This window comes from Camellia sinensis, chromosome 1, assembly GCF_055761805.1.
Source record: "Camellia sinensis isolate YWXY chromosome 1, ASM5576180v1, whole genome shotgun sequence".
Taxonomy (NCBI): Eukaryota; Viridiplantae; Streptophyta; class Magnoliopsida; order Ericales; family Theaceae; genus Camellia; species Camellia sinensis.
In genome coordinates this window covers 40,202,439-40,274,527 of record NC_138961.1, presented here as the reverse complement: position 1 = coordinate 40,274,527, position 72,089 = coordinate 40,202,439, and the positions used below count along the sequence as shown (strand labels likewise).

Below are 72,089 nucleotides of genomic sequence, written 5' to 3'. Positions count from 1 at the left end.
ATTAAAAATTGCAATCAATTAAACAAAATTGAGATAAAATCATAAATTCATAATCAAAATTGAACCAATTAAAATTAGAGGTATTAAAATAACACAATAGTCAGAATATAAGGACTTACATCGTAAATTACGCAATAAAAATGTCCATAATTAAAATACAAAAAACTAATAAATATTTAGTTTCCAAAATGAGGGTTCTAAATATTGAGTGTCCATGTTGAGTTTCCATGTTGTTCAAGTTCTTGTTTAAGCTTAAAGGATAAAATAAATTTATAGTCTTTAAAGTATGTATTCTTTATCACTTTAATTTTTTAAGTTTCAATTTTGTCACGTCATTAAAATTTTTAATTTGAGTCAATTTGGTCCAAATCCAAACAAATTGCCTAAATCATTAACATAATGGTAATAAAATAAGATTTGAGATGGCTGCTATGCCAACTGTGCAGCCAAATGGGTCCATTTTGGGACTCATTTTAATAATTTGAACCGTTTACATTTTAGAGTGCATCAAGTAAAACATACCTATAAAAAAATCAAGTTAATCGGATATCGTTAACCCTTTCATCTACTCACATTTGTATTTAAAAATAAATGACAATTGTGATTTAAAATTACAAATGTGAGTGGATAAAAGAGTTAACGATATCTGATTAATTTGATTTTTTACGGGTATGTTCTACTCTATGTACTTTAAAATGTGAATGGTTCGGATCATCAAAATAGACCTCAAAATGGGCCCATTTGGCTGCACAACAATGGCAGCCACCCCAAATTCAATAAAATACACACATGGTTCTTAAAATATATATACATATATATTGTGTCACTTTGATCCTTAAAATTTTTTCATTTTGTCAAAAAAAAAAAAACAAAAAGGAAAGAGTTGTATAGGAATTTACGTCATAGAATTGTATATGAATTGTTTCAATTTTGTTATGTCGTAGAATTGTATAGGAATTTGAAAAGGGGAAAAAAAAAAGTGTGAACAATTTGAGTGAAATATAATTTATTTTTATTTTTTTTTCAAATCTCTACCCGAATACATGACCCAAACACAATTTAAAATCGCGGTGCATTCCACAAGGAATAAGAATCATTCTATGCCCCTCATGAGTGTAATGTGCCTTTTCCTTCTTTCTTTCTTTTTTTTCATGTAATTTATCTCATCTCAATTTAATTTTTATATTTTTAATTATATCAATTTTGTCCTCTAATTTTTCACATTGTATCAATTTAATCTAATTAATAAGTTGTACCAAGAAATTGAACAAAAATTAAAAGCAAAATGGTTCATTCAAAAGAAAATGAGTCATTTAGGTCAATCCCTCAATGCAATTTGAGGAGAGTGAATTGGCTATTTTGTCTGTTGATTTCAGTTCAATTTTTAAATGGAGACATCACCAATTGAATTAAATTGACACAAATATGAGAATTTCAAGTATGATATAATTAAAATTACAAAAACCAAATTCACTACAATACAAGCATGCAGACCCCACTTGATTAGGAATTTCCCATTTACAGTCCCACATATTCCACCCTACACAGACAATGCCTACCCAGCAATGTTAGGTATTATAAAAAAAAATTCATGAAAATAATCATGAAAGTTTTGTAATCTTTGAATTACATTTAGAATAAAACACCACACACTAATCAAGGTAATTCAAAGATCATAAATCTTTTCATGAAAAAATTTACATTATCCCTAACTTTTCTCATGCTTACCCGTGGAGGAAAGGAAATTGCAGGTTATAAATAATCACAGCAACCAAGCCTACCTTTGCAACTGCATACTAAAAATAAAAAAATAAAAAGAAAGAGATCTGAAAATGGCATCTCCACTTTCAGTAATGGGTTTTCAGCTACTCGAGTTATTTTACGTCTGGAGTGGCATATGTGTCGTAGCCATGACACTTGTACATGTTGGAACACTCCCGGCATCCACTACAGCTAGTAGTACCTTTGTTGGGAACGAGACTGATCGTTTTGCGTTGCTCGCCTTCAAGTCAAAGATTTTGCAAGACCCTCATGGGGTTGTGAGCTCATGGAACAATTCTCTCCATTTCTGCGAGTGGCAAGGTCTCATATGCGGTCACCGGCACAGGAGAGTCACCATTATAGACTTGACGTCCCAAGGTCTAGTTGGTTCCTTGTCTCCTTATGTAGGGAACCTCACCTTCCTTCGGGGGTTGTGGCTCTCTGACAACACTTTTCAGGGTGAAATCCCTGTTGAACTCGGTAACCTGTTCAGGTTGCAAATTTTGAACCTGAGCAACAACAACTTTGAAGGAGAAATTCCAGCTAGCTTATCCCGCTGCTCCAACCTCACATATCTTGATGTTGGTAAAAATAAACTAGCCGGGAAATTCCCCAAAGAGCTTACTTCCTTGCCAAAGCTCACAATTCTTGCCATTTACAAGAACAATTTGACGGGAGGTATTTCTCCATTCATTGGGAATCTTACTTCTCTGAAAAGCTTTTCTGCTGCTAGAAATTCTTTTGGAGGAAGTATTCCAGATACCTTGGGTCAATTGAAAAAACTAACACAACTTGGATTGGGTGGCAATCAACTCTCCGGTATGATCCCTCCATCTATTTATAATCTTTCATTCCTAAATGTTTTTTCTGTTGGTTTTAACCAACTTCATGGTAGTCTTCCGCCAAGCTTTGGTTTCATGTTCCCTGATCTTCAACTCCTCCAGTTAAATGCTAACCAATTTACCGGAACCCTTCCATTGTCAATATCAAATTTTTCAAAAATGGAACAATTTCAAGTAGAACATAACAACTTCAATGGGAAAATAACAGTTAATTTTGGAAGACTACAGAATCTCAAGAAGATAGGTCTATTTCATAACAATTTCGGAAGTGGGGAACCAGATGACCTAGCCTTTATTGGTTCTTTGGCCAACTGTAGCAATTTGGAAGCATTGGGTATGGAGGTAAACCAATTTAGAGGGGTGTTACCAGAATCTGTTGGCAACCTGTCGAAGAATCTGTTTGCCTTTACACTTGGTAGAAATCAAATATATGGAACTATTCCTTCAACAATAGGTAACCTTGTCAACTTGGAGACGTTAGGTATGGAAGGTAACCAATTCACTGGTACAATTCCAACTAACATAGGAAATCTTCCAAAGATGCAATTTTTGACTTTAGAAATGAACCACCTCTCTGGGAAAATTCCAGATTTCATCGGAAACCTGTCATTGTTGCTTTATCTTTCCCTAGGGAACAACAGACTAGAGGGGACCATACCCTCAAGGCTTGCTAACTGTAAAAAGCTGTTGTGGCTGAACCTTTACCAAAACAACTTGAGTGGAAACATTCCCAAAGAACTCTTGAAGGTCTCATCTTTGTCAATTTCATTAAATCTAGCTCGGAATCGTTTGTCTGGTTCCTTGCCAACAGAGGTTGGAAACCTTAAAAATTTAATGGAATTGGATATCTCTGAGAATAGGTTGTCTGGTGAAATTCCTAGCAGTCTTGGTAGTTGCACTAGTCTTGAAAACCTTTATATGCAGGAAAATTCTTTTCAAGGATCTATTCCTCTATCATTGGAATCTTTGAGAGGTATTAAAAACTTTGAACTTTCTCATAACAACTTGTCTGGAAAAATTCCGACGTTCTTAGAGAAATTTTCCCTAATGATTCTCAATTTATCCTTTAATGATTTTGAGGGTGAGTTACCAATGGGGGGAGTTTTCACAAATGCAAGTGCAATATCAATTGTTGGAAATCATAGGCTTTGTGGGGGTATTTCTGAGCTACAACTACCGAGTTGCATCACCAAGAAATCCAAACATAAGATGCCTCTTTCACATATATTGGCAATTACAGCAGCTTCTGTACTTGTTGGAGCAGCACTTTTGTCATTCTTTACAATTTATTTGTTCAAGAAGCAAAGAACAGCTCAATCTACAGTTCCAGTGTTGAAAGAATCATTCTTGAAAGTCTCCTATGAGAAACTCCTCAAAGCAACAGACGGTTTCTCTTCTGCGAACCTAATTGGTTTTGGTAGTTTTGGCTCTGTATATAGAGGAATTCTCATTCAAGATCGGGAGTTTGTTGCTGCTATCAAAGTACTTAACCTTCAAAATCGTGGAGCCATCAAGAGTTTCATGGCAGAGTGTGAAACCTTGAGAAATATTCGACACCGAAACTTGGTTAGGATCATAACTTCTTGTTCCAGTGTTGATTTTCATGGGAATGAGTTCAAAGCTCTCGTTTATGAGTTCATGCCAAATGGGAGTCTAGAGAGGTGGTTGCATGCAAGTCTAGAAACAAATGATGGGCAAAATGAGCAGCAGAGACTCAACCTTGTACAAAGAATAAACATCGCCATAGATGTGGCTTGTGCGCTCGATTATCTTCATCACCAATGCCAAATGCCGATCATTCACTGTGATTTGAAGCCAAGTAATATCCTTCTTGACTGTGAGATGGTTGCCCATATTGGAGATTTCGGTCTAGCTAGATTTTTCCCAGAGCTCACCAATCCAAATCAAAGTAGCTCAATTGGAGTAAGGGGAACCATCGGATATGTAGCTCCCGGTAACAACTCTTTACCCTTCTAATGGAATATCTTACTGGAATATGTAGAATGTATTGCTTTCATATTATGGAATTCATATTTATCATAGTTGATTTTTCCTTTTTCTTTCGTATCAATATGCTTTTGCGGAAAATGATCCTTGGGCTTTGAATGTGAATTGTTTTAATGGCAGAGTATGGGCTCGGAAGTGAGATGTCAACTTATGGTGATGTCTACAGTTATGGGATCTTGTTACTGGAGATGATAACAGGGAAGAGACCCACAGAGAACATGTTTGAGGAAGGGCATAATCTTCATAACTTCGCAAGAATGGCCTTGCCTGACCGAGTGATGGAGATTGCAGACCCGGTACTCCTAGACAATGAGGAAGAAGAGGCTAGAGCAACAACAATTCAAGTGAACAATGGCAGCAAAATTGTGGAATGTTTGATTTCCATGGTCAATATTGGAGTGGCATGCTCTACAGAGTCACCACAAGGTCGAATGAGCATAAGTAATATCCTCCATGAACTTCATTTGGTCAAGAACAAACTCCTAAAAGACGAACTTCAAACTAGGTACTAAATTGAAAAGGTCTTGCTCAATATTTCTAACTTCATTCTTCTATAGAATTGCTCTTATTGTTTCTCTAACATTTGTTTTGATCCTCCGTGGTTTGTCCTTGTTAACAGGACGCTGCATAGATCATAGGACGCTGCATAGATTATTGGACATGGCATGTTTTCTAGTGTGAGATTTCAAACGAACTTATTCTTTTCCAATCAAAAAATATCAATTGAAAACAATCCAATTTCATTAATATGGAAATGTCTATTCTCACAGGTTTTTGTATAGAATATGTTACTGGGACAACTATTAAAATCTAATGCACTTTGATGAACCTTTAAAGAATAAAATCAACAGTTATCATGTCAATCTGTATTAATACCCACATTATGCAATTCAATCACATAATGTGGGTAATCTAAAAGACTATTGACGGTGATTTGAACAATCAGTAATGCTTTTATGTGTTTGAATTGTCTGGAACCAATCTTGATTGAGTTCAAATTCATATCGTACACTGACATGTACAATTTTTGCTCTTTGGTAACTAAATTACAGGACAATATGAAGCTTGATGCTTATCAAAACAGTGAGAAACGGTGAACAGTAAGTCAAAAAGGAAGAGGATTATGATTATCACAAATTGTATAAATAATACTATATGATTACTAGATTATTTTGGATTCAGTCAGTGTGAGAGAATGATAATGTAATGTACGTGTGATGTGAGTTTGTTTTCCTTTTTAATTTCAGACCTTCAATTTTATATAGAAGCTATTCAATTTTGGATCAATTTTGTCATCTATAATCAGATGGAACTTGCGGATGTGGCACCGAAACTTTGTTTGAAGCTTCATTTTACCCTTCCCAAACTATTCGAAATATCAATTAGAATCCTGAATTTATTAAAATAATTATATTTAATAGTTAATTAATAAATTTTTATATAAAAAAGTGAGAAAAAAAATTTAAACAAAAAGATTTAAGCATTTGTAATATCGAATATTTTCCGTAGAGTGTTACTAACTTTAATGTTGGAGTGCCCTTCTATAGATGATACGACCTATTAAATACTATTCTCGATTTTGTAGGTGGATATCTTGAGATGTTTATCTTCATTGTTCAATATCGTTTCTCAAATCTCAAAAGAAGATGTTCTTCTCAAAACAAGTGTGAAACTAATTACTCTCATGGCCGAGCTACCAATTACTGCTATGGTAGCAATAGCTTTGGAAAAAGTAGCTCCGATATCAATAAAATCAATTCATGAATGAGCAATTGTAAACAAGCAGTGCAACTAATTACCTTGCAACTCCTAAATTTGTCAAGATCTTGAAAATTTTGCCATGATTACATCACACTAAAACCTGGGGCCAAGAGGAGTGGATGAGCCAGAATATGGCTAAATAAATTGAAGCATGATTAGTTCCCCCCTACAAAAAGACAGTGTGGCTTCATCGTCGAGACTATGAATTTTTTTGAATTATTAATCCAAGCATCGAAATATTATTATAAGTTGTTATGTTGAATTTTTATTATTTGCGGTGCATGAATTTTTTTTGCATTATTAATCCAAGCATGGAGATATTATTAGTTATTATGTCAGATTTTTATTATCTGCGAAGTATGAATTTTATGCATTATTATTCCGAGCATGAAGATATTTTGATAAGGTATTATATTGGATTTTTATTATTTACGAAGTATGAATTTTGTGCATTATTATACTCAGCATAGAGATATTATAATCCGTTATTTGATCAGATAAGCCGCCGAATTTGAGATTTGGATGGAGACTGTTGTTTTATCAAATATGCCGCCGGATTTGGGATTTGGACGGAGACCATTATTTGATCAGATTTGCTACCGGATTTGGGATTTGAATGAGATCGTTACTTGGTCGGATATGCCACCGAACCTGGATGGAGAATTTTATTTTGGTCAGATATGCCACTGGACTAAGATGAAATCCACACTTCGTAGATCATGAGGGCAAGATGAATTGCTTTCCCTATTGGAAAATACAGGAGCAAGATGAATTGCTTTGCCTCTTGGGAAATTCAGGGACAAGATGAATTGTTCTGCCTCTTAGGAAATTCGAGGACAAAATGAATTGCTCTGTGTTAAGTTTTATTCTTGGCAATCCCGTTTGACAAAACTCCTTTCAGTTGTATTTGTTTTTGCACCTTTTATTTCAGTGAGGCTATGAATTTATTACATGTGAATCCAACCCGAATCATGCCTTTGTCAATTTCCATGGATCAAAACCGAGTTTGTAACAGGATCTAGTTTTCTAGATTTTCCAATTTTGGTCGTCCCGCTCGAGCGGGGATTGCAAGCTCACAGCATCTCTGCTTCGCCTGAAAAAGTACTGGATGGTGTGATTCGACGCTCGAGTGTGGAAACTTCCACTCAAGCGTGAAGCCTATATGAATCACACAATTTTGAAGCTTCTGCTCGAGCGGGAATTACCACGCTCGAGCGGACCGCGCGAACACAGATTCTTGGATTTCTATAAGGAATTGGTTTTCTTCCAAAACTAGGATTACTTTGGTTTTCTATAAGTAGTTGGGTTTCTCCCAAAACTTGGACAAGTCCTCCAGATCTTCTTTTTGGATTCTAAGGTTTATATCTGGGGATATTTTTGCTAGTTTTCTTTGATGTTTTGATTGAGTATTCAACTCATGGTTTAAAGAGTATACATCAAAGGATTTTTTGTTTGTTCTACACAAAAGAGAGAGTTGTTCTTCGGTGGATTCTGAAGAATTTGAGCCTGAAGCTTTGGTGGATTTCGGAGTGGCTCATCGTCAAGACAATTCCGAGGTGAAGACGGGGTTGGAAGAGACACATAAAGGTTGGTTCAATTCGGGCGTAGATTCGCTAGGCAATTAAGAGTATACCTATGTAATTCATTTATATCTTCTTAGTGGATTGTTTTGTAGCTGTTGCCCGTGGTTTTTTATCACAATTGGAGGTATCCAATTGTGGTTTTTCTACGTAACATCGTTGTGTCGATTTGTTTTGATTGTTTGATTGGGATTGTTATACACTGCTTAAAATTGATATATAATCACAAATCAACATCTAGGGGATCTCTAGATTTTTCAATTGGTATCAGAGCAGGTCGTTCTATTTTTTTTTTTTAAATATATCTTTTAGAACGAGATCTTATTTGATTTGTGATAATGAATTCAATTCGTGAGGGAAATTCTATGGTTTGACCACCCCGACTTGACGGATCCAATTATTCTTTTTGGAAAGCTCGGATGAGATCGTTTTTAAAATCTATAGGTGAAAAAGTTTGGCAATCTGTCATGAATGGGTGGACCGAACCAACAATTACTGTTGATGGAATAACTTTCCCTAAACCAATTGAAAAGTGGGACACAATTGATTACCAAAATAGTAGCTGGAATAGTAAAGCTATCAATTCTCTCTTTTGCGCTGTCACACTTGAAGAGTTTAGTCGTATTTGTAATTGTGAAGTCGCAAAAGAGGCTTGTGATATCTTACAAACTATTCATGAGGGCACTCCTTCTGTTAAACGCTCAAAACTTCAAAGGCTCATGTCTAGTTTCGAAAACCCTTCAATGAAAGATAGTGAGACCTTTGATGAATCTTATGCGAAGTTGAGTGACATTGTAAATTCCAGCTTCAATTTAGGTGAAAAAATACCAGAATCCAAAGTTGTGGGAAAATTTTTGAGATCCTTGCCCGATCGGTTCCAACCAAAAGTTACGGCTATTGAAGAGGCTCAAGATGTTGACAACCTCAAGCTGGATCAGTTGGTTGGAAATCTCCAAACTTATGAGGCACATGGGAATTTCAAAAAGAAACAAAAAGATATTGCATTTAGTAGTGCTCATAGAGTTAGAGAGGATTCTGATGAGGATTGTGAGATAGATTCCAAGATTACGGCTGCTTTTGTTAAACAATTTAAAAAATCTTTTTTGAAAAAGAATCCTAAACTTTTGGAATCTACTCGTACTCATAAATCTAAAGGCAAAGATAAACTCAAAATTAATTCTATAGCCAAAAAGGAGAAAGGAAAGATACAAGGGAACTCTGAAAGACTCCAATGCTATGAATGCCAAGGATTTGGCCACTTTGCTCAAGAATGCCCCACTCGGTTGAGGAAGAAGAAAGCCCTCGCTATCACTTGGGATGATGAATCAGCATCTGATAAAGATGAAAGTGACAATGAAGATCAAGGTGAAGAGGGACATAAACAATTCCTTGCTTTCATGGTGGCTTCCGAAACTGAAGGACAAACAGAGTATCCGAAGAGCCCGGTTGAGAATGCCACTAATGATGAATCCTCGAGAAGTGATGATGAAGAGCTTGAGCAAGCCTATGAAAAGTTGTATAAGGAATCTCTTAAGTTATCCAAATTGAATGACAAACTCACTACGAAACTCAAAGCATGTGAAAGTTAGAATGTCAAACTAAAGGAGGAGATTTCCGAGGCTAGGATTGATGCCATCAAGATAGCTAATGATCGACAAGCTCTTTGTGCAAAACTCTTGACTTGTGAGACAGAGGAACGAGCTACAACAAATCTATGCAACATATGAAGAAAAAATTGAAACTCTCGAGATGTCTCAAGTTGCTTTGGAAGAACTAATGATCAAAAAAGAGGAAGAACTCAAGTATGCAATGGCTACCATTGGTCTTTGGAATAGAGGATCAAAGACTTTGGACAATATCATTGGGTCTCAACAAATTTGTTCTGACAAGAGTGGCATTGGCTTTGGTGGTAAGAAAGAGCAAAAACAGAGTGCATCTACATCTCATGATACAAGAACTCAAGAAAAGGGAGAACAAAAAATTCAACATAAGGATGGACTTCTCAAACTTCCTAGAGTTGGTAAGGTAAAAGAAAAGAAGGTACACCCTGTACGCTCTGTTTTTATTTGTCATCATTGTGGTATGCATGGTCATATTCGCCCTTATTGTTATAAGTTGCATGAGAGAGTGTCCCAAAGAGATGGAAGAAATTCCAACATCTCGTGGGGTAAGAGACACTTCATTGGTTGTGATGAGATTAAGGGTCATAATAAACCTTGCTATTTTGATTTGCTTGAGACCAAACAGGGAGCGAGTTTGCATTTGCCTAGACCTAGGAATAGGAAATTAGAAACCACGTCGAGACCGGTTCCTATTACAGGGGAAAGGAACCACAACGTCAAGACACCACCCAAGAACTGCAACTCTCATAAATTTTTTCATACTAAAGCGGTTTGGGTAAGAAAACTTGACATGTGTTAATTTGTTTATTCGTTTTAGGTTTCTACGTGTTTTTTCTCTGTTTGAGTCATTTAATGTGTGCATATTTGTTTTCTGTCTTGCTTTGTTTAAAAAAAAAAAAAAAACCCAAAAAGATTTTCTTAGTATGGTTTTGCAAACTTGAAATTTTTGAATGGTCCTTGGTGCATATTGGAATTGATGAGAATATCCATTACATGTTAATAGATGTGAACTTTCTGTGGTCATTACTCATTTTGGATTGCATGTTTTTTGATTAATATGTCTCATTCTGTACACACTCTTGGATTAGCAAATTTTGGGAGTCTTCCGCCTTAGTGATTATTTATTTTTTTTTATGGACTTCTGTCATTGATCTTTTGCGTTTCTAGAGGAATTGACCTATACTAGCATATCATGGGTGATGTTGAGTCTCTTAACCATCTTCCATCTTTTTGCATCTCCACGGCTTTCCCCTCGATTCTTTGTAATCCAGCCATGAGGAAAAGGCTACCTCAGAGTCACCAACCAAGCCATCCTTATTATATTCATGCTTCTCTGGTTCGATTTCCATACTCTTGAGCGTGTCAGCCGCCAATGAGTGTACAAAAGAAAAAGAAAAAGAAAAAGAAAAAGAAGGAGAAGAAGAAAAAACATGCAAAAAAAAAAGGGAAAAAATGTGCACAAGAAAGAAAAGAAAAAAAAAGTGCAAAAGAAAGAAAAGAAAAAGTGTGTGAAAAAAAAAAGATTCATTGATTGAGGGGGAGCCTCCGCCTTTACTCACCAAATACCCCTTGATTCCTAGTGGTTTGACTTTCCTTTGTTGTGCTTAGATTCTCTTGTCGGAGGTCCAACTTTCATATCACTACTAGGATTGAATCTAGTGTTTGTCGAACTCCAAGAGTCACACACACACTTTTATCATGGGATCTATGCTTTTCACATAATGCATCACTTTCTTTCATGAGGAATCTTCTACAGACTGTGCACATTGTGTTTACTAGTAATTGTGCTTCTTGGATAATCTTGTGTGTTTTAAGGTACAAATCTGAGATTTCTTGCTTGCTCCACCATATTATTTTTGTTGTTTTCTTCTTGTTCATTGTTTTCAGTGTTTGTGGTTGCTTTTAGTGAGGGGGAGTTTGGTTCATCTTGATTTAGGTTGGTAAGGGAGTTTGGTTTATCATTGCTAGAGTTTGTTAGCATGAACACTTTGATTTGTTTTGTAAGGGAGATTGGCTATAGTTGTTTTGCATGTTTCTATGCACTGTTTGCTAATTATTTCTTTTTTGCATGTTTCTGGTATTTACATCGTCATATTATTGCTTGGGTTGGTTTATGATCTTGCTTTTGTTGTTTGAGAGTTGTTTTTCATGAGTCTTAGTTTTCATCTATTCATGTTTTCCATCTCATGTTTCAAGATAATCGTGTCATATGTCTATTACTTTTTCATATACACTTGTGAGACTAATAGTTGTTTTGGAGATTGTGGCACTAATAACTGTTTTGTAGATCATGACCTTGAGAAAGAAGTTGGCTTTTGTTGGCTGTAATGGGTTGGGGTGCTTCGGATTTTATTTGTTAGGTGTGTTTTGTCACGGCATTGCCAAATGGGGAGATTGTTAGGTTTTATTCTTGGCAACCACGTTTGACAAAACTCGTTTCAGTTGTATTTGTTTTCGCACCTTTTATTTCAGTGAGGCTATGAATTTATTACATGCGAATCCAACCCGAATCGTGCCTTTGTCAATTTCCATGGATCAAAACCGAGGTTGTAACAAGATCTAGTTTTCCAGATTTTCTAATTTTGGTCATCCCGCTCGAGCGGGGCAAAGGACGCTCGAGCGAGGATTGCAAGCTCACAACATCTCTGCTTCGCCTGAAAAAGTACTGGATGGTGTGATTCGACGCTCGAGCGTGGAAACTTCCACTCGAGCGTGAAGCCTATATGAATCACACAATTTTGAAGCCTCCGCTCGAGCGGGAATTACCACGCTCGAGCAGACCGCGCGAACACAGATTCTTGGATTTCTATAAGGAATTGGTTTTCTTCCAAGACTAGGATTACTTTGGTTTTCTATAAGTAGTTGGGTTTCTCCCAAAACTTGGACAAGTCCTCCAGATCTTCTTTTTGGATTCTAAGGTTTATATCTGGGGATATTTTTGCTAGTTTTCTTTGATGTTTTGATTGAGTATTCAACTTATGGTTTAAAGAGTATACATCAAAGGATTTTTTGTTTGTTCTACACAAAAGAGAGAGTTGTTCTTCGGTGGATTCTGAAGAATTCGAGCCTAAAGCTTTGGTGGATTCCGGAGTGGCTCATCGTCAAGACAATTCTGAGGTGAAGACGGGGTTGGAAGAGACACATAGAGGTTGGTTCAATTCAGGCGTGGATTCGCTAGGTAATTAAGAGTATACCTGTGTAATTCATTTATATCTTTTTAGTGGATTGTTTTGTGGCTGTTGCTCGTGTTTTTTTATCACAATTGGAGATGTCTAATTGTGGTTTTTCCATGTAAAATCGTTGTGTCGATTTTTTTTGATTGTTTGATTGGGATTGTTATACACTGCTTAAAATTGATACATAATCACAAATCAACATCTAGGGGATTTCTAGATTTTTCACTCTGCCTCTTAGAAAATTCATGAGCAAGATGAATTGCGCTTCCCTTTGGTAAAATTAGGGGCAAGATGAATTGTGCTTTCCTTTGGTAATTTGGAGGCAAGATGAATTGCGCTTTCCCTTGGTAATTGGTGGATCTTAAGTAAATCACAAGGGTAAGACGAATTGTGCTTCCCTTTGGCAATCGGTGGATCTCAGGTAAACTACCAATAGGTCCTTGAAAAACCTAAGTGATTCGTTATTCGGACCAGAATTAATTGCAACAATTCCCAAACAATTAAAACTAACAATCTAAATTATCTAGCCCATACGAAAGTGATTTAGATTATTTCTTCAAAATTAATAAATCGACACAACCAATTTTTACGTGGAAAAAACCACATTTGGAGCACCTCCAATTTTCATTAAAAAAACACGGGCGAAACGCCACTAATCAATCCACTAAGAAAGAAAGAAAGAATAGAAATTTACCAAAATAAATTACCCAAACTCAATTAATTTGTCTTTAACCATTTGTATCTCTTTCACCACCGCCTTCGTCTCGAAATTGATCAGCTTGATGTTGAATCCATAACATCCATGTCGAATAAACAACCACGCACAATTTCGAACTCCTTCGAATACTCCACGCTTGAATCTCCGGAATCCACCGAGGAAGAACTTCTCTTGTATTAATGAAATCAAACCTACAACCCTTTGATCTAACTCTCTTGATTCATGAACAAACTCACAAAGAAATCAAAGGAAAACAAGCACAAAACCTCTAGAAGAAAACCCTAAAACCCAAGAAGAGAATCTGGAAGCCATAACCCTAAATTTTGACTGAAACGCAACTTTATAGCAAATAGGGCCGTGACGGTTACTTGAGCGCAAGATCTCTTGCTCGAGCGATGAGACTAATATGCGTGTATTCCTTAAGTGCCTTCTCTCAAGCCACCAAGAGGTTCGCTTGAGCGCACAAAATTCCTTCCCAGTATTTTTACAGACAGAGAAAATTACTAAGAGCAAAGTTTTTTTGCTCGAGTGAGCAAGGCAAATTACTAGGAAACTTACAACTCAATAAACTATGTTTGTTCGTAGAATTGACAAGACTAAGGGACCTAACAATCTCCCCCTTTGTCAATTCCCAGACAAAATATTTTAACAAGTTTTCCTAGCAAACACACGCACTAGACCCAACAACTAAGTGAACACAAACACTACGAACTCCTTTAAACCACCATTTTTTATGCAAACATCCTTGAAGAAACACCCTGCAAAAATATATAATCCAAAGCACGGGGAATAGATAAAGTAATCAAGGAAAAACAAATAACTGATCAAGATATAATTGTAAAATAATAAAAGTCCAAACTTGATTAGTCTAATCCAATATCCCACAAGGTACCAACAGTTATATCCCAACAGTTTATATAATGCAAACCCAATATCCCAAAAAGATAAAAATATCCCAAACAACCCAAACATATACCAAAAAGACCCAAAAATATACCAAAACGTTATACTTCCCCTTTTTGATCTAGAGAGACAAAGGGAAGAGCAAACAAAAACTAAATAGGCCAATAATAAAATAAAACAAACTGTCAAAAAACAAAAAATCAAGCATCACTGTGAGAACGGTGGAGGCTGCTGTTGCATCTGTAAAAGAGAAAGGATTTGAGCAAGCAAGGTGGTGTACTGAGCTAGGCAGCCATCAAACGCATCGAGCCTAGCATCCATCTAATCAAGGTGGTGCGTGATGGACTGCTCGAACTGATGATGCCAGCTGCAAAACGATCGAGGGCGCAACTCCGGCGCACCTGCATCTGTCGCATCAAACTCTGCCTCCTCGGCGAGGGGATCATCACCTGCATCGGAACCCCAGTCCCAAACGTCCCCCCCTTGACATGGGCTTGACTCTAGGAAACAGTCTATTTGGTGATAGGTTTAATAGGCGAAGCAAACTCATTATCTTCAAAAGTAGGGACACCCAGAGGAGAGAAAACGGTTTAACAAACAACCGTAAGGGAGATCTAAGGATTTGCGACCCTCAAAGACGCCTATCATTTTGGCCACAATCATTTCAGACAGGTACATAGGGAGGCGATGATCAATACAGTACAAAACATAACCCTAATCTTGAGTAATGTAGGAGGAATGAGTGGTGACATGAATGTTAGCACATACAATGATATTGAGAAGGCGAAACTGGGGAAGCAGCTCATTTTGTCAAATGAGCGCCTCGGCGATCCAAGTTCGAAGAGTGCCACATAATTCAGTGGTGACTTGGTCAAAATCCGCAATGCTGTGGCTAGCAAGAAATGGATAGTGGCAGTTCCGGACTTCAGGAAGGCCAAAAAACTGATGGAGAATCTCTTAATCAAGGAAAATCCCTTTGTTACGAACCCAAGTGTGGAAAAAAGGGGCAACTTTGTTTATGGAGTGCATATTGCAGTAGAACTCTCGGACCCAACTAAGGTTTTGTGTACTGAAGAAATGAAGGACTTGGTCACCCCCCAAAGCATCGAATAGAGACTGGATAAGGATAGACTCAAAAGCACTGGGTTAGACATTCTGTTCTAAATGAACCGTCCAAGAATGATAAAAATCCTTATACAGGTTAGACTTTTCCCTAGATTGGAATTTAGCTGTATTGTAATTGGGATAAGACACAGTGGTTTTGCGACATTTAGAAGACTCGGCCATAACTGAAAGACACACGGGAAGACCACCACAATTAAAACCCCAAAAACCAACCTACGAAGTCAGAATCACACCCCAATTACAACCCCCAAAACAAACAAAACAATAGAGCAAAGGTTGTTAGTATCTAGGGTTCAAAAACAAGTAAATGCAGGAGAATAGCAGCACGAGTAAGACAAGGTGAGCAACAACCATGATAACAGTGAGAGAAACCAAAGCCAAAAATTATCACTAGCAGGTTAAAAGAGTAAGCATCCACAACATGATGAAGGAGGATATGGCACAAAATAAACCAGAAACACTGCATCAGCCAGAATATATATGCAAGAGGAAGTATGAAGACATCAATCAAGAAAGCATGTCAACTCTCAAATAAAAGCAGCATAAGTGCAGCAGAAATAGTAAAGCAAAATTAGATCAAAACCCCTGCAAACTCGGCATGAGGGAAGCAGTATGGATTAAGCCAAAACCAAAACCCTAACACATGCACAGTGAAATGATGCACCCTAGAAATGATGCACAAACTGAGCAGAAAATAAATAAATAAGAAAAAAAAACAAAGATAAAATAAATAAAAAATAAAATAAAATCCTGAAGTTCACAAACAACCCGAAGCAACACACAAATGGAGAGAGGGAGAACAAGGAAAACGAAATCGACAAGAAGGGAGAGAATCTTACCAGAAAACAAAGAATGAGAGGTTGGATTGCAGAAAGGAACACCTAAATCCAGTGATAGCCAAGGGACGAGCAGCAAGGGAGAGGAAATCGCCCTAGGAAAGAGGGCAATCAAAGAAAAATGGAAAAAAATAGGACTAAAGGGACGAAGAGCAGTTTATAAACCAGGACATGTCGCTGGAGCTAAGACACTTATGCGCATGGGATCGCTCCAACCAAGACACTGTCGCTTGAGCCAGAAAAAAAAAAAAAAAAAAAAAAGCCCTTAGAATCTGCATCACCTACAAAAGTACTAGATTGATGTAATGTTTGCTCGAGCGCAAAATCCCTTGCTCGATCGACGATGGAAAAAAACACAACCTGAAAAGCACCCTTTTATGCAGATTGAAAACACTCACACAGTCAAGTGGGACCTAAACCAGGAGGAGATTAGCACAATAGCAAGAATTTGACGCTAAGATGAGATAATCTACATACCATGAAGTCTACAATCTCGCAAGTTAGACAATATCAAGAACAATATCATGAGTAGAACAAGTAAACAAAGATCAATGATCATAAGGAACATATGAATGCACAACTCAAAGACAAACATGAGAGCTCACATAATGAATGTGTGTGTGTGTGCAATCCTTGAGAGGACACAGTGCTAGAGTTAATCCTAGTAATGATCGAATGGCTGGACCTCCAACAAGAGTATCTAAACATCACTGAGAAAAGTCAAACCACTAGAAATAAAGGGATATTTGTTGAGTAAAAGCAGAGGCTCCCCCTCAATCAATGAGTCCTCCTTTTTTTTTTTTTTTTTGCTTTTTGACTTTTCTTTCTTATGAGCACTCACTGGTGGCCTTCACACTCAAGAGTATGGAAACCAAACTAGAGAAGCATGGAAACAATAAGGATGGCCTGGTTGGTGCTTCTGAGGTAGCCTTTTCCTAATGCCTAGATTTTAAAGAAGTGAGGGAGAAACCATGGAAGTAAAACAAGATGGTGGATGGTTAAGAGACTCAACATCACCCATGATATGCCAGTATAGGTCAATTCCTCTACAAATGTATAAGAGACAATGTTAGAAGTCCATAGAGAGAATTGATCACTTATGCAGAAACCACTGCAACAATTTATCTCAAGAATGTGTACAGAATGAGATCATGAATTCAATGAGCATGAGCATTCAGAATGAGCTATGAACACAAATAAATGAAATCTTGCAAGTAGCATGAGAGGTGTTGTAGCTCGGCTTTTTCGCGCCCCATTTCGGAAACTTGAAAAAAAGGCCTACAATTCGAACTCTTGTGGTTTTGAATCTAATCTCACAAGTGCAATGTCAAACTGATAATCACCAAAGAGTCCAAATCTGGCAAATCATTTTCGAAAATTGATTTTGAATCAAATAGTTTCAAAATTGGACTGCTTTGCCAGATACAGATTCGCCACCTAAATATTTTATTTTGGAAAAATTTAGGAAACCCATGATTCATGCCAAAGGCCACATGTCTATCATCACCAAAGTTGCCTCGACTCGGGAACTTAGGTACAAGAGGGGAAGGTCATGAATTGAGCACTTCCGCTCGTTCGATCAAAGATCGGCCTCTACTAATCAGGATATGATTTTTTACGAACATTATGTATTCTTATTCCAGTTATTAAACTAGCATTACTATGTGATGTGCACAATCAAGTATAGACTAGTTTGCTCAATTTGGAACAATTCAGCTCATGTTTGTTTGCGAAAATAGTTTGAATTTGCAACCTCAAGTAGGCTTAAAGTTTTCAAATTTGCCACCAAACATAGTGGGCTTAAAACATGATTTGCCACTCAACAAAGTTCTTACATTCGTTGAATCCTTCCAATTCAAACAACAAGCCTTCATCCACAGACATTCATGTAGTTTATCAAGCACGCATATAGCCTCATGGAAAGCGTGCTAATCATGGCAACATTTACATTCATGCAAGTATGCTAAAAACTCACCTAGTACTCCAAGCCAAGAAAACAAAGTTAGAAAAATATGCATGATTCCTAACTATACAATTATGACTAATACAACACATGCAATAATGCAATTAATAAGCTTGGCTACTAAGCATAGCATATGGATAGATTTAATGACATGCGATTAAACACGTATTCAAAGAATTATTTGAAATTACAATGCAGTTTGAATGATGCGCGGAGCCTCAGTGCATGCAATACGAATGAATGGATGTAAGCATAAGGCATAAGGTATGCTAATTGAAATATGATGTCCCTAATCTAACCATCGAAAGCGGTTAAGTAAAAGGGAGAAAGACGTAGGGTTGAAAGACATACATACACGCACACACACTTATTACAACATTATGCCCTCGCAGAGGAGAATCCGAATGAATAAAGCTAACTAGCTGGCTAAACTAAGCTAATTAAGCTAATTATTACAACACTTTGAATGAATAACAAGCTTACTCTAGGCTAGTTAAATATTACAAAACAAACTAATTAGTTAAGTACTTAACTAATTAATTACAAAGCAACTAAGCTAATTAATACTAAGCTAATTAATTACAATATGAATTAATTAACTACTCTACTTAATCAATTTAAACAAATGGTCCAGGGAGGCAAGGGATGCCCAATGCATGCTCGATTTCCACCCGAAGAACGCCCACTGGTTTACTTCTAATTGCCTCTTTACACACCCTATGCACTGGTTCTCTTTCTCCAGATCAACTCTGTTTTGCTTGACAAGCTTTTTGCCAAATTTTCATTGGTGGCCGGTAGGCTAGAAGTGGTGGCCGGCTGGCCACTAGCAAGGGGTGCCGTCCAACAGTAATGGCCTGCCAGCCAGTGGTAGTGGCCGACCGGCCACTGGTGATGTTCCTTTTCTTGCTGCAACAGAGAGTAAACAAGGCAAAGAAGAGGCATTCTCACAGGTTGTTTGTACCATGTATCACCCCTTATCATCAACACAAGCTCAAAGGAGTGATACATTTGGCCTTCAAATCATCAATCAAGCAATTTCCATGCATGATGGTTAAAGAACCAATTTGTACAAGTTCAATGAGTGCAAAACAAGACTCAAATGCCATCACCCTATCATGCATGATCAAGGGCAACGGGGACCTAGGAAAGTGGCACATTTCATCACTATTGAGTATGAAATGTCCCATTTTCCTTGTGTTCAAATTAACGTTCGATTCGAACACTTGCAATGCAACACAACGAATGCTTATCTTGACACTTTTACTTGTCAATTTTGTTTACACATTTTAGCTACCAAATCATTCTTTAATCAATTTGTCCTTTGGTGAATGTCCTCTAAGATGAAAGAAGTATCAACCAAGGGATAATGTAAGCCAAGAGAGAGATCATGCCGTTGATAATGAACCCTCAAAGAGGATTAAACCATTAAGCATGACCTCAATCTCAAGCTTAAAGGATCCCAACCTTGAAACAACCCTCAAAAGCAAATGAAAGAGTGAAGCAAAGAGGGAGATTGAAGAGTTTATGAGTGCTGAAATTAAGTAAGAAAAGCACTAAAACATGGCAATCAACTCAAACAAGTGGTGTCTAAAGGCCTAAAACACCAAACTTGTGGGGACTATTACACTACAAGCATGCAAAACAAAGCTGAAACACAACAAACACTTAAAAATAGTCTTAAAATAGGTCTGAAACAACCCTAAAATATACTGGAATTAAGCCAACAAAAGCTAGAAAAATAAGCTAAAACATGGAGCATGTTAAGCTAGTAAACAAAATACAAGGAGGGAAGGCTAACCCCTCCAATTTTAGACCTCAAAACATGATTTTCACCACTGAAATTACTCTAAAATTTAGTCTTCAAAAGCCCAAAAAAAGATAGTTTGAAAGTGGAAAACAAAGGTAGAGTGACCTTACAAGCAAGGAATAAAGGAGGGTGAAATACCCCCTAACCTTAAATGGTCTAAAACCACGAATTTTAGCCCACAAAAATAGAGGTTTGGATAGTCCAAAAACATTACAAAAATGTGCTGGAATGAATACAAAAGTAGCTAAAATAATAAGCTAAAATATTGAGCAATTAAGCTAGGAAACAAGCACAAGGAGGGGAGGCTAACGCCCTCCATTTTTGGGACTTCAAAACATGATTTTTAGCCTCTGAAAAACTCTGAAAAATAGTGGTAAAAATCTTTAAAAATTTGATGAAGAAATGAGAAACACAAGTGGAAAGGCTTAGAGAACAAGGTTCAAAGAAGGGTGATTAACCCCTCTACCTTTAACAGTCTTAAACCACAAGCTTCAGCCCATAGAAACAATTGAAAAACACTTCAAAATCAGTAAGAAAATATAGAAAAGAAGTAGTGCAAAGATGCTCAAAATTTTACCTCTCGAAGAGAAATAACACTTTTGTTCACAAACCACAAGTCCTTCACTCTCAAAGGCTGAAATTTGGACTCAAGAATCTCAACAAGGAGAGCTCCAATATTGGTTTAGGAAATGTAGAGAGAGGGTGTATAGGTTGCAAGATAGAGATAGAGAGAGAATTCCATGTTTTGGCTTTTGGAAATTTTTGTAACCTTAAATCACATGGGAAGACCTGATATATATAGAAAAACAACCCCTCAGGTCGAAAATATCAAGCCTGGAACACCTGGAGCTTTGGGGGACAGCTGGCACAAATATCTAAGTTTTTCATCAGTGGCCGGTAGGCCAGAAGTGTGGGTTGCCGTCCACTAATAGTGGCCGGCCGGCCACCAATAATCTACTTCCAGGCCCAACTTCAAACGAGCATATCTCCTTCATCTGGACTCCTTTTCAGGTCATTCTTGAGTCTAAATTGAAACCCTAGAAGTCTACTTTCCAATGGGGGAACCTCACATCTAAATTCTAAGTGTTCAAAGAGATATACCTATTTTAGTAGAGGTTACTCATTTCTATCTTAATCGGATTGATGCCCAACTTCCAACGACCATATCTCTGCCATCTGAACTTGGTTTTAGATAATTCTTGAGTCCAAGGTGAAGCCCCAGAAGTCTTCTTTCCAATAGTGGTGGCCTCACAACTAAAGTCTAAGTGTGCAAAGAGATAGGCCTGATTTGTGAAGGCTGCTCAGTTTCTCTCTCAACGGTTTCATGCTCAACCATTCCTAAACTGGTTTTCTTCCCTCTCCTCCAATTTTCTTCAACTCCAAACCTACAAATAAGAAGTTTTAAAAAGTTTTTCAAAGATTTCACCTCTCTTCCATTCATTTCCACTTTGTCCTTACTCGGTTTATTGAAAAGTGCAATGTTTTAAACAAAATACGAGCCTCAAAACATCATAGAAACATTTTCAAAAATATTTTGAAAGAGAAGGTTTTAAGGTCTAAAATAGTTTTGGTCAAAAATAGTTTTGGGTCCAAAATGGGGTGTAAGGTTGGGATTTAGAAGCTCTTCTTGCTGAAGAAATTGAGCGATTGTACAACATAACTTTCATCATCGAGTGATCAACCTGTGGTGCCCAAGTCTTAAGGGTAGTCAAAAATGGGGCATCTACAGGTGTTCATATAAATCAAAATGCAAACATGCCAAGAATCAATGACAATGAGATTATATCATCCAACTACATAGAAAGCAATCACTTTCACCCACTCAAGTAACATGACACACTTTAGTTACTGAGCACTACACCCAAGGCCTTTTTAAGGAACTCAAACCTAAGAAGATCAAGGTGTTTTGTAAAAATATCAGCTTTTTGATGCTCAGTGGGTACATGATCAAGAACTACAAGGCCCTCTTCAACTAATTCTTGAATGAAATGACGACAAATGTCAATATGTTTGGTGTGAGAGCGTTGGATTGGATTTTTAAAGATGTTAATGGCATTTGTATTATCACAGAAAATGGTGAAAGTGTCCTGGTCTATACCATAATCATAAAGCATTTGCTTCATCCACAACATTTGCGCACAACAACTCCCTGCAGCGATGTACTCAGCCTCGGTAGTCGAAAGAGAGATGGCATTTTGCTTTTTGGCTATGCCAGGAAACCAAATTATTCCCAAGGTAAAAACAACCTCTAGATGTGCTCTTATGATCATCAGCACACCCTATCCAGTTGGCATAAAAAAAACTAGTGATTTCAACTATAGTGTCGGTTGAGAACCAAATCCCACACCCCAATGTCCCATTAACATACTTAATGATGCGTTTGACCACAAGAAGATGAGATTCTTTAGGACAGGCTTGGTAATAGGCACAAACACCTACACTAAATGCAATGTCAGGTTGATTGGCTGTGAGGTACAAAGGACTTCATATCATACTCCTATAAAGAGTATGATCAACATCAGTACCAGAGGAATCTTTAGAGAGGTGAAGACTAGTGCTCATGGGAATGTACGCATGTTTGGCCGACACTAGACCGAACTTAGACATAAGGTTTTTAGCATACTTGGTCTGAGAAACAAACATACTTGAAGGTGACTATTTAATTTAAAGACCCAAGAAATAAGACAACTCCCCTATCATGCACATCTCAAACTCATGTGTCATACAATTCGAGAAATATTTCACAAGAGACTCAGAAGTGGATCCAAACACAGTATAATCAACATAAATATGAGCAACAAGTATATGAGACTTAGTATTTTTCACAAATAAGGTCTTGTCCAAACTACCCCTTTGAAAATCATTATCAAGAAAAAAGGTAGTAAGTTTATCATACCAAGCTCGAGGGGCTTGTTTCAACCCATATAGCGCCTCGTCTAACTTGTAGACATGGTTTGGACAATTTGGGTCCTCAAACCCTTTTGGTTTCTTAACATAAGCCTCTTCTTTCAAGTACCCATTCAGAAAGGCACTTTTCACATCTATTTGGAACAGTTTGAATCCTAGAAAGCATGTAACACCAAGTAAAATACGAATAGATTCGAGACGTGCAATAGGGGTAAACGTCTCATCATAGTGAACACCCTCTACTTGTATATAGCCTTGAGCAACCAACCTAGCTATATTTCTAACCACAATACCATTCTCATCATATTTGTTTTTAAATATCCACTTGGTACCTGTCACATTCATGTCTCTAGGTCTGGGAACAAGAGTCCAAACTTTGTTACTTTCAAATTGACCTAATTCTTCATGCATTGCATTGACCTAACTATCATCTAGTAAGGCCTTTTTTACATTCTTAGGTTCAATTAATGAAACATAGCACATATGAGATACCTCTTCCCGAATTTGTTTTTGGGTTTTCATTTGGTCTGAGACACTTCCAATCACCTATTGAGCCGGATGATTTAGTTTTACCCTTGCTAATGGTTCTAACTCTGGACTGGTAGTGATGGGAGCATCAGAGGTGGTGTCTCTTTGTGCACTCTTTGGACTCAGACTTACCATTGAAGTTGGTGCTGGCTCACCTTCTTGGGCTTGACCCTATGCTTCTCCTTGACTTTGTGGTTTAGTATCCAATATTGCAGACTCACCATTTTCTTTCTCATGTATCGCTGGCATAAGAGAACCTATGTCATCTACAACCACATTGATCAATTCCATTAAAGATAAAGTATTCAGGTCATAGACACGAAAAGCTCTACTAGTGGTTGAATACCTTAGAAAAATACATTCATCACTTTGAGAGTCAAATTTTCCTAGAGGCTCTCTATCTTTGAAAATGTAATATTCACTCCCAAAAGTTTTGAAGTATTTTACATTAAGTTTCAACCCTTTCCACAATTCATATGGAGTTTGTAAAGTGTCGGGCCTTAATTAAACACGATTCACAATATAAACAGCGGTATTTAAGGCTTCAACTTAGAACTTTGAAGGTACTTTCTTACTAAGGAGCATGACCCTAGCCATCTCTTGAACTACCTTGTTTTTCCTCATAACAATTCCATTTTGCTGTGGAGTAATGGGTGCAGAAAATTCGTACTTAATTCCATGCATGTCACAAAAATCTGAAAACGAGTTATTTTCAAATTCACGTCCATAATCAGTTCGGATTCTTATGATACGCTCAGTAGAAACACTCTGTTCATTTTGGATTTTAAAGACTGAGGATTGGAAAGCATCAAATGTATCAGATTTTCCTTTTAAAAAGTTAACCCATGAAAAACAAGTGTAATCATCAACAGTTAAAAAATTATATCTTTTACCTCCAAAGCTTTCTGTGCGAGTGGGTCCCATAAGATCCAAATGAACAAGTTCAAGAGGACGTTTGATTGTGAAGTAGCTCACCTTTTTACGAGGGGCACGAGTTTGCTTCCCAAGTTGACACGGTCCACACATATGGTTCGCATTCTTACCCATTTTGAATACTCCTCTCACAAGCTTTTTGTTGGTTATCTTGGTTAGGTCTTTGAAATTCATGTGACCTAATCTTCAGGTCAAGGTTACTTATGACGGCCGAGTGGCATGTGAGATCATTAGTGGTAACAATCCCATAGCAGTTATCAGATGTGCGAACCCCATGCATGACAGTATGTTCATTCTTATCTAAAATTTCACATTTATTTTTTGAAAATAATACTTCATGATGGGAATCACACATTTGACTAATGTTCAAAAGATTAGCTTTAAGGCTATCAATAAGTAAGACATTTTCGAGCTTAGGAAGACCAACCACACTTATAGAGCCCTTACCAATGACTCTAAAAGTGCCACCATCTCCAAAGGTAAATAATTCCTCCTTCATATTTTTCAAGAGATATGAAGTAAGATTTGTCACCAAACATGTGACGAGAGTACCCACTATCAAGATACCACATGTGTGAGTCACATGCTTTTAGTACAGTGTGAACAACAAAACAAGTTAAGTCACTCTTTCTCACCCAAATCTTTTTGGTCTTAATAGAGGCAGGAGTGGCAGTCTAGGTAAATGTCTTAGCGTTGTGAACACCATCATGAATCTTGGTGTTTCGCCTACACATGTAAGGTTGTCTCCTAACCCATAAAGTATTAGAATTTCTAATTTTTTGAGACACCTTACCAAATAACTCAAAACAATAAGGAAGAATGTGGCCATACCTACCACAATGATGACAAACAAACACAGGTTTTACCTCCTTTCCTTTTTGTTGATCTTACCACCTTCAGGTTAATGAAAAGAGTGATCACCCTATTGAACCTTCACTTTTCCCTTTGCTTGAGTCTTGATGTCATGTGATGTAGAGGCCTGTCCCTTTTGAAATGTTACATCACCATATCCTATCCCACTTTTGTCACAACTCATCTGTTGATACCCCGATGATGTCTTCTAGTGTCTTTGACCATTTGTTCCACATATCAATCGTGGCTTTAGCATATTTGAGTTCTTCCTCTTTCTGACCAACCAGCTCTTCCAATGCAACTTGTGACATCTCAAGGATTTCAATCTTCTCTTCATATATGGCATAGATTTCAAAAGTTCATTCCTTTCGGTCTCACAAGATAGAAGTTTTCCACAGAGGTCTTGTCTGTCATTGAAGATCTTGATGACATCCTTTTTTACTGTTGCAATCTCTCCATTTAGCTTGACATTCTCGCTTTTATATGCTTTGAGCTTGAGAGTAAGTTTGTCATTGATCTTGGACAAGTTCAGAGATTCATTGTAAAGCTTTTCATAAGCTTGTTGTAGGTCATCACCATCAATCCCATCATTGTCTTTTGAGGTTTCATCATCTTCTTTTTGCTTCTCTTTCTCCTTGATCTCATCCAGTCGAGCAACTAAGGCATGAAAGTTGATGGATGATTGTGAAGATGACTCTCCTCTTTCATTAACTTGACTAAAAATGTCCCATGCATCTTTGGCCTTTGTGTAGTGAGCAACCCGTTTGTTCTTCTTCTTTTGAAACTACTTCACGGATGGTATTCAGAACTCTTTGATTGCTCGGATTGTCAGCACTTTCAACATCCTCTTCAATTACTCACCAACATTCAGGGTCATGAGCTCTAAGATACATCCCCATTCTGATCTTCTGGAATAAGTAATTACTCCCATCAAAGGTAGGAGCACGGTGCAAACTCTTACCACAAGCAAGCTCAACTGGCTTTGTAGGAGGTTAAGTGACAATAGACCAGAATGCCATGCAGGTACTATCTCCGTCTTCACCGGATTCGATTTCTTCGGGTTCTTTCTTTGACCCACTTTTATTATCCCAAGTCACTATATAGACTTTCTTTCGGTTGTTTTTCGATAGACATTCAAAAGCAATATGACTGAACCTTGACATTCATAACACTTGACACCTTGCCCTTTCATGGTTTGCTTCTACTACAAGAAATTAGTCTTTTATAGACTAATATTTTGGGACTAATTGAATTTCGTCCCTGAAAATAATCTTTGGGGGATTTGGTGATAGACCTCTCACTGTCTAATTTGTCTTTCAAAAGAACAAGAATTATATATATACTTTCAAAATCCCCTAATATTTTAAAACTTGTTTATTTTACTATATTACCCTCATATCTATCAGCTCCCCTATTAAGTCATCTTCACAATGTATTTCAGAGTAAAATTTTACATTGAATCACAATAAAATTTTATATCGTTAAGAAAATCAACATACTTTTAACCAGAGTAAAATTTACTCTGAATCAGAGTAAAGTTTACTATGATTCAAAGTAAAATTTTATATCGTTAAGTAAATCAACATGTTTTTAACCAGAGTAAAATTTCAGAGTAAAATTTTACTTTGAATCATAGTAAACTTTACTCTAATTCAAAGTAAAATTTTATATTGTTAAGCAAATCAACATGTTTTTAACTAGAGTAAAATTTTACCGTTACAAAAAATAAAATACATACTAAATAAATGAACCAGAGTCAAATTTTACTCAACATCAACATTTATCTATTGAAATTATACAGATCATAATCTGAGTTTTCTCTCTCTGTTTCTTTTTCCAACAACATTTATATGTTCCAGTCAACAATAACAAATAAAAAAAATTAGATTAACAACCAACCAGATTAAAAAAAAAAAACTTATACAAAATCATCCATGTTTGCAGCCTCAACACCATATTTATTTCTCTCTATGTGTTATGTGCTATGTGTTTGTATCCTACCAAGAGAGAGACTTACGACTAAGGTATTTCCTTCTCTTCATAGACTCTGAAAACCACACCAACAGCTTGAGTTGCTGTAATGGCATCAATTTCTTGCACTAAAAACCCCAACCAAGTGCTTCCATACAGCATCAAACTTTTCATAACAACTCAATGAAAATCAAGAACGAAATTTGAACGATTCAAAATTTGAAGAACAAAGAAGAGACTAAGATTTACAGGAAGTTCGGGAGACGATGATGGGAAATCGTTGCGATAGAGGTATATGAAGCCTCTGGTGTCTTCAATTCTAGGGTTTTCAGAAGAGAATTGGAAGGATTGACTGACATTGGATGCGGAGGATGGGGTAGTGCCGAGAATCATGGCGATTGGTGGCTGGAATACATTGGCGAACAGTGCTCCGGCAACTGAGGTGGCCTCTGACATGGCTATGAAGAGAACCTGTGTTTAGAGGGGGAGAAGAGAGACAAAGAAGGTAGGGAGAGAGTGGGTGGAAAAGGTGAGAAGATTTAATTGAGGGTATAATAGTCTAATATAATATTTAAATAATAAATTTTGTCATTTATGCAAGACATTATAATTATGAGGGGGTTTACAAGTATAATTTTTTTTTAGTCCTTTTAACAATGAAATGAAGGTAAAGGAGGTTTATAGCCAAATTTTTCTTAATCTTTTAGGAAGAAATTTAAATATATGATAATTTACTTATAAGACGGTAAAAATGACTATAAATATTCTCACTTAATATTTATATAACTTTTTTAGACCAAAAATTTGATTAGTAATATATTACTAACATTTAAGGACCAAATATTTTTATCATTATCAATTAAAAACATTTTGAGAGCAAATATTTTTATCATTTTAACAATTAAAAAGTCGGGCCCTCACTCCCTAACTCTCTCATTCTCTCTTCAACGGGTTGCTCAATCTTCAGTGCTGGAGTCCGGAGCTCCAAGGCAGATTGGAAGTATCCATGGCAGATTGGGAACTCAAATTTTGGTGTGTGTGTGTGTCTCTCTCTCTTTCTCCACCTATATACATATATATATGATTTACAATATTGATCTGATCATCTCTTTTTCTTTCTCTTCATAATTTTCTACATCACAATCTTCAATCAATGGAAGATTTCATCATCAATTCATTAAAGAAGAATCTCGGCTGTCGATTCACTTCTCTTCCGAATTCTCGCTCACCTGGTATCAAAAACCCTAGGTCAGTACTCTCTAAACTGTTAAAATTATTGATATATATGAAGTTTAAAACTCTGAAACTCTAATTTCTAAATATATAGGGACCAAGTAAACTCTTCTTTCTAAACTCTGTATTACTTCAAACTCTGTATCAGAGTTTTATATATGAAGTTTCTGATCTTAATTTCTGTAAATTTTTTTTATATATTTTTGTGTTTTGTGATTGTTGTTCAAGTTTCTATATATGAATTTTTCTATAATTTTTGACCTGATTGATTTGATCAATGATTTTTTTTTTTTTTAACTTCCCATTTATTGACTGATTGATATTAGAAACTTCATAATATGTATATATGTTACTTTTTATTTCTGTTAAACGTTCTTTTTTCTTGATGGATTTCTATTTTGTTGGTGTTTGATTGAACTACTACAATTTTATATTTTGCTCACAATGTGTTTGACAATATGCCCAATGATGATACTATGAAAATAATGAGTGTGTCCTATAGATATGAATCACATAGCTGCTTTAATTGTTGGTGTTACACGTATTGACTACGCATCATCTTTTGCTTAAATTGCTTCGCAATATATCAAAAAGATCGAAAAGTTTGAAGCAACCAATGGATTTTGAGAATTCTGAATTCATGAATCTCTTTTTTATCATTACAATTGTTTCAGGCTATAGAAATTTTTTCTCAAGGTTGTGATTGTTTCTAGCATTGGACTGAATCATTTTATTTTGAGTGTAAAGAGAGTTGTTCACGTTTTTGTTTGAGGATGTATATGAAATATACTGTACTTATATGGAATGAAGAGGAAACAAGACCCAACTGTTGAAAAGCAGCAATGCAAAGTATGAGATCATGAAATATCCTCTCACATGGATTGTATAGATCTAATGAAAAGATGTACTTTGTCCCTGTAGACCTGCAAAGATGAGGGTGATCGGCGCCACCCAACCAGGGTTGCCTGCCAGAGACACTGCGATGGTGAAGTCAGTCACTTGATTGACAGAATGAAGGTATAGAAAATGAAAAGTGTTGGTGTGTAGTGTAGAGAGAGAACATACCTCAACTTGGGATGCCCCCCCTTCTTTATATAGGTGGGGGGGTGTGATATTTATTTGGGCTGAACCCATTGTAGGCCTTGTTTGGGTTAGCCCCAATAAGCTGATATATATATTTTTTTGGGCTCCCACAATTGCCTCAAAACTTTCATTGCCTGCGGTAGAAGGAATGAGAGTTTTTCTTGCCGAGTTACGTTATTCAAATAGCTATTAGGTTTTTTTGATAAAGAATGCTCTGGATAAATGAATAAAATGTATGAATGGATGACTTCATGAATGTATGTATAAATGTACGTATGTCTTGAATGTATGGATAAATGTATATATGTTTATCATAGGATGGGGGGGTGAGCTAAAACCCAGGAAGGAATATAGTTTAGAGAGGTTAAATAAAGGATGACGATCATAGGACAAATTATATTACATGAGTTCCAAACAAATCATAACGATGGGCCACGATATTGGTACCCCCGGACAAGGGCTGTAGGTCGTGGTATTATGATCCCCGGGCGAAGGTGTAGGTCACGGTATTATGACCCCCGAGCGAGAGTGTAGGCCACGGCATTATGACCCCCGGGCAAGGGTGTAGGTCGCGGTATTCTAAACCTCGAGTGAGGGTGTAGTATATTGCCGAGTACGAAAAGCGCTTCAAAATATGGACTTTCGTGCCGAGCTAGAGATATTTCTATGTGTTGAGCACGAAAATGATTGCCTGAACCACATAATGTAGATTAAATAAGGTAGATATATCAGCTACAGTATTATTATCCCCGGGCGAGGGTGTAGACCTACGGTATTATAACCCCCGGGTGAGGGTGTAGACCTGCGGTATTATATCCTCTAGGCATGGGTGTAGGCCTTTGCTGATGGCGCTTCGTGCCGAGTGCGAAGATTACGCTGGACTCAGAGACTTTTGTTGATTTTAAGTGGCGATCAAGTGCCAATATTGCAAGGATTTTAAATAATGCATCCTTTGTCAATGATGGCCTGTACCGAATGAGGTAGACGTGTTAATCACAAATAATATTGTTTCGCTTGTAAGGAATTGCTAAGTAGATATCCTTCGAACTATTTAATTGCCGAGTAAATTTTGGGTCAATTAGCATTGTTGTGCCAATTAGCATTGCTCAGTTTACATTTAGTCCAATGTAGACTTGCCCCATTGCTTTTGAATGATAGGTGTTAGTCGGAAGGAATGCAGATTGGACGTGCCCCATTGCCTTATGTTGTAGGGCAAATTCAGCTTTGGTAAAATGACGATGTGCAAAAATATGCGAACTGCCAACTGCTAAGTGTGTAATGTATTGTCCCAAAACTGGCGCTTGCTTAGAGCTGTGTGAAAAGGAGTGGGAGTTTGTAACTCAAGTAATGTCGTTGTAATGTTTGGACCAAGTTGGCCGAGTATGCATACATAGCAGAGGTGTCGAGATGAAGATTGGCTGATATGTCCCAATTGGAAAGCAAAAAATTGACTGTGGGCAATAAATGGCCAAGGTAACTAAATGAATGATCGGGGAAGACCGAAGATTATTTCCTTGTCCCAAGATCCTGCAGCTGAAATTGCATGCTGATCGTATATGATTTGACCGTTGATTTTGCATTTAATGCTCCTGATTGGTTGAGGTATTGAGCTCAATATGCGACTTAGAATTTGCAGAATTAGACCGTACAAATGTGTTCAGAAGGGTCCAAATGTTGGAAATGACTATGGGATCACTATAATCAGACTCCTGATGGCGTAGTTGTAACTTGTAACCAAAAATAGAAATGATGGCTCAGATCAATGGAGACTAGTGCTCTGCGAAGCACTGGATAATTGCTCCTATATTACTGAGTTAGACGGCTTGGCATGGCATGGCATGACATCCTTGTGTATATATTTTGCACATTATATATTTGAACTTGATTGTGCTGCTATGACAGGATGTAACTTAGCCTCAATGCATGGAATAATTTCCTAGGTTGGCCAACTTAAGTCGTTTTCTACAACAAAATGGTGACATCGTTGGCCAAACTTCGACAGGCTCGTACGGCTTCATTTTAGCTCTGATTTTGACGCGGTTTGTGGCGTTAGACTCGTCTTATGAGGATGTCACATTGGGATAATCAAAGCTTGAGTTCGAAAATGCTAAAAAATGTCAATTTCTGGACATTTAGTCGGTTTCGCAACTATCGATGGCCTACAGTTAGTTCGTGGCTTTACTAGTCGGTGTTTGTAGACTCCACTAGTCGACATGAACCTGCTGGTAGACCACAAAATTCTTGCCCGCATGAAGAAAAATGTAGACCCACTTGCTACGAGGTATGGCACTGTCGAACAGCTTTGTAGCGTTGTAGCTTTGCTGAGTACTCTTCTAGGAATTGTGGTACTACTGAGTAATGTTGATGAAAAATGATGAATTAATCATGGTGCTAATAATGATGCAAAATAATGTAGCCGAATAAAGTGGATGCACTACCGAATAATGTTGATGAATTAAATAATGGTCCAAATGGTGCAAAGCCGAATTCTTCATGCAATAGGTCATGAAATGCAGAATTTTAGATTCAAACTCCTAACTTTGAGCCCTTGTATCTCCCTTATTTTAAGTCCGATTGGCCTCATTTTTGCAGCGTTGGATTCATCACTCAGCCTAGTGTTCATTCCACTATTCAAACATGTCATTCCGCCTCGAATTGGATGCCGTTGGACCTCTGAAAGTTGACCAAAAATAAGATTAGTCTACTCTTTTTTTTTTTGGTGTGTTCAGCTCTTCAATGTTGCAGAGTAATAGTGGTGAGCATGGTTGCGCAATGTAAGTAACTTGGCAAACTCGTTGTAATTATCACTTGTCAAACAGGTGTTGTGGTTGTGAGAACGACGGTATTGCAGTTGTCGGTGTGGCTTGTGGGCTACTAGGCGATTCAAGGCGTTGGATTCTGACTGTTGAAACAGTTTGCCAAATGAGAAAATACTTCGACTGTGTAGAAATTTGGTGCTCCATTCTACTCGGTGTGGTTTAGCATTAGTGAACTTTAGCTTTTCTCGCTGAGCTTGGTCAACGCGGCCAATGCCTTTGCTAGACAATGGGTCTTCTTGTGGGATGACGACATTGCCGAGTGACATGCTTGCCGAAGAACCTTGTTGTTAATTAGAGAGAATGTTCGATTTTATGTGCTCGGCAAGTTTATTGACGCTAAACAAGCCTCATTCTTTGCCGAGACTATTTCACGATTCCGTTTGGTGAGTTCGGCACATATGGATAATATTATGTTCACAGAACCTGATTTCAAGGATGGAATGTGATACGAATTTGGGTTTGGAGTACATTTGGCACCTTATAATTCCGACGGTGGTCTGAAGCAGTGAAGCAGTAAATGAGCCACTCGGCTTCTTGGTTGGTAGTTTTTTTTTTTTTTTTAGTAGCTTGCCAAGAACAATTCTAGAGAGAGACTCAAGACCCAATTGTAGAGCTACTAACTTCATCTTGTTTTGACAACCTTTCTAAGAAATATTAATATTCAACAAGGGTTTGATCAAATCTGTGAGCATATATAGGTACATACATAGACGTGTATATATATATATATGTATACCTGAACTTTAGCAAAACAAACATAATCAGAATGAAAGAAGCCAAAAACCCAGTTGTGGGTCTCTTTTTTTAGAAAGAGAATGGTTAACCTTAGTGCTCACTGGTCCGAGTACCTTGGGTGTCGTATTGATTCTTCTCTTCATTGAATTCTTTAGTTTTTTCCCACAGACGGCGCCAATTGTAAGATCATGAAATATTCTCTCACATGAATTGTAGAGATCTAAGAAGAGATGAACTTTGTCCCTGTAGACCTGCAAAGATGAGCGTGATCGGCGCAACCCAACCAGGGTAGCCAGCCGGAGACACTCCGATGGTGAAGTCAGTCACTTGATTGACAGAATGAAGGAATAGAAAATGAAAAGTGTTGGTGTGTAGTGTAGAGAGAGAACATAGCTCAACTTGGGATGCCCCCCCCCCCTTTATATAGGTGGGGGTGTGTGATATTTGTTTAGGCTGGACCCATTGTAGGCCTTGTTTGGATTAGTCCCAATAAGTTGATATATTTTTTTTTTCTGGCTCCCACACAAAGCATACGTGAAAACTACTATTCTAGTTTTGCTTCAAAAGCATCCTTGCTCTATGCTGCATTTCATTCAATGAGTAAACACCTATGCTCTCAGCATCCCCATGGTAATTCAAATTTGCTGCAACTTTAACTAAATGTTGGACTAGACCTGTTACTTTAACCAAATGTTGGAATTACTTGTCTTGTTTATTTATGCATGTTCTTGGCAACAAGGGAAAAAAAAAAAAAGAGTATAAAATACTACTACCAGTTTAGTGTTAAGCTTGTCATGTGGTTTAGAACTGCAAGAAGGTTGTTATATCTAACAATTTTCTCTTTCACCCCATTTGTTATCAGTTCTCTTCTGCTTTAAACTTCTTATTTGCCCATTGTCATGTGGGCTAGATTATTTTTTTTTTATTTTTTTTTTTGTGAAAAATAATCTGTAAATTTATAACTCTATAACAAGATTGATTTGTGATTTTTAAGGAGGGAATCTTTCTTTATGATCTTCCCAAGAATTTGTCATGTTTGCTAGTGATCATATGAAATCAGAGACTTGTAAGATTTGGTGTCCTATGAGGAACCTGAAGTCCATTGATGCAGACTGATTTATTCTGTTTTTTCTTGTTTGATATCACTAGAAATTGTGCATGATACATTGCTTATCTATTTAATAACTTTTTAATTTATATTGACAGGGATATTGTATTAAATGCTTAGATCAATGAAAATTGGGGGCTCAAAATCAATGTGGAAGGTATCAGCAACTTGTTCTAAAATGTCATTTGCAATTTGAAGACTATTGTTTTGCTAATTATTTCAAATGTTTTGGGGATATCTTCCATGCCGACTACTTTTTGAATCATAGAATTGTTATTTCTAGTCATAGTACCTGCAAATTACTTCCAAATCAATACCATTTAGTTTTCTTTTGTGCTTTGTCAACTGTTGCATGAGGTTTCATAATATAAGCATTGGACTATCCACTTCTATTGTTTCTGTTCTGCATTCAAGTTTCTGACGGGGCCACGAATAGTATTTCTTTCCTTTTCCCTCTACCTCCAGTTGTAGTAACCCATGTGCAGAATAGAGAATTGGTACTCTTCTTAGTTGATGCAGTGACGTTTTTCCCTGGTCCTTTATGTCTTTCATAATTTCTTCTTGCTCAATATTATTTTCTTTCTTGTAATATTTGCTCAATAGTGCTCTCTGTAATATTTAAAAATTATTACCCTCTATTTACTTCAAGCTTACATATTTCAGACCTGTCAGTTAGCTGACACTCTTACCTGTAGGTGCCCATCATGGACAAAGTGACTGTCAAAATAATGTCTTACTTATGCAAGATGGCAGATATCATAGAAGGAAGGAGTTTCATGTAAGGCATATAAAGGCGAGTCACGATAAATTTTGAATTCCTTCTTCTCTATATAGTGGCTTAGATGTTTCTGCCAAATTTGTGCATGTTTTTTTTTTTTTTGGGTGAATATTCATGCATGTTGTTGGCTTTGTGCATAAGCTCATATTTTCATCATGTCCATGCTCTTGGCCATGTTCCACATTTTTCCCTTTTATTTATTTATTGTTCTTGTCTATCTTAATAGCTGTTGTAGGCTTGTAGCATGAGTTAATGCTCCAGTATCATTTTTCAGCTATATTAATCATATTAGGGTGCATTTCACATCCAATAGTTTATAATCAATGGGTGCACTGCTTGATTTTTTTGATTTTTATGAACACTGATGTATCTTGCTACTTGTACAAGAACTTGGGGTTAACCAGCAATAGATAGTCATACTTGAGTTGAGATTTATGGGGTACAAAACTGAAATTTCTATAACACAATACTAGTAGGTGGAAAAGAGAGAAAATGCAAAACAGGGTCATATAAAAACACACAATTTATCTATCATTTACACAATTTTAAGAGAGGACCAAACCATGCTTTTGTCTATGTCCTAGGGAATTGAACTAAAACTAATAACAATGGTGAACAACAGTTTCTTTTAACTTTGTGCCAGAGTTTTGGATTGGGTATTCTTTAAATTTAAAGCATGTGCTCTTTTAAAACAAAATTAAATATTTATAAGTATGATCTAAAGAGTTTTGGGTTCTTGAATTACTCATTTGCCTTTGTTATTATGAACTAAGAAGCTTGCATATGTTGCAATACTAAAAATTTAGGGCTGAGACAAAAATAATGTATAATGTATTTAGGCAAGGTTCCCTGTTCTTAAATAGAGTAAATAAAAAATGAGTTTCTTAATTAGGTGAATGATCCTTGTATATTTAAAAAGTTTAGAATGTGACAATGTGAACTGGTGCAATCTTCTAATGATTATCTTGTTCTGTAGATCCTTGAAAAATATGTGAAGAATTGGATATCAATTGCTGCACCATTTTAGGATGAGTGATGATTAGGGATGGCAATGGGACGGGGCGGGACAGGGTCGGGGATCACACTCCCCGTCCCCGATCCAAGATGGTGAAAATTTCCCCGTCCTCGTCCTCGGCCCCGGCCTCGATCCTCGACGGGGAACCTATCACCTTCCCCGTCCCCGTCCCCGTCCCCGTCCCCATCCCCTAACAGGGATCAGGTTTCCCCGACCCCGAAAACTTCCCGGCCAAAAAAAAAAACAAACAAACAAACAAACAAAAAACAACAATAACAACAACAACAACAACAAAATCATCAACACAAATCATCATCAACAGATCTCAGATCAACAAAATATCAACATCAACAAATCTCAGATTCGTGGCGATGGACGATGAAGAAGGTGGAGTGGCAACAACAGATCTCAGATCGGCAGCGATGGATGACGGAGGAGGTGGAGCGGTGGTGCGAGGTGGACAGAGGTGGAGGAGAGGTGTGAAAGTGACGAGTTGGACCGAGGTGCAGAGTCTACAGAGGTGAAGCGGCGGTGCGAGCTGGACAGCGACTCCGGCGTCACAGATAGCGGCGGTGGCATTGAGGAGAAGAGGTGCGATAGTGAGAGTGAGAGTGAGAGTGAGTAAAGGGGAGACAGAGAGAGAGAAGGGGTTAAGTGTAATAGAGCCTTGAGGGTATATATATATATATATGAATGGAGGATTGAGGGATATAATAGTAATTTTACTTCGGGGGGAAACGGGGTCGGGGTCGGGGACGGGCCGGGGCTGGAAAACATATCACCGTCCCCGGCCCGAAAATCATCGAAGATTCAATTTCAAATACCATTCACGGCCCGTCAGGGGTATTTTTCGAAAAAAAACCGCTCTAATTGGGGTCAGGGGAGTGGGTCTTCGTCGGGTCAGTTTCAAATTGCCATCCCTAGTGATGACATACCAGTTGACAAGGATACTAGCTGTGAGATTACAACTTGATATGTCAATTTTTGGAAACTTTGAATTTCGAAACTTTTTAAAAGCATCTTGGAAACTTTGAATATATATATATATATATATATTCATTATGATTTAGGAATAGAGTGTCTTTGATGTGTGGATGCCAATTTTTATATGTTTTTTTATTTTTTATGATTGGATGACATTTAATTTTTGTGCATTTTTAGCTATCCTAACTTTGATTTTTAGCGACGAAATGTGTTGTAGAGAAAGTTATTTCTCTTTTAGCGACCACATATCATTGTCGTTAAAAATGTTATTATTTTGTTTTTCGCAACCAAATTGGGATATTTTGTGACGAAGTATTAGCGACCAAATGTTTAATCTTGTAAAATCAAACATTTTGTGACAATATAAAATTGGTTGCTAATTGTTATTTTCAGCGACACTTTCAAAATTTCATCGCTAAAGACTTTTCTAGGCGCACTTTTAGTGACTTTTTTAGTGACGAATTTAATTTTGTAACAAAAATCATTTAGAGACCAAAATAATGGTTTTAGGGACCAAAATAATTGGTCGCCAAAAGTCTTATATGTTGTAGTGTTATAAGTTTTTGGAGCAACTTTTGGTGGAAAAGTTTTGGATTTTTTATTACCCTTATCTTTTGAATTAGAGTCCTTGAAATCAGGCTTCTTTTTCTTTAATTTTTTTTGAACTGTTTGGTAAACATAGCCGTCATTTTGGACTCTATATCAAACTCAATCTCAGGGGTCTTAGCAATCTCATGAGCACTGGTAAAAGCCACCCTTATCTTTTTGTTTTTTCTTAGAAATTTGGTGGGCTTTATAAGTCTGCAAGTTTCCAACCAACTGATCAAGTTTGAGGTTCTCAACATCCTAAGCCTCCTCAATAGTTATCACTTTTGATTGGAACCTCTCGGGTGAAGTTCTCAAAATTTTTCCAATAACCTTAGCTTTAAGGATTTTTTCACTGAGTGTGAAATAGGAATTCATGATGTCACTAACGCCTTGTTTGTCATAACCTAAAAAAGTCAAAAGTCACTATCCTATTTAAGTCACATCATCTTATTTAAGTCACATCACCTCTCTATCACATCACTTCAAATCGAACCCATACCCAACCCATATTTCATAAAAAGTCAAAAAGTGCACTTATTTAGATCATCCCAAACAACCCCTAAGTTTAGCATAAAAATCAAACGTCTCATCAGTAGGCATAAAAAGAGTTTCAAAAGAGGAGGTCAGATGTTGAAGTTTTGATCTTTTAACTGAAGTAGTACCCTTGTGAATAGTTTCAAGAATGTACCAAGCCTCTTTTATTACCTCACACGTGCAAATACACGACGAAACTCTTCAGGTTTGGTGCAACAAAAGAGGAAATTGAGAGTTTTACTGTTCCAACTTGAGTTTTGATAATCGATTGCGTCCCATTTATCAAGTGGTTTGGTGATATCAACACAACTAATGGCGACAACAAGTTCTCTCCACCCATAGATCATACAGTGCCAAACTTTCTCATCAACAGATTTTAAAAACGCCCTCATACGAGCTTTCCAATAAGAATAGTTTGTACCATCAAGTAACGGAGGTCTATGGGTCGAGTTACCTTATTGAATTAAATCCATATCACAAATCACACAAAATCACCCCCTATAGTTTTGTTAAAAACAAAAAGTGACCTGCTCTTATACTAATTGAAAACCTAAGTGATTCGTGATTCGGACCAGAATTAATTGCAACAATTCCCAAACAATTAAAACTAATAATCTAAATCATCTAGCCCGTACGAAAGTGATTTGGATTGTTGCTTCAAATTCAATAAATCGACACAACCGATTTTTACATGAAAAAAATCACAATTGGAGCACTTCTAATTTTGATTAAAAAACAACATGCGAAACACCACTAATCAATCCACTAAGAAAGAAAGAAAGAATACAAATTTACCAAAACAAATTATCCAAACTCAATCAATTCGTCTTCAATAATCTGTATCTCTTTTACCACCGCCTTCATCTCGGAATTGATCAGCTTGATGTTGAATCCACAACATCCATGTCGAATCAATGACACACACATCTTCGAACTCCTACGAATACTCCACACTTGAATCTTCGGAATGCACCGAAGAAGAACTTCTCTTGTATTGATGAAATCAAACCCACAACCCTTTGATTTAACTATCTTGATTCATGAACAAACTCACAAAGAAATCAAAGGAAAACAAGCACAAAACCTCCAAAAGAAAACCCTAAAACCCAAGAAAAAAATCTGGAAGCCGTAACCCTAAATTCTGACTGAAACACAGCTTTATAGCAAATAGGGCCGCAACGGTCACTCGAGCGCAGGATCTCTCGCTCGAGCAATGAGACTAACATGCGTGTATTCCTTAAGTGCCTTCGCTTGAGCCACCAAGAGGTTTGCTCAAGCGCACAAAATTCCTTCCCAGTATTTTTGCAGATAAAGAAAACTAGTAGGAGCAAAGTTTCTTCGCTCGAGCGAGCAAGGCAAATTACTAGGAAACTTAGAACTCGATAAACTATGTTTGTTCGCAAAATTGACAAGACTAAGGGACCTAACAAAATAGTTGAACTTAATTCCCATCAAGTCCTATTCAAAATAAATCGTCGTAAAATCGTCATTAAAAAAAATTTACAATTATTTTTTACATATGTCGCTAAAAATTGACAATTAGTGATTTTTTTGTCACAGTTTATATAAATTGTCGTCAAAACTTACAATTAGTGACATTTTTCTGTGACATTTTTCAAATAGTCGCTGAAAGTTCAAAATTTGAGGTTTTTTTGTGACGATTTTTTTTTTTGAATTGTCTCTAAAACTTATAATTAGTGACATTTTTTGTGAATTTTTTTTTTCAAATTGTTGCTAAAAATTAGTAATTGGTGATGTTTTTTAATAGTATTTGATGAAAAATGCCATTAATTATCATTGGACCTATTAGACAATAAGTCCACTTATTGGGACCTATACGTAAGTCCACTATGGATCTCAGGAGCAAGATCAATTGCGATTCCCCATGGTAAAAAATCCTAATAAGATTATGCATTTTCTCAGAATAAGACCTAACAAGGCTAGGCATTCTATAATGAGTCAAATCAAATTCAATTTAATTAATTAATTTTTGGGGGGGTACTTGTTTAGTAATCTCCTTAATATGTTTGCGGGCTCGGGTATTATTAGATTTGGTTGGTATGAATTTCCAAATCATTTGATTGTGTAGTTATTATTATTATAGCTGTGGTGTTGTGGACCCTTCTATTTAAATTAGTGAAAACAAATTATATTACTTCTCGATTTCTATAGCGACTCTGGTTTAAACCCGACCTGTTTATTGTTTTGGATCCTTCCTTTCTTGTCTTGTTTGTTGTTCTTGCCTTCTTTCACTTTATTCCTAGTTGAGTTTGGCTATTGGAGTGTTTTGGTTGTGTTTGAAACATGTTGGGAGTTGGTCTTTTCAAAACTGTCCTGCCCAGATTTTTGCTTGTTCGCTTGAGCGAACTTTCTTGCGCTCGAGCAAACTTTGAGGACTTCCAATACTTTTGCAGGTTTGTAAAACTACCGGAAGTATGGCATTCATGGCTCAAGCGGTCTTTTGGAACTCTCAGTACTTTTGCAGGCTTACAAAAGTACTGGCAGGGTGGTGTTCTTCGCTCGAGCGGTACTTTATTTGCTCGAGCGGTTTGACTTATTATGTCTGATCGCTCGAGCGACCATTCCTGTGCTTGAACGGTCAGCACATATATCAATCCGTAAAGACACCTTTTTGAGTAACTTTTTCACGTCTCTCTCTCTCTCTCTCTCTCTCTCTCTCTCTCTCTCTCTCTCTCTAATTCTTGAACATTTGATCCAAATACACCTAGATCCATCAATTTCTACACCCTAGTTCCTTGGATAAAAAGAGAGAGCACATCGAAGGCTTCGTTCTAATCGAAGAAGTTCATGTTTTCGGCTCCGTCAAGTTTTACCCCTATTTTCTTTGAGTCTTCTTCCTTGAGGTAGGGATTACTTTGACTCTTTTTATGATTTTTAACGTAGTTATTTGCTTTTCTAATCAAGTTAGTGATTTGGGGATTTTTAGATAAAACCTAGGGCTTTGGCTTCGAAATTAAAAGAGAGGTTTCAAAATGTGTTATTGTAAATGATTGTGGCTTTGTAAAAATAGTTGGGTTGTGATAGATCGTGGATTTTATCCATGGAAATTTATTTTAAAGAAAGAGGGGGTTTTGCCCTAAATTGTGAGGATTTGATGTTTGTAAAGAGAAAATGGAAATCAATGTTGGTTTTATGGAATTGAAACATTGATGATGATGATGGTGGAGATGGATATGAATTATCACTTCTATTTGAGAATATTGGAAAGTATATCTGTGTTAAAAATTAATTCTCTGTTTAGAGTTATCTGTTTTGGGCTATCGGTGGAGGATAGCTATAATTATTGTAGAAATTGCATGAGGATTAGGTGAATTAAAATTATTTTGCCATTCATTTGCATTGAGCATTGTAACACAATTACTCATCGAAAATGTATACTATTTTGAGAAAAATGGGCGAATGCCTTGGTGAATCTGGGTAGGAGTGTAGTTATGGTATTATGTTAGCCTGTGTGTCCTTGGTGAAAGTCCAGAAACCCATGAAAGGAGTTTTCACAAATGCGACTGCAATATCAATAATGCTTTTGTCTGCTTGAACTGCATGAATTATGTTAGCACCCAAAATCAACCTTGAATGAGTTCATATTTATTCACTTGACATCTCATTTTTGCTTTATGGTAATTAAATTACAGGACAAGGAAGCTTGATGCATGTCAAAGCTATGAGAAATGGTGGAACAACACTCATTCAAGAAGGAAGAGGATTATGATTGTACTTTTATCTTCCCACATTATTTCCCATTTAGTCCATATGAGAATGGTAATATAATGCACTTGTGTGATATGAGTTCATGTAACCATAAAAGGGTAAAAGAATACCATGCAACCAAATAATGGAAACTCACTACAACATTTTCTTAGTTTAGTGACATTTGAAAGTGCCACAAAACTATTCTTGTAATGACATTTTTTGATCTTGTGGCATTTTGAACAAGTGCCACTTCTATCGGTGCCACGGTAGATACGAGTGTCACGGTAGATACTTGCAAGTGTCACTGCACCATCATGGCTAAAAACTTTCAATGACATTTTAATGTCATGGTAGATATTATTTGTGGCACTATCAAGCGCCATTAAAAAAAGAGTTAGTGACGCTTATAAGTGTCATTACACCATCAAGACTAAAACCTTTCAGTGACACTTTAATGTCATGGTAGGCACTATTCGTGACGATAATTTGTTGTAGAACAATTTGATTCGCTCTTGAAGAGACTCGAACCGCCAACCTCCCGCACCATAAACCTTATACACCACACTCTTCCCACTACACCTCTATAGCACCATATGATTATATATGCAACATATATTATTTATATAGTACATACATCTATATTAATATAAAAGTATATGTATAAACATAATTATTTTATTGAACATAATTTATGTAAAATAAACTATTTACTAGTAAAATAAAAAAAGACCACTTTTGGCGACTAAAAATATTTTTCGGTCGCCAATTCTATACTTTTGGCTACTAATTGTTTTTTAGTTGCTAAAAAACTTAACTTTTGCTGACCAAAATCGGATTTGGTCACCGAAGATGCACTTTCAGCTACCAAAATTTTGGTCGCCAAAAAATTTAATTCCCGCCTTAGGATTTTAGTTCTCCCGCCCTAAAAATAACCACTTTTGGCGACTAAACTTATTTTTTAGTTGCCAATTATAGACTTTTGGCTACTAAAATTTTTTTAGTCACCAAAAAGCTTTACTTTTGGCTACTAAAATTTTTTAGGTCGGTAAAACCCGTATAATCAGTGACCAAACTTTTTTTTGGTCAGGAAATTTAGTCACCGAATATCCTTTTTTCTGTAGTGTATATTGAGTTTAATTTATTTATTGTTAATCATTTACTGCATTGTAAAAATTTTAAAAATATATTGGCATTTTTTGTTTTTTCAAAAATGCCATTATAAGCTTGGAAAGTTTTTGACTTAGTGGCATTTCTCAAAACGGTATAAAATATTTGTTTATGAAACTTTTCACCTAAGTGCCATAAAAAGTAATTTGCGCCTACCTAGTGTCCTGACATTTTTTAAAAAATGCCATTGCTACTAAAGTTTAGTGGCATCTGTTGGTAAATGTCACGAATATAATTTTTTGTCATTATTTTATAAAATGCCATAAAATTGATGTGACATTTCTTTATTGAAATGTCACTAGAGCCTTATATGTTTGTGGCTTTGTGGCATTTATCCAAATGTGTCACCAAATATTATTTTTGTGGCATTTTCTATAAACATGCCACTAGTATAGTGTCACTAAAGTGTGTTTTTGTTATAGTTTTGTGACACTTGTTCATTGAAATGTCACTAGAGCCTTTTATGTTTATCGTTTTGTGGCATTTTTTAAAAACGTGCCACTAAATATCATTTTTGTGGCATTTTCTAAAAATATGCCACTAGTGTAGTGCCACTAAAGTATGTTTTTGTTGTAGTTTTGTGACACTTGTTCATTGAAATGTCACTAGAGCCTTTTATGTTTGTCGTTTTGTGGCATTTTTCAAAAACGTGCCACTAAATATCATTTTTTGTGGCATTTTCTAAAAATATGCCACTAGTGTAGTGCCACTAAAGTATATTTTTGTTGTAGTGACTTGATAATAAATAAATAAATAAACAAAACAAACAAAAAAACAACGACAATTGCAACCACAAGATTAACATTACCATCATATTCTCAACATACAAGATAATTAAACAAGTAGTTCAAAAGTTCAGGACTTTTTAAAAATAAATAAATATATGTAAATTAAGCAAAGTCTTCATGGTTGCACATGCAATATTTTTTGTGCAAGCCAAAAAAAGTAAAGAAAATAGGGAAGATTTTTGGTGCATAAATTAAACTATTAATATCTAAAATTTAATCCAAGTATCACTTGAATTTTTGTAATTTTAATTTGAATAATTTATATTTTATATTTTTAATTTTGTCACAATATTGTCCTATTAGAATTTTTTACGTGCAAAATTATAACCTCAATGAACCCTATAAATATACTATATATTTTTAATTATATTAAGCCTTTTTAGTTTTTGCACGAAATTTTTTTTTTCTTTTAAAATATTAAAAAATGTAATGGCAAGGACGGAAGTAAAATTTTGCTCAAATTAAAGGGAACCAATCATGTAATTTTACCTATTTTTGGTTTGACAAGATCTGATGGTAATGCAATGGTGGAAATATGGTTGTTCAACGATTATGGTGGTTCAATGATGGCTGAATCAGATCTGGGTTACGGTCATGGTAACGGCAGGACGGTGGACAATGGTGGCTAAATGATGGTCGACAATGGTTGGATGGTGGTGGTGGCGGCAGCGGCAGATGAGCTGTTGTTGGTTGGTGGCTCTCTGCAATTGTGATGGAGAAAAGGAAGAAGGTAATAAAATGAGGAAAAATGGAAAGGGATTGATTTATTATTGTTTCAGTCTAAACACAGACCACCCAGTGTAAGATTTTGGGGAAATTCTGGCTCCGTTTGGTAAGAGTTTCGAAGCTCCGTTTGGTAAGAGTTTCGAATTATAGTTCTACTCATTGATTTGAGTGTGCTATTTGTTTTGAACTTTCAAATCATAATTCCACACTCATTTCTCAAAACTCAATTCAAAACATAATCATTATTTTTCAAAACTTATAACCAAACACATAATTCAAAACTCTTTTCAAAACTCAATTCAAATTAATATTTTAATTTTAAATATTTTAAATATTTAAATATTTTAAAAATATTTTAATTTTGTTAAGATTTTAAATATTTTAATATTTAAATATGTTACGATTTTTTAAATTTTTTAATTTTTTGAATATTTTTAAATATTTTAATTTCAAAATATTACGATTTTAATTTTTTAAAATTTAAAATATTTTATAAAAATAAATTCAAACTCTATTTTATAAAAATATTTTTAAATATTTTAATTTTGTTGTTATGTATTTGGTTACGATTTGGGTGTAGAGTTGTGAAAGAAGTATGGAGTTTCGAGTTATGTGTTTGGTTATAAGTTTTAAAAATAATTTCTTAATTGAGTTTTATTTTATGTATTTGGTTAAGATTTGAGTGTAGAGTTATTTTTAAATTTAAAATATTAACATTTTAAATTATTTAAATTTTTTGAATACTTAAATTATTTAAATTTTTACGATTTAAATTTTTTGAATATTTATTTTAATTTTTTTCTTATTAAATTTTTTTGATTATTTAAATTATTTAAATATTTATGATTTAAATTTTTTGAATATTTATTTTGAAAAAAAAGTATTTCCTTTGTAATATATTCAATTAAAAAATTGATTAATGTTATTTTCTGTTAATAATAAGTTTTTTTAATTGAATTTTAAAAAGAGTTTGATTGTGAGTGTTGATCAGAATTTTCAATAGTGTGCAAAATAGTGTGTTTTGTTATGAGTTATAACAGTTTGAATTAAGTTTTGAAAACTCTTTCCAAAACTCTTTACCAAACAAATTTTCTTACTTCATATGTCAAATCAAACTTTCAAAACTCAATTCCACACTCAATTCAAAACTCAATTCAACACTCTATTCAAAAATCATAACCAAATAAATTTTCTATACTCAAATCATAATTCCACAACTCACAAACTCAAAATACAACTCATACTCTCAAATCATATTTACAAAACTCTACCAAACGTAACCTCTATCTTTTTTCCCATAATTGTAAGTGAACAAATCAAAATAGAATTGTATTTTCTTTAAAAAAAAAAAAAAGAAAAAAAAAAGAGACTAAATTATATCATTTCCTTTATTTTGAACAAAATTTACTTTAGTCATCGTAATTTTAATTTGAATAATTTAATCTTTACATTTTGAATTTTATTGTATTGTGATCCATCTGTCATGTGTTGTTAACATTTGAATGGAAAAAAATCAAGTGTAAAATTAGATGGATCAAAGTGAAATTTCAAACTAACTAAAGGGACCACTGGTCTTTGGTCACACTAGTTTTACACATGGTCTGTTTAATTTCAAATTTTTTATAGTAAATGATGGAGGAATCACATTTATAACAGAATTAAAAGTATATAGATTAAATTATTTAAATTAAAATTAAAAGTGATATGAATGTAATTTAGCATAAAAATATATAGGGGAAATTATGCAAATGGTCCCTGTAATTTAGTTGTTTTATTATTTTGGTCTATGTTGTTTCAATTTGATCAATTATGCCCCTGAATTTTACGGATTGTCTTATATTAGTGCAATAAATAATGGCAGTTAAGTTTGATGGACGGAAAATTAAATAATGTGTCAATTTGGTCCCTGTAATTTATAGGATGTGTTAATTTGGTCCTTGTAATTTATAGGAAAGTCAAAATAACAGGGACCAAATTGACACATCTTGTAAACTACAGAGACCAAATTGACACACCATTTGATTTTCCGTCTATCAGAGTTAACCACCGTTAATTATTGTACTAATATGACACAATCTGTAAAATCCAAGGGCAAAATTGATCAAATTAAAACAACAGGGACCAAAATGATAAAACAGGTAAACTACAAGGACTACCACTATAATTTGCCCAAATATATATATAGAATCGTAAGTCTAAAATGCATCGGAGCTCATTAGTTTCCAACAGCTTACTGCGTCTCTTATGTTTTGCACAAATAATCTCTAATGTTTTAAATGTTTCAATTTATTAATTTTGTCCCTAAATAGTCTTTATGTTCGTTTTTGCCTATAATTGATAACGAAAGTGAGGGCATCTTCATCAAATCACCTATGACACTAAATAAGTTAGGGATCAAATTGTCACAATTGAAAACATCGGGGAGCAACATGAAACTAATAGCACATTTTGAGACTTTTTTTTTTCTTCCTTGTTTTGCTAATATTTAAATGTAATTTGATGAAAATGCCCTTACTTCCATTATCAATTTTAAATGGAAACGGAGGTAGGAACTACTTACTACAAAATTAGTAGATTGGAAATCAAATTGGCACATTTAAAACATCGATGACAAAAATGATACAAGAACATACTAGGGAAAATGTAATTAATCCAAAATAAATCTCACTCAAATTTTGAATTTTGAATTTTGAATCACATTCAAAATAAATTGTATCTACACATTTCAAATTCTAACATTCCTTTTTGAATAGGTAACATAATTTTTACTTACCAAATGTATAGTTGGCTCAACCAATGTGAAAGTAAGGCTGTTATTAAACATGTAATCTCTTCTAGAAAGGAGATCGTTAAGACAAAAGTATTACATTCCAACTGATTACCACATAAATTCATCACTTTCAATGTATTTCAGATCCTAAAAGAGCGTCTTTGATGAAATGCAATTTAGCTGCAACATCGTTAACCTCCATTCTTTCTCTACGCAAATCTTAAGAACAATTGACACCAATTTCAAGTATCAAACTCAAGCACTCCACAATCTTTTCACTCCTTATGGAGTTTTCTTCTTCTTCTCCTTCGGTCTGAAAAAGTATTGGGTCCAAAATATTTGATGTATAGCCAGGCAAAGCCTCTTTCACAAAGCTATAGAGGCTTAAACCATCTTTAAATATTTCATCGGTGGGTCTCTTCCCAGTAAACATTTACCAAAACTGTATATATCACCATATGCTGAGATCTCACTTCCCATACCATATTCTGCAAGCAAAATGCATTTGTAAAGGGCAAAACAAAATATTGGATATAAAAGACAGAAATGCTTCATAAACAGAAAAAGTCAAAGAACTGTGCATAGAAAAAATAATGTGTTGCCCAAATCACATGCAATTTTCTTTACACTTTTTGGTGCACGAAACAATTAAGAACAAATGAAAGCATATTCACCTGGAGCAGTATAACCTATTGTTTCCCTTATGCCAATAGATCTTGTTTCACTTGTAGACAAGCCATGGGTGGCATGGTCTGCAAGGAATTTTGCTAATCCAAAATCACCTACATGCCCAGTCATATCTTTGTCCAGAAGAATGTTGCTTGGCTTAAGATCGTAGTGAACTATTGGTGTTTGACCCTCGTTGTGAAGATAATTTAGTGCACAAATAATATCAATGACAATATTTAGTCTTTGAAAAAGATTTAACTTCCTAAACTCTTCATTTGATAAATCTTCATTGGGATTTCGATGTAACCACTCCATAAGGCTCCCATTGACCATGAACTCATAAATCAGGGCCTTGAAGTCATGACCCTGATAATCTACTGTCGAACATGTTGTTAGCACTTTGACAAGATTTCGATGTCTGATGTTTCTCAAGGCCTCACATTCGGATACAAAACTCTTTGAAGCTCCATGTCACAAAAGGTTGAGTACCTTCACAGCGACAATTCTTCCATCAATAACTCCTTTGTACACAAACCCGAAACTACCAACACCGATTAAATTGAAAGATGAAAAGCCATTAGTGGCTTAACAAGAGTTTGGTAAGACACCCTCAAGAGTGAATTTTTTGATGAATCTGAAGGAGCATCTTTTCTTCTATTTTTGAACCGGCAAAGATAGAGAACACACCCCACGAGAGCTAGTCCTACAAGCCCAAAGGGTATAGAGAGTGTTAAAGTTAAGGCACTGCTTGATCTCTTATTTTCATCCACTTTAAAGTTACATTTAGGTAGCTTCAATTCAGCAACCCCCCCACAGAGCTTACTGTTTCCCACTACTGATATTTTACTTGCATTACTAAATACACCTTGTGTTGGTACTTCACCTTCAAAATTATTAAAAGACAGATTCAAATTCTGCAACAAATTAAAGCTCTCCAAGTACACTGGAATTTCAGCAGACAAGCTATTATTTGCGAGATCCAACTCACTAAGGCCTCTCAAGAAACTCAAAGAAGAAGGAATGGTTCTGTTGAAAAAGTTGTTCCCTAAACGTAGTGTTTCCAGGCTTGTGCAGCTGCCCAGAGTGCTCGAAATTTCACCCAATAATAGGTTCTTAGAGACATCCAAGTAACCGAGGTTTATCAAGTTTCCAACTTCTATGGGAAGAGAACCACTCAATTGATTTTGGGATAGATCAAGATATATAGATAAGGATGAGATAGAAACAACTTGTTTTGGTATGGTACCATTAAGGTTGTTTTGAGAAAGAAACAACAATTGCAAGGTTCTACAATTCCCTAGGCTCGGAGGAATGTTTCCCTGAAAATTATTGTTTTCCAAATCAAGTTCACCTAACAAACTTAGATTTCCTAAGGAAGATGGAATGCTACCAGGCAATGAATTGCTGTAGAGAATTAATTCATGTAAATTTTGAACCTTTCCAATCTCAATTGGAATAGTACCAGTGAGTTGATTAACCTGCATAAGCAAACTCTGCAAGCCAACAAGATTTACAATCCCAGGTGGAATGCTTCCGAATATCTGATTGTGGTCTACATACAAATATTCAAGGTTTCTCGAGAGATTACCGATGTATTCTGGCAACTTGCCGCCAAAATTGTTCATACTCACTTCCAAACGCTATAAATTGGTAGCATGGATCAAAGAGAACAGAAAGCTCAAGCGATCAGCTTCCCCAGATCCAAGCTGCTTGTCCCAAATGCATAGCCACTGGAGGTTTTGCAGCATCACTAAATTAGGAACCTTTTTAGTAAGTTTGTTTTGAAGCAGTAATAGGTAATGGAGTTGAGATGCATTTGACAATGAAACCGGAATTGATCTTGTAAAATGGTTATGACTGTTGAGGATCGGGGGCACACCAGGGAACTCAAACAAGCAATAACACACAAGTTTTAACGTGGTTCGGCAAGTCGCCTACGTCCACGGGCAGCGGATTCACTATATTGAACAAAATGGTGAATTACAACACTCTCTGTAATTCTCTCTCTCTTTGCTCTCAACTCACACCTCTCAGCTCCACATCTGATATCTATATCCTCTCCCTCCCGTCTCTATTTATACACAAAGGAGTAGGTGGGAGAGCCCTCATTCTTTGACTTTTGACATGGTTGGTGGCCTTCCATTGTTGACATGAGGTTGGTGGCCTTCCATTGTTGACATGAGGATCACCCCTTTCACATGGGGTGACCTCCAGAATCTGTAGCCAATTCAACAAATCTCCACCTTGGCGAGGATTCTCTTATCCAACATAGTGATCGATCAACACTGCCATGCACCCGAAGGTGCTCAGTTCCGAGAGATGTTGACCAAGTCCAAACAATGTTGGAACTTGATCCCAGAAACTACCTTTGTGAGCATATCGGCCGGATTATCTGCAGTACCAATCTTTTGAAGCAGAATATCCCCTTCATTCACTATTTCTCGGATGAAATGGAAACGGACATCAATGTGCTTGGTGCGGGCATGATGAACCTGGTTCTTTGCCAAACAAATGGCACTCTGACTGTCACAAAACACCTCAACGTGCTTCTGAACAATTCCCAAGTCTTCAATCAATCCATGTAGCCAAATAGCTTCCTTAAAGGCTTCCGTTACTGCCATGTACTCTGCCTCTGTAGTAGACAAAGCCACCGTTGACTGAAGCGTTGACCTCCAACTTACCGGCCCTTTAGCAAGCGTAAATAAATACCCTGTTGTTGACCGGCGTTTGTCTAAGTCACCAGCATAATCTGAGTCCACATATCCTTCCAAATTCTGCCCGAGTCGGTTATCTCTCTCGAACTTCAAACCCAGATTGACCGTGCCATGTATGTACCTTAGGATCCATTTCACTGCCTGCCAGTGATCTTTTCCTGGATCATGCATATACCTGCTTACCATACTCACAGCATGCGAGATGTCAGGCCGTGTACAAACCATAGCATACATTAATGCACCAACTGCATTTGCATATGGAACCTGTGCCATATGCTTCCGTTCTTCTTCTGTGCGTGGAGACAACGAAGCACTAAGCTTGAAATGAGGGGCCAATGGTGTACTTACAGCTTTGTTTTTCCCATTGATGCCAAATCTGTCTAACACCTTTTTCAGATACTGGGTTTGTGTCAGACAAACCGTGCCCTTCTTCCTGTCTCTCTTGATCTCCATGCCAAGAACTTTCTTTGCTTCTCCCAAATCCTTCATTTCAAACTCCCTTGCTAACTGTGCCTTGAGTTTGTCAATCTCCACCTTGCTCGTAGATGCAATCAGCATATCATCTACATATAAGAGCAAATAGATGAAGGAACCGTCGGGAAGCTTACGGAAATATACACAATGATCAAATTGACTTCTTGTGTATTCTGTCTCTATCATGAACCGATCAAATCGCTTGTACCACTGTCTCGGGGATTGCTTCAATCCGTACAACGATTTGTTCAGCTTACAGGCCCAATTCTCTTTTCCAGCAATTTTGAAACCATCTGGCTGGGACATGTATATCTCCTCTTCAAGATCTCCATGTAAGAAGGCAGTTTTGACGTCGAGTTGGGCGAGCTCGAGATCAAACTGTGCAACCAAAGCTAACAAGATGCGAATAGACGTGTGCTTCACAACAGGTGAGAATACCTCATTGTAGTCTATTCCTTCCTTCTGAGCATAGCCTTTAGCTACCAATCTAGCTTTGAATCTGATGTTGTCTCTGCCTGGAATGCCTTCCTTCTTGGTGTAAACCCACTTACACCCAATTGCTTTCTTGCCTTTTGGAAGTTGCACCAACTCCCAAGTCTGGTTCTTGTGAAGTGACCCGATCTCTTCATCCATAGCCTCCTTCCATTTGACACTTTCTACATTATGCACGGCTTCTTTGAAAGTGCAAGGAATATTGTCTTCAATGATTGGAAGTGCATAGGCTACCATATCGGTCATCCAACTGGGTTTCTTAGTCACCCTTTTCCCTTTCCTGATTGCAATGGGTTCTGATTGATGCGGAGCCTCTGGATCTTCATTTTCATCTGAACTCTCTTCAGAGCTATCCTCTGAGACTTCTTCAGGATGGTTGATTGGCTGACTAGTCTTTGTTGGAGTCTCAAACTCCACCTGCACTGACTTCTTCAATGCTTCCTCATTCTGTTGAGGATCTGATTGCTTCAGCATTGCAGACTCATCAAAGGTAACGTCTCTTCTGATGAGAACTTTCTTTGATTCAGGGCACCACAGTCTGTATCCCTTGACACCGTCACCGAAGCCCAATAAGATGGCTTTCTTGGCTCTTGGATCCAACTTAGATTCTGTAACATGAAAATATGCTGGACATCCAAAGATACGTAACTGATCATAATCAGTAACTGGGACTCCTGACCATACCTCCATGGGAGTCTTCCCATCTAATACTGCAGTAGGTAGTCTGTTGACAAGATGACGAGCATAGTTCAATGCCTCGCCCCAAAATGCCTTGCTCAATCCAGACTGTGACAGCATACACCGGACTTTCTCCACCAAAGTGCGGTTCATGCGTTCTGCAACTCCATTCTGCTGCGGTGTTCCAGGAACTGTGAAATGTCTCACTATCCCTGCATTCTGGCAAACCTCAAAGAAGGGATCTGATGTATATTCTCCACCATTGTCAGATCTGAGCTTCTTGATCCGTCTGCCTGTCTGGGTCTCAATCATCTTCTTCCACGTAAGAAAGATGTCTAAGACTTCATCTTTGTGTTTCATTGTATAAATCCAAACTCTTCTAGAGAAATCATCAATGAACGACACAAAGTAGTGTTTACCTCCCAACGAAGCAGTCTTGGAAGGACCCCATACATCAATGTGGACGTAGTCTAGAATCCCTTTGGTACGGTGAATTGCAGTACCAAACTTGATTCTTGTTTGCTTGCCCAATACACAATGCTCGCAGAACTCAAGCTTCCCCGTCTTGGCGCCTTTCAACAGGCCTTGCTTTACCAATCCTTGTAAAGCCTTCTCACCGACATGCCCTAGGCGCATGTGCCAAAGTTTGGAAGTGTCTGATGCATCATCTTCTAAGCTGGAACTGGTGGAGACAGCCACTCTCCCTGTGACTGTAGAGCCATCTAGGAAATATAAATTTCCCTGTCGAGTACCCTTCATTACAACCAATGCTCCTCGAACAACTTTAAGGACTCCACCTTCCATGGTTATTCTGTAACCTTTGGAGTCTAAAACTCCCACTGAGATGAGATTCTTGGTTAGATCTGGTACATACCGTACATCTTCAAGAATTCTGATTGTTCCATCATGGCTCTTCAGTTTAATTGTTCCAATCCCCTTTGTCTGGCAAGCTTGGTCGTTGCCCATCAGCACAACTCCTCCATCGAACTCTCGTAAGCTCGAGAACCACTGTTTGTTAGGACACATATGGAATGAACATCCGGAATCTATTATCCATTCATCCGACTGGCCATATGATGAAACTGTGAAGGCTCCTCCTTCATCATTATCTCCATCTCGTGCAATATTCACCTTCTCTTCTGTCTTGTCTTTATTTGGACAATCTTTTGCCCAATGCCCCTTCTGGCGACAAGCTGCACACTCGTCTTTTGCAAGACGTCTTTTGTCTGAAGGTTTCCCCCTGGATTTTGAGCGAGACTTTCCTCGCCCTGTATTTCTTCTGTTATTTGTTCTGCCTCTGACTGTTAATGCCTCGGATGTTGAGTCCCTGTTTGCAGACTTATCTTTCCTTCTGAACTCATTGTTCACCAAGGCGTTTGCAACATCAATATACTTGATCTTCTCTTTACCGTACAGTAAAGTAGTAGTGAGATGATCATACGAGTCAGGCAAGGAATTTAACAATAACAGTGCTTTATCTTCATCACCAACATGATCATCCAAATTCTTCAAATCCGTAATAATTTTGTTGAAGTTATTTAGGTGTTCGTTCATCGAAATACCTTTAACGTAGTCGAAACGAAACAACCTCTTCCTCAAGTAGAGCCGGTTCTCAATGCTCTTTGTCATGAACTTATCTTCCAGCGCCTTCCAAAGCTTCTTCGCAATATCATATTCTGTAAAGGCATACTTCTCCTCTTTTGCAAGGCAAAGTCGGATGGAACTACAGGCCAGGAGATTCACCCTCTCCCATTCTATCTCGTCCATGTCATCTGGTTTGTCTCCCAGAGTGAAGTGCAGGTTCATTTGGACAAGCATATCCTTAACTTCGCATCTCCACATGCCGAAGTTGCTGCTTCCATCGAACTTCTCTACCTCGAACTTGGCATGGGACACCGGGGTCCAATGCCTAGAAGTGCTTGTACTGGCTGGATTACTTACGGACTCGGATGCTCTAGATTCTGCCATTTTTTAGAAACTTCAATTCAAAAAACTGACCGTACAGATGTGTCCGGAATACTCCAAATAGTTGGGAAGCACTATTGGATCGTCAAAAACGGACTCCGAATGGCTCCGATCTGGCAAAAATACTTTGGACAGGTCAGATCTGCAGAATCTGGTGCGCTGAGATGCACCGGATAATTTCTTCCGTCAACGGCTGGTCAACGGCTCGGTCAACGGCGCAGGCGGCGCGGTCAACGGAGGATCGGCGGCGCGGTCAACGGCTTGACGGCTGGTCAACGCGGCTGGTCAGCGGCTCAGGCTGACTGGGCTGACACGTGGCTGACACGTGGCTGACACGTGGCCTGACTGTCGGACGCGTGGCGATGACGTGGCGGATGACGTGGCGATAACGCGGCACTGACGTGGCGCCACGTGGCTCGTCTTCTCCCTGGAGACGCGCGTGTGGCGCGTGGATGAGACTGGGATCACGCGCCGGTTGCCTGAACGGCGCGTGGTGGCGCGTGGTGCGACTGGGGCTGACGCGCTTTGTTCAGAGAGCGCGTGAGGGCACGTGTGAAGGCTTCTGGGCTCTGTTTTTGCTGTTTGGGACTCCTCTCGGGGAGTTCTTCCTCCTGGTATGGTCAAAAGTGGATTTTGAGCACTTCGAAATCTGGGCACTTTCGGGAAAAATTCGATTTTTCGCAACCCGAGCTCTGATACCAATTGTTGAGGATCGGGGGCACACCAGGGAACTCAAACAAGCAATAACACACAAGTTTTAACGTGGTTCGGCAAGTCGCCTACGTCCACGGGCAGCGGATTCACTATATTGAACAAAATGGTGAATTACAACACTCTCTGTAATTCTCTCTCTCTTTGCTCTCAACTCACACCTCTCAGCTCCACATCTGATATCTATATCCTCTCCCTCCCGTCTCTATTTATACACAAAGGAGTAGGTGGGAGAGCCCTCATTCTTTGACTTTTGACATGGTTGGTGGCCTTCCATTGTTGACATGAGGTTGGTGGCCTTCCATTGTTGACATGAGGATCACCCCTTTCACATGGAGTGACCTCCAGAATCTGTAGCCAATTCAACAATGACCAATGTTGAATAACTGAAGATTGGGAAGGGTGATGCCCAAGTCCCAGGGAAGACTTCCCTGGATTTGGTTAATAGTGACATCAAACAGTGTGAGAGAAGAGTGGTTGAAGAGTAAAGGAGGGATGGTGCCGGACAACCTGTTTATGCCGAGTTCAAGCTCCTGAAGATTCTTTAATCGACCAAAACCATCAGGAATGCTTCTGTCAAAGTAGTTGTTGGCTAAAGACAATATGAAAAGAGATGACAAATTCGTGAAAGGAGATATACTCCCTGTAAGATTGTTGTCTCTTATAATTCATAAAAGTTCTACTTTAATTATTAATGTGTATAAAATTTACCATTATTCTGTATTAAAAAAAAAAAGTAGAAGAAGAAGAAGAAGAAAACTTACACTAGATTGAAAATTTTCCAATTTTAAATGCATAAAATGCTATGGGAACAAAAAAAAAAAGTCACAACACACTCACCAGGAAAGAAAAATAAAGCAGAGCATTTAGCTAATACAACATGTGGACAAATAAAATAAAACAAAAGACATTAATAGAGACGAAACGTTTAGGTGGTCAATTTTTGCAATTTTGCCGTGAAAATATTTGTTTCATATGTAACCTAATGTAGACAAATCCAAATTTGCTTAGTTTTTTTTTTTTTTTTTTCAATATATATTTTTTTCCCTTCTAGTTTCTATATTTGAGCTTAACTTGAATCTTTCTGATTTTGGTACCTTTTTTTTTTTTTTTTTATCTTATTTGAATTTAGCTAATTAGTCTTCGATTTGGGTTTCCTTTTCTTTTTGCCCTAGGTTTTCTCAATCTCAACTATAAATTGACATATACGACGCAAATCAGTTGACTTTGGAGAATTAATAATATGTGAAAGAAAGTGTTTCTTTTTATCAAATTTGTGATTATTGTTTGTGTTTTAGTGTTCATCTCATTACCCTTTCCTGCATCAAAAAATTATTTAGGCCTCGTTTGGGAACAGGCTAATTTAGTAACTTTTTGGCTAATTGGCTAAAAAGGTAGGTAAAAAAAACTTGTATGTTTGGGATGACTTTTTGACTAATTACGAAAAGCTGTGCAAAAAGTAGAGAGAAGCCGTAATTGTTGACTTTTTGGTATGACTAATTGGCTAATTGGCTAATTTAGTAACTTTTTGACTTTTTGGCTAAAACAGAGCCTTCCCAAACGAGGCTAGTACTCTTGAACAAGTGTTTCATTTCATTTAATAATTTAGATATTTCATATTATCTTCTAAATTATCAATACAAAAGTAATGGGTCCTATATTTAAACCAATAACCATCAATCTGAAGTACCACTTGAACTTGCTCCAAAATCACCGAATAATTTATCAGTAAGGAATTCGCACCCCTTATTACTGCCATGTGACTTTTCATTTTTTTTAAAGGTAATTATTATTCAATAATCTTGGAAAATAATGTGGTATCACTTATGTGGTACTCCAAATGTAATAAAAAAAAACTTATAATAAGACATACTAACTCATCTTTTCTAAGTAGTTAAGAAACAAAAGATAAATAGTATCAGATGATACTCTGAACATTTAACAAATTTTTTTATTATTTATTTTTTTAACATCATTATGCCTCTGTTTGGCAAGTTGGTTCTTGGGCTTTTTTGGCTATTTTAGCCACAAAAGACAAAATAGGCTATTTTAGCCATAACAAACAAAACATCACATCCAACCCATAATCATTACATTCTTCTCTCACAAAAAAACTCAAAAAAGCTAAAAAGCCAAAAACCCCTTCCCAAACCGAGCTTTTAAGCCCAGGCTAAAATAGCCAAAAAAGCCAAAAAGCCAACCCACTTCCCAAACGGAGGCTAAATAACTTTTCTTGTTCCGTTTTCTTTGTCCATGCCAATAGCTCATTTAATGAGAGAGAGACTTGTCAAATTTGGACAAACAGTAGAGTTGTCGAAAACAACTTGATCAGCAACCCCATTCCCACACGACAATGCTGCCATGTTAGAATCAGTGGGTGATTTAAATCACAAAAAATTAAAAGCTAACTTTGCATACCCAGAAAGAAGAAAAAGGAAAAAAGAAATGGCGTTTCTGCTTTCAAGGATGGGTTTTCAGCTGTGGAGTGGGATATGTCTCATAGTCAGTACCACCACCGCAAATACCATTGTGGGGAATGAGACTGATCGCCTTGCATTGCTCACCTTCAAGACAAAGATAACAGAAGACCCTCATGGGGTTGTGAACTCATGGAACAATTCTTACCATTTCTGTGAGTGGAAAGGTGTTAGATGCGGTCACTGGCACAAGAGAGTCACCATTATAGACTTACAATCCAGAGATCTAGTTGGTTCCTTGTCTCCTCACATTGGGAATCTCAGCTTCCTTCACGAGTTGAGGCTCAATAACAACACTTTTCGTGGTGAAATCCCAGCTGAAATTGGAAATCTGTTCAGGCTTCAAAAACTGAATCTGAGCATAAGCAATTTTGAAGGAGAAATTCCAGCCAACCTTTCTCGTTGCTCAAACCTCACATACCTTGGTGTAGGTTCCAACAATCTAGTCAGAAAATTTCCCGAAGAGCTCACTTCATTGTCAAAGCTCATATACCTTGGAATTCACTTGAACAATTTGACAGGAGGTATTCCTCCCTTCATTGGGAATCTTACTTCTCTCGTAAGAATTTCTGCTTCTTATAATCCTTTTGGTGGAAGTATTCCAGATACCTTGGGACAATTGAAAAATCTAAATTTCCTTGGATTGGGTGTTACTCAACTCTCTGGTATGATCCCTCCTTCCATTTATAACCTCTCCTTACTAACTGTTTTTTCTGTCCCTTATAACCAACTTCATGGTAGTCTACCACCGGGCTTTGGTTCCATGTTCCCCCATCTTCAAATCCTCCAGCTATATGGTAACCAATTTACCGGACCTCTTCCACTTTCAATATCCAATTCTTTAGAACTAGTAAGTTTAGATGTGGGAGAAAACAACTTCAATGGGAAAATAACAAATTATTTTGGAAGCCTACAGAATCTCAAGGAGATAACTATATCAAATAACAATTTCGGAAGCGGGGAACCTGATGAACTAGCCTTTCTTGGTTCCTTGGTCAATTGTAGCAATTTGGAAAAGTTGAGTATGCAGGGAAATCAATTCAGAGGGGTATTACCAGATTCTGTGGGCAATTTATCAAACCATCTCTTTTATTTAACGCTTTCGGAAAACCAAATATATGGAGCTATTCCTTCAACAATAGGTAATCTTGTCAACTTGGCTTTGTTAACTATGTACAGCAACCAATTCACTGGCAAAATTCCCACTAGCATTGGCTTTCTTCAGAAGTTGCAAAGGTTGAGTTTGGGTAATAACAAGCTGTCGGGAAAAATTCCAAATTCCATTGGAAAGTTGTCATTGTTGACTGAACTTTACTTGGCAAGCAACAGAATTGAGGGGACCATACCCTCAAGTCTTGGTACCTGCCGAAATTTGTTGTCGCTGCATTTATTTCAAAATAAGCTGAGTGTCACCATTCCTAGAGAACTCCTGAGAATCTCATCTTTATCAATTTCATTAAATCTAGCTCAGAACCGTTTGTTTGGTTCCTTGCCTACTGACGTTGGAAACCTCAAAAATTTAATGGAATTGGATATTTCTGACAATGGGTTGTCTGGTGAAATTCCTAGCAGTCTTGGTAGTTGTACTAGCCTTGAAAACCTATACTTGCAGGAAAATTTCTTCCAAGGATCTATTCCTCTTTCGTTGGAAACTTTGAGAGGGATTGCAAACTTTGATCTTTCTCATAACAACTTGTCTGGCAAAATTCCAACATTCTTAGAAAAATTTGCCCTACAAAAACTCAATTTGTCATTCAATGATTTTGAGGGTGAGGTACCAATGAAAGGAGTTTTCACAAATGTGAGTGCAATATCAATTATTGGAAATTATAGACTTTGTGGTGGTATTTCTGAATTAAAACTACCCAACTGCATCACCCAAAAATCAAAGCATAAGATGCCTCTTTCGCATATATTACCAATTACAGTAGCTTCTGTACTTGTAGGAGGAACCCTAGTGTCTCTCTATATAATTTATTGCTCCAAGAAGAGGAGAACAACTCATAATACAATTCCATTGTTGAAAGAATCGTTCTTGAAAATCTCTTATGAAAAACTCTTCAAAGCAACAGATGGTTCCTCTTCCGCGAATCTGATTAGTTTTGGTAGTTTTGGCTCTGTATATAAAGGGATTCTTGATCAAGATAGGGAGTTTGCACTGCTGTCAAAGTACTTAACCTTCAAAACCGTGGAGCTGCAAAGAGTTTCATGGCAGAGTGCAAAACTTTGAGAAATATTCGACACCGAAACCTAGTCAGGATCATAACTTCTTGTTCTAGTGTTGATTTTCAAGGAAATGAGTTTAAAGCTCTAGTTTGAGTTCATGCCTAATGGGAATCTAGAAGGATGGCTGCATTCAAGTCCAGAAACTAATATTGGGCAAAATGAGCACTGGAGACTCAACCTTCTAGAAATAATAAACATTGCCATAGATGTGGCTTGCGCACTTGATTATCTTCATCACCAATGCCATACACCGATCATTCATTGTGATTTGAAGCCGAGTAATATCCTTCTTGATCATGACATGGTTGGCCATGTCGGAGATTTTGGCCTAGCTAGATTTTGCCCAGAGCTTACCATTCCTAATCAAAGTAGTTCAATTGGAATAAGGGGATCCATTGGATATGTACCTCCAGGTAACAAATTCTCTTTACCCTTCTTTTAATTTGACATATGCCTATTCTAGGATGAAAATTTAAAGTTTCAAAAAAAATATAAGTTAGCTATCATTGAAGGAATGTTAAATGGGTACTGATCTATCCATTTCTCAAGATGGAGAATTTTGCATGGTTACCTTAAGACCTAGTCCGTAGCTAGTCAACTGTTAGTCATAGAATTAATATATGGCTATGCTTTCCATTGCTAAAACTGGGAATATGTATAAGGAAGTGAGATGTCAACTTATGGAGATGTCTACAGTTATGGGATCATATTATTGGAAATAATAACAGGGAAGAGACCCACTGATAGCATGTTTGAGGAAGGCCTTAATCTTCATAGCTTTGCTAGGATGGCCTTTCCTGACCATGTGATGGAGATTGTAGACCCGATGCTCCTAGACAATGACGAAGAAGAGGCAAGAGCAACAGCAGCAGCTACTGTTATTGGTGCCAGTACTTGGGAATCAATTCAAGAGAACAATAGCGACAGAATGGGGGAATGTCTAATTTCCATAGTCAAGATTGGAGTGGCATGCTCGATAGAGCCACCACAAGGTCGAATGAGCTTAAGTAATATCCTTCATGAACTTCATTTGATCAAGAAGAAACTCCTTCAAGATGAACTTTCAACAATGTAAAGAATTGATCAGTTCTTGCTCAATATTTTTAACTTCTTTCTTCTATAGAATTGCACCTATTATTTCTGTTGCATTGGCATTGACCCTCCATGATTTGTCCTTGTTAACTGGAAGCCGCAAAGATAATTGGACAACGGTGGGAGCAAGCATGACATGTTTTCTATTGTGAGATTTCAAATTAGTTTGTCCTTTTCCAGTCAAACAGAATTCATGACTATTAACCAGAATAGTATAACAGTGACATTTTTTAAAATCTAATCCATTTTGTTTGAATTTTTGCTTTAAATTAATAAAATCAACACTTGTCATGTCTTTTTGTAGTAAATTAATAACATTTTTTTCTTTGTATAGTATTACTCTAAAAATATTGCCAACCATGCCCTTCTGTGGGTATTCTAAAATACTCAATTAGATTAATGGTGATTTAAATAATCAATAATGCTATTATGGTGCTTAAACTTAATGAATTATGTCAGCACCAGGAACCAATCTAGATTAAAACTTGTTATATCATTCTATATTAATTTTCTATATGATTTTTGTTTGATTAGCATTACTCTAAAAATATTGGCCACCATGCCTTGTGTGGGTATTCTAAAAGATTCAATGTGATTAATTTATGTGTTTGAACTGCATGCATTATGTTAACCCCCTGAACCAATCTAGAATGAGTCTATATTTATGCCCTTGACATCTCATTTTTGCTCTTTGCTAACTAAATTACAAGACAACGAAGCTTGATGCTTGCCAAAGCTGTGAGAAATGGTAAAAGCTTAGTCAAAAAGGAAGAGGACTATGCTAGTACTTTTATATTCAAACAGGGAACCTATATGTCACAAGTGTATAAATAATTTGATTATCATATTATTTTCTGTCTAGTCCATGTGAGAATGATAATGTACCGTACTTGTGTGATTCAAGTTTATTTACCTTTTTAATTGTTAGCCAATAATATGACTTTCTTTGTTTCACAAGCAATATATATACATTTGAAAAGAGAAAGTTACTATTGAATCCATGAAAATGAAATGTAGGTGTATTCAGACTGATGTTAGGTCCTAGATGAACTCTTAAGGGGGGGGGGGGGCTGCTATTTGCTTTTTGCTATCAAGAAATTTCGCAAGTACTCCCGATTGAGATTGAATAAAATTTTGTACTTTTTGCTTCTTTTTCCTTTTTTTCAAATTGGGAAATATACTTCCTAGGAAGAATGGTTTTATAATAAAAATCCCACACAAATTCACAATAACTGATATATGCAAATAAATATGTTTTCATAAATTAGAGTACAACAAAGACTGAAGATTTTCATTGAAGCACCAAACCAATGAAAAATAGCATCAAGCATAGAATTAAGAATTGATTTATTGCATATACACATACAAGCATAAATCAATTGAATTCAAGGAGAGAACAACACAACACAAATTAGAGCAATAAGTATAATTATGGGTAACTGAGGGCAACAACTACAACAGTGAAAAAGCCATAATTAGCATTGCTAAGTAGCTTAAACAATTACATCCCTAACTGATAATTAGGGCCAAATAATTATATCGTCAAATAAATTAGGGCTCAAAAATTACGGCAAAGAAATTAGAGAAAACAACTATAGTCTTCCATTACTAAAATTTGATAAACAAATAAAGAGAGTGAAGAAGAAGAACTCACAAATTGATTTTGCCGGACCAATATACAGTTAGGGATTTGTGTTCAAGGGTAAATCAAAAGCAAATTGTACTTAAAAAAAAACATTTACATAAAAATCTCATTTTGTGAAATTATACTCCATTAAATTTTAGATAAGATTTTTTTTTTAAAGACTGCTATTAGCACCAACCTCTTTACTTTGGACCCCCCACTATTTCATTTTTTTTAATTCCAATTTTGTCCAAACATGAAGTTCCATTCTTACTCTCATTCCTAAATTTTAACCCTAACTTCTCAAACCCTAACCCTAATTCTCTATCACCTCTAGCTGCCGCCGCCGCCGCCGCCGCCGCCGGCGGTGAACATGCTTTTCTTGCCTCAGACTGGGTCTCTCTCTCTGTTTGTTATAATGTCTCTGAGAGCTTTGTAGGTTTGTTTCTCACTCAACCCAAAATTGAAGATCATCAAAATCACAATTAAGGCGGGGGTTAAAAGAGAAAATGCGTGAGACTCAATTAAGTGGCCACATAACAAATAATGTTTAAGATCACACTAGAAGAATTAAAAATATTTTATTTTTATTAGAAGTGTGATTATAAAAAGAGGTACTTACGTGTAGGTTCTAATAAGTGGATTTATTGTCTAATAGGTTCTATGAAAAAAATTTGTCAAAAAAAAATGTCACTAATTATAAGTTTTAGCGACAATTTATAAAAATCATGACAAAAAAAATTACTAATTGTCAATTTTTAGTGACATATATAAAAAATGGTCACAAAAAAATTATTTTTAGCGACAATTTTACCAAGACTTATTTTCAATAGGACTTGATAGGAATTAAGTCCAATTATTAGGACCTATTGGTAGTTTACCCTTAAAAAAGGGATATTTACTAATAAATTCCATCTTACAAATAAGTACTCCAATTAGTCCAAAATTTTCTATTGATCTGTTAAGTCCTATTAGTGAAGAGTTTCTTTCTATGTGGTCCTATTTTTTATTTTGGTATTGTTTTGGTGGACAACTTTACCCTTTTATTAATGTGATAGGTATGATGTGATACTCCAATGTGACATGTATAAATGTGACACTCCAACGATATAACAATCCAAAAAAATTAAAAACTCCTTAGTACACTTTTACTAAATGTGACAACGTGGCAGGTATGATATGACACTCTAAAACTTACTCCAAAATAAATAAAAACTCTTTAGTGTATTTTTTTCAAATGTGACAACGTGACGAGTATGATGTGACACTTCAAAAAAATTTAAAACTCCTTAGTGTACTTTTCTCAAACGTGATAACGTGGCGGGTATAATGTGACATTCAAAAAAAAAAAAACTCCTTAGTTATTTTTCCCAAACGTGACATGTGACACTCTAACGTAGCAGATATGATCTGACACTCTAAAAAAATTAGAAACTCTTTAGTGTATTTTTCTCAAATGTGACACTCTAACATGGCGGCTATGATGTGACACTAAAATGTGGCAGGCATTAATGTGACACTCCAAAAAAATTAAAAAATTCTTAGTATACTTTTCCTAAATGTGACAACATGGCGAGTATGATGTGAACTTACTCCAAAAAAATAAAAACTCTTTAGTTTATTTTTTCCAAATGTGACAACATGGCAAATATGATGTGACACTTCAAAAAAAATAAAAACTTCTTAGTGTACTTTTCTCAAATGTGACGACATAGCAAGTATGATGTGACACTCTAAAAAAAATTAAAAACTCTTTAGTGTATTTTTCCCAAGCGTGACATGTGACACTCTAACGTGGCGGTTATAATGTGACACTCTAAAAAATTAAAAAACTTTTTAGTGTACTTTTCTCAAATGTGACACTCTAACGTTGCAGGAATGATGTGACACTAAAAAACTCTTTAATGTACTTTTTCTAAATGTGACACTCCAATGTGGTTGGCAAATAAGTCATTACACATCCAATAGGACTTAATGGATCATAAGAAAAAAAATATGAGACTATATAGATTACAAGTTCAAACTATGAGACTTATTAGTCAATCTCCCTTAAAAAAATTAAAATGACATTTCAATCACAGTCAATTTAATTGTGACGTCCCGATTCTACTCTATAGGTGGTAGTCAAGGGAAGTCACTAGTGAGTCCTATGGTCAATAACCAAGTAAGATCCCAGATCGCTGGAGGAGTCAAAATAGCCTCCCTTCTAAGTCCAGCTTTCTTAGGCAACGTACTACCTTTTTGACAGATCTTACAAGGCATTGGCACAAGGTCTCATAAGCAACGATAAGATACATACATAGGATATAAATACATACCAGCCACAATTATACTTGCTTCAAAAGACGGTTCCATTACATTACATCCCAAAAAGAAAGTTTTAAACTTCATATGAGTCTTATAAAATAACAAAAAGGAAATTTCTAGTATTCCTAAGATAGCCAAAAGTCTTTGAAGGTTTCCGGCTCGTCGTCTTCCGCTATGAGTTCCTCTTCGTCACCTGGCATGATACGCCGTGAGCTTTGAATGCCCAGTAAACACACACACACACCCTATCCCTTTTTCCCAGTCCAATACACAGTCACAACTATAACATCAAGTAATAAAGCATGATACTCCAATAAACAAATAAATACATTAAGAGTTGAGTCAGATGTTAGTAACTAGAAATCCCCCAAAGAGATTTCGTCCTCCCGACCACAAGAATCGGACGCGGATTATTCGGTATGCCCCATCTTTTGCTGCTTTGTTGCAGAACTAACCTCGGATGCCTACCAACGGTTATATACCGCGTAGCGCCAACCGCAGGGCCTCAAAAGAGACGGTAAAAATAGGGCCTTGCCCGAATCCCTCCTTACACCAAACCACCTAGAGTCCGAATACAACCACACCGTTCAAGGGTCCCGAAAACCACTTGCGCAAGTTTTAACCTCGAATAGGGAACGCATCCTAACAAACCATATATCACATTTTCTCATCTTTTCATTACTCAAGTGTTCGAAAATCCAACACCCACCCAATTAGGTTTCCCGTTAAATTAGGTGTTTTAAGTCAAGGTTAGTTCAACTAAACGACAAAATAAATTTCACATAAGCATGCCTCCTCAAGATAAGAAGATAAATAACATAACATACCCATACAACATTATGCCAAGATATGATAATAAGCCATTAAACATTTTCACAAATACAAGGATATAAAACATCCAAACATAACAAATTTCTAGATTTAACATCACATGAAGGTTAATATGGAAGGACTACTTAGGTTCATCCACCGGACTCGGTTTTCCTATGGTTCATAGAGAATTTGATCTAGTTCCTAGAACATTTTTCGGAAATGGGATTGCTTTTCCCGATTTTAAGTTATTTAGGAAATAGTCCAGCACTGTTCCAGAATCTGTCCAGAATCTGCCCAGATCTGTCGACTGTTACGAAAACTTGATTTTCTTGCAAACCACTCAATGTTTTTCGATGAAACCAATTTTAGTTGAAAGATAACTCCTTAAGGAAGGTTTTGACATAAAATATAGGTTCAGAATATTTTTGTACATTTTTCTGAAAATTTTTAAAGTTGACTAAAAAAATAGGTTTTAAGGTAGAGTGCCCAAAACAAGGAAATTTATAAAAAGGGGGTTCCACCATGGGAAAGTTTCATTTCTTTTGTGAGGAAAATATGCTAACTATCACATGTTTAACTCAGAAAATTTGTTTGAAAGAGTGCCCTTGAAAAGTTGAGAGATTTGTACAAAAAGAAGATGGTTTGTGCCAAAATGAGGAAAATACAAGAGAGATGGAAACAATACTTAAATCTTGGTATTTTTAACATAAGAACATGATAATAACAGATCTGAAACATCCACTACAAAAAAACTTGTTTTTTGCGACGGTACACGGCCGTCGCAAATGCCCAGAAGCCCGTCGCTAATGTCTTTTGCGACGGTAATTTGGCTTTTTGCGACGGTAAGGGGGGGTCGCGACAGACGGGGTTGCAAAAGACCTTTGGCGACGGTATGTACCGTCGCCATTAGTTTCTGCGACGGTATGCCAAGTTTTTTGCGACGCCATTTTTCCTGTCGCAAATAATGGTGGAAAAATCACTTTTCGCGACGGCACGTAATTCCCGTCGCTAAAAGTGATTTTTTGAGACGGGAAAATTACCGTCGTTAAAGGCTCTGGCATCATATAAGTATTGGCGACGGCATGGTTTACCGTCGCTAAAGGTGTCCTGTACATTCAATAAGGCAGCTTTTGCGACTGTGTTGGTACCGTCGCAAAAGCCTATTACTGGTTTTTGCGACGGGTTCTTCTCCCGTCTCAAAAAATAAAAAAAAAATAAAAAACCCTGTTGATAAATTAATAAAAAAATTAAAATAACCTGTATTAGATAAAAAATTGAAAAATTACAGAATAATATAAATACCTACATAAACAAAAATTGACAAATAATGAAAATTAATAATATTGTTCAATTCATAGCAATACAGAAATAAAATGTTCACGCCGAAGTTGATGATCGTCGACACGAGGCATTTTGAGCTTAAGTACTTCAAGGTGTTTGCTGTGTAGATTGAAATTTTAGCCATACAAAAATTTTAGTTGAAAATTCAATAAACATAATAAAATATTGAGTGAGTGACTTAACCTACTTTATGAATGGTTGAACCGCGCTTGTATTGCATAAGATGTACCGATGAGCTTGTACCCAAGAAGTATTATCAAGATAAAAGCTTGTGTTTTCACCAGTAGCATGACCCAAATTATCAGCACCACTATAGTTCCTCACGGGTCGACTAGATTTGGTTTCCACATCACTGAGATATTGTGCACAAAAATTCATGCATTCTTCCATAAGATATCCTTTAGCAATTGATCCTTCAGGACGAGCTCTATTACGCACGTATTGCTTCAAAGTAAGAAGATACCTCTCAATTGGATACATCCATCGAAACTGAATCGCTCCACCCAATAACGCTTCATCAGCTAGATGTATAGGCAAGTGCTCCATTATATCAAAAAAACTCGGAGGAAATATTTTCTCTAGATGACAAAGTGTTACAGCGATACGATCTTTAATGTATTGCAAATCCGTCGCACGATTCACTTTCGAACACAATTGTCTAAAGAAATTGCTCAATTCAATCAAGGGTTCAATTACATTCTTCGGTAACGATCTGCGAATAGCCAATGGAATAAGTTGTTGCATCAGAATATGACTATCGTGGCTCTTAAGACCCCCAATGCTTCTATCATGTAAGCGCACACGACGTGATATATTGGATGAATACCCGTCGGGAACTCTTACTTCCTTCAACACTTTCAAGAACAAATCTTTCTCATCCTTGGTCATCGTGAATTGTGCTGGTGGTAAATAGGCTTTATTCGACCCTCTTAACTGCAAATGTAGGGGTTTTCTAATATTCATATCTTGTAAATCACGCCGAGCATTAACACCATCCTTCGATTTTCCTGCAACCCCTAATATTGTCCACAACACATTGTCACAAACATTCTTCTCTATATGCATCACATCGAGGTTGTGTCTTATTAGATTGTGCTCCCAATATGGCAATTCATAAAAGATACTCTTTTTCTTCCAACTATGGGTGCGATGTCCAGCTTTCTCCTTCTCTACCTGTCTCCTATGCCTCTCCTTAAGGTCATCCCTATTGTATTGGGTTAAAATACCCTCAGATTCTAATTGTAGCAACATCTCAGTTCCAGACAACAATTTTGGTTTGAGTCTGACTTCCCGACTACCATCAAATGATACTTTATCCTTCCGGAATTTATGGCCAGTAGGTAAAAATCTGCGATGACCCAAGTATGATTGTTTCCTACTATGCTTCAACCAACACGATGTAGTTTCCTTATTGCAACAAGGACATGCATATTCTCCTTTAGTGCTCCATCCTGACAAGTTTGCGTATGCAGGAAAATCACTAATTGTCCACAGTAAAGCTGCATGCATTTGAAACATTTGATTTGTTGATGCATCAAATGTTGACACACCCTCATTCCATAGTTCTTTCAACTCCTCAATCAACGGTTGCATATAAACATCAATCTTGTCACCAGGTCCTTTCGGGCCGTCAATAAGCACAGATAAAATTAGAAATGGTTGCTTCATGCACATCCATGGCGGCAAGTTGTATGGAATGAGCACAACAGGCCAAGTGCTATGAACTATGTTCATCGTCCTGAATGGGTTAAAACCATCAGATGCTAAGCCAAGCCTTACACTTCGGCAATCATTACTAAAGTCAATATTCCGACGGTCAAAATCTTTCCATGCAAGGGAGTCAGCAGGATGCCTGAAGACACCATCATCAGTTCGTTCCTCTGCATGCCATCTCATTAACTTGGCCGTCTTGGATGACATAAACAACCTCTGCAACCTTGACTTTAAAGGAAAATACCTCATCTGTTTTGCAGCTACTTGTTTGCCACCTGTGTTAGGACCATTTGAACCACCATCACCATTTGATTTCCATCTAGAACTGTTGCATATGACACATTTATCAAGATTGGCGTCCTCGTTTCGAAACAACATGCAACTGTTGGGACATGCATCCCACGTCTCATACGTGAAGCCCAAATCTGTTGTGACCTTTTGAGCTTTATAATATGAGTCCGGGAGTTTCACACCCAACGGAAACGCCTCATTCAATAACTCAAGCAACATGTCAACAGACTTGTCCGTCCACTGATTAAGCACCTTCAAATGTAGAAGTCGAACAATGAATGACAAAGATGTGAACTTCTGACAACCCGGATACAATTCACTTTGTGCATCTTGAAGAAGTTTGAAATACTTTGCAGTCTCTGCATTTGGACCGAGCTGGGGTTCAGATGCACGGGGATCAGGCCCCTGTGGTTCATCACCCTCAACACTTGTACCGACATGTGGATTTCCCATAGCCCCTTGTATCATTCCAATCATATCATCTCCAATGTCTAAATTAGCTAATGTTTCATTCTCTCGATTACTATGCAGAGATATGTAAGATTCCCCATGATTAATCCAATGTTTGTATTTTTTAAAAAAACCATTCAAAATCAGATGCTCCCGTACACCATCTCGTACAAAATAGTATCGATTCTCACACTTCCTACACGGACAACTGATCATCGAACCTTCAACCCTATTGGTGTAGGCAAACACAAGGAATTCATCAATCCCATTAATGTATTCACTCGACATCCTATTTGGCAAATCAATCCAACTCTTATCCATCATCTGTACACATCCACAAGAATATCTCACCAAAGTAACTCTAAATATAATACCTACACATAAATATTCACTCGACATCCTATTTGGCAAATTAACAAAATGTCTAAAATTCCTATTTAAGAGCATATGATTTGGAAAAAATAAAAAAATAAAAAACTTGAAGGATTGAATGGTAAAATTGATAATTTATGGATGAAATAGAAAAAAAAAATTGATAATTTAAACTTAAAGGATTAGAGCATATGATTAGAGCATATGATTTTGACAAACTATTTCTAATTAGAGCATATGATTTTGACAAACTATTTCTAATTAGACAAACTATATATATATATGCATATAATTTTTACTGATTTTGACAAACTATTTCTAATTAGAGCATATGATTTGGAAAAAATAAAAAAATAAAAAACTTGAAGGATTTAATGGTAAAATTGATAATTTATGGATGAAATAGAAAAAAAAAATGATAATTTAAACTTAAAGGATTAGAGCATATGATTAGAGCATATGATTTTGACAAACTATTTCTAATTAGAGCATATGATTTTGACAAACTATTTCTAATTAGACAAACTATATATATATGCATATAATTTTTACTGATTTTGACAAACTATTTCTAATTAGAGCATATGATTTGGAAAAAATAAAAAAATAAAAAACTTGAAGGATTGAATGGTAAAATTGATAATTTATGGATGAAATAGAAAAAAAAAATGATAATTTAAACTTAAAGGATTAGAGCATATGATTAGAGCATATGATTTTGACAAACTATTTCTAATTAGAGCATATGATTTTGACAAACTATTTCTAATTAGACAAACTATATATATATGCATATAATTTTTACTGATTTTGACAAACTATTTCTAATTAGAGCATATGATTTGGAAAAAATAAAAAAATAAAAAACTTGAACGATTGAATGGTAAAATTGATAATTTATGGATGAAATAGAAAAAAAAAATGATAATAGTTGAAGAGATATAAATGAAAACAACCATAAAAATAATTAAAAAAACTTAAAAACACTAATTGATAATAATTGATAATAATTGATAAATGTTGATAATAATTAAAAAATAAACAGTTTTATATATATATATATATATATAGACAGATTTATTAATAACCATGAGACAAATCTGTTATATATAGACAGATTTCAGATTTATATACATATATATATATATATAGACAGATTTATTAATTAAAGTATGTTCTTAATTAAAGTATGTTATTAATAAACAGATTTATATATATATATAGACAGATTTATATATATATATATATAACAGATTTATATATATAGATTTCAGATAAACAGATTTATATATATATATAGACAGATTTCAGATTTATATATATATATATATAGATTTATATACATTTCAGATTTATATATATATATATATAGATTTATATACATTTCAGATATATATATATATATATAGATTTATATACATTTCAGATTTATATATATATATAGATTTATATACATTTCAGATATATATATATATAGATTTATATAGATTTATATACATTGCATATATATATATATAGACAGATTCATATATATATATACACAGACCGAGAGAGAGAGAGAGAGAGAGAGAGAGAGAGAGAGAGAGAGAGAGAGCATACGCAGAGGGAGAGAGGGTCGTCGCCGGAGCACCACTCTTGTCGCCGGAGCCGTCGCCGCCGCACCACCGCTGTCTTCCTCGTGGGCCGTTTGGGAAATTTGGGGGTGAAGTTAGGGATTTGGTGAGGAGGATCGAGCGGGAGGCAGAAGGAAAAAGGGAGGGTTTTTTTGTTGGACTTTTTGCGACGGTATGATGTACACCGTCGCAAATAGAACGAAAAACGGTGCCGTTTGCATTAATCCTTTTTTGCGACGGAAATTTGCCGTCGCAAATGATATATGCCGTCTCAAAAAAAAGGTTTTTTGCGACGGTTTTATTTACCGTCGCTAATACTTCCCCATTTCCGACGCCTCCGCTTAGTTTCATTACCGACGGGTCAGTACCGTCGCTAAAGGCTATTATTTGCGACAGTAGAATTTACCGTCGCAAAAAACGGTTTTTTGCGACGGGGGGCGCGGCGTCGCTAAAAACCCGTCGTTTTTGCTATATTTTCCTGTAGTGATCACTTAAAATCTTTAAAAGGACATGCATTAGAAAAGAAAATGAAGAGAAGGTTGTGTTGGCGGCTTACCTTCTAGCTTTGCACAAGAAAATCTCTTCTTCTTCCCTCTCCTCCTCTAGACTCCTCTTCCTTGCTCTCCTCTCTCTCTCTAACCAAAATGTGTGTGTGAGTGAGTATGTTGTGTGTATGTTTGCAAGCTAGGGAGGGTGTGGTATATATAGGCAATTTTTGATGTAAAATGTCCTAAAA

The 72,089-nt window shown here is 36.5% G+C and overlaps 2 protein-coding genes, 1 long non-coding RNA gene and 1 pseudogene across 3 annotated transcripts; 3 read left to right on the top strand and 1 right to left on the bottom strand.

The window, feature by feature from the left end:
- Positions 1–1,832: 1,832 nt before the first annotated feature.
- Positions 1,833–5,122, top strand: LOC114272611 (putative receptor-like protein kinase At3g47110 pseudogene; annotated as a pseudogene).
- Positions 5,123–28,215: 23,093 nt separating this feature from the next.
- Positions 28,216–42,025, top strand: LOC114272621 (uncharacterized). Its single transcript, XR_014327802.1, has 5 exons — positions 28,216–28,324; positions 28,453–28,540; positions 34,369–34,427; positions 34,966–35,048; positions 41,823–42,025. It is a non-coding gene; the product is annotated as an uncharacterized LOC114272621 (long non-coding RNA).
- A 5,436-nt stretch (positions 42,026–47,461) lies between these two features.
- LOC114272695 (uncharacterized) lies at positions 47,462–49,625 on the bottom strand. Its single transcript, XM_082871972.1, has 5 exons — positions 48,688–49,625; positions 48,490–48,541; positions 48,006–48,366; positions 47,769–47,819; positions 47,462–47,550 (listed from the first exon to the last, which is right to left on the bottom strand). Exons 1-5 carry the CDS (start codon positions 49,623–49,625, stop codon positions 47,462–47,464), a joined length of 1,491 nt encoding a protein of 496 aa, XP_082728098.1.
- A 7,854-nt stretch (positions 49,626–57,479) lies between these two features.
- Positions 57,480–59,741, top strand: LOC145791537 (uncharacterized). The gene has a single exon (XM_082871911.1). The coding sequence runs from the start codon at positions 57,480–57,482 to the stop codon at positions 59,739–59,741; it is 2,262 nt and encodes a 753-aa protein (XP_082728037.1).
- Positions 59,742–72,089: the final 12,348 nt, after the last annotated feature.

Coding starts and splice junctions, on each gene's coding strand:
- LOC114272695 (XM_082871972.1), bottom strand. CDS start 49,625: ATGAACAATTTTGGCGGCAAGTTGCCAGAATACATCGGTAATCTCTCG. Junction 48,367..48,489: donor GAAGAATTGTCGCTGTGAAG/GTACTCAACCTT, acceptor GTAGATTATCAG/GGTCATGACTTCAAGGCCCT. Junction 47,551..47,768: donor TGGTGATATATACAGTTTTG/GTAAATGTTTAC, acceptor ATTGTTCTTAAG/ATTTGCGTAGAGAAAGAATG.
- LOC145791537 (XM_082871911.1), top strand. CDS start 57,480: ATGGCGTTTCTGCTTTCAAGGATGGGTTTTCAGCTGTGGAGTGGGATA.